Source organism: Lissotriton vulgaris, chromosome 4_1 (genome assembly GCF_964263255.1).
Source record: "Lissotriton vulgaris chromosome 4_1, aLisVul1.2, whole genome shotgun sequence".
Lineage (NCBI taxonomy): Eukaryota > Metazoa > Chordata > Amphibia > Caudata > Salamandridae > Lissotriton > Lissotriton vulgaris.
Window position 1 is genome coordinate 1,324,383,863 of NC_141691.1, and position 72,089 is coordinate 1,324,455,951.

Below are 72,089 nucleotides of genomic sequence, written 5' to 3' on the forward strand. Positions count from 1 at the left end.
GCTTAACGGGTTAATTTGGGTAGAAAACAATTCTTATTATTAAAGATAAATCCTAACAATGATGTTATGTTTTAAATTCTGAATTTTTGCTTTTCCAGAATAAGGACTCTTAAACTTCATTGCCATATATGTCACTCCTACACCTTGTAGTCCTGTCTGATGTAACAGTTCCTATACACTGATTTGCACACTTATGATTGTCTCTGTGAAATGTGTATATGATGTAAAGTGCTCCGACACCTTACATTGATATGAGCGGTGCTATAAAACTAAATGAATCTTAGAGACAGTAGTCATGTAGAGTTGAGGTCCCCTTTTAAAGGATACTAGCAAGGGAATGTGTGGCAGAGGTGGTCATTGGGGTGCATCAACAAGCATTGTCGCACAGGGCGCCACCTCTGTTAAAGCCGCCCCTGGCTTTAAATGTAAGTTATATTTAAAAAATGCACATAATTAGTTGGCAATATAAAATACCACAAAAGTTAAAATGTGACCCTTATTTATAATGTTTTACATTTAATCTTATAAATACCAAAATCTGTAAAAACTAATAGCTAAATCACTAAACATTAATTTATTATTATCAAAAATTCTACGCACCAAAAACCCCAATAAGCCCCTTAAACTGAAATCCAATTAATGACATAATTTTAATGTATTAAAAAATCGAACAAAGAAATAATCATTAAACACTGCAACAAAAATGACCATTAATTAAAATCTGTTTAAAAATCATTATTACACCAATCACCCAATAAATCCAACAAACCAAAATAAAAATTAGGAACAGAAATAAATAACGTATAAAAAATGTAAGAAGCAATAATTAATATGTAAATTTAAAAATCACTTCCCATCCATTCCCACCTTCAAAAATCAAATTGCAGTAATACTTTTTAAAATATTAACAATAGCGCCTTGCTGCATGGCCTCCCATGATTAGAGAGCTGGGGAGAAATAGGAATTATTATAACTGTTGGATGCGTAATGATGATGATTGCCTAGAATAAAAGCGAAAATCATGCTCAATATGGAGGAGCCCTTAAAAAACTAAGGGCTAGAAGGTGGTAATCCAAAAATACTGATTCTAAAATACCAAATTTTACCGATTCAGTATTTTAGAATCGGTATTTGGGATGTAGGTAAAAATCCGGTAATTTTTACCGATTCAGTAAAAATTGGTATCTGTCATGCGGAATTTACGGAATCGGTATTTACCGATTCGGTATTTACCGATTCCGTATTTCCCATTCCTTCCTATAGGCATTTTTGCCCATAGGAATGAATAGGAAATACCGAATCGGTAAATACCGATTTGGTAAATACCGAATCGGAAAGGGAAGAAAGTGAAACCTAGGAGTCAGCCAATCAGGTGCTACCACCCACCCCCTGCCAACCAGGAAGTGGCTAAATCCAAGCAGCTGGATGTAATTAGAAGCTTCTGGAGAGGGACAGCAAGCAGAGCTGAGTCACTGAGCATCAGAAACACTTTTTTGTGCTTTTAAAGTTTGAAAATGGCAAGCAGCATTGAAAAGGAACATCCAGAGAGGAAGAGATAAATTAAATTTGACACCATGGAGCGGCAGGTCCTTGTGGAGGAGGTGGTGAAAGAACACCAGAAATTGTTTGGAAAGCAGTCCCTGACTGTGGCTGAATCTGCAAGAAGAAAGATTTGGCTGGAAATACAGACAAAGATGAATGCTGTAGGAGTGACTGCAAGGGACATAGATGACCTGAAAAAGAGGTGGTAGGACCTCAGGAGCATAACCAAGAAGAAAATAGCAGAGCTCCTCAAAGAGGCAAACAAAACTGGAGGAGGGAAGAATCCTGCACCTCCGCTGACTGAGCTGGAGGAGTTGGTGGGGTCCACCATTGAACCAGAGAGCATCTGTGGACTGGGAGATGCAGACAGCTCAGCCAGAGCTGCCACCAGAAAAGGTAAGACGCATGCACAGCAATCATCCCCACCCATCACCTTCCCTTTTCCCTATGTGGCAACTTTTACCCCTCTGCAGTAGAGGTAGTATTAGACAGGAGCAATGCATCATGGGACATGTAGTATTTGAAAGACCTACCATGTCATACAGCACAGCAATGAAGAAGTTAGGCTAAACATATCAGTCATAATGAGGCTGAGGCAATATGTACAGTGTTTGAGTCAAAAAAATTAAATGTAGAAGCAGTGAGACAGGAGCACAGAGATAATGTACGCTTTTATGTCTGCAGGCGAGACATCTCGCAGGCTTACCAGGGAGAAGGAAGGCACAGCACCACAGAGGGAAGACAGCCAGGAGGCAGGCACAAGTGCAGAGAATGTCACAGAGGACACTGGTGCACAAACACCACTGCCACAATCCCAAGACCTTGAAATGTCTCCACATCTGCAGGTGTCCCCAGAACGTTCAGGATCACCTCTGCTACTGTCCTCACCTGAATTGCCTGTGTCACTGCAGCAAACAACACCTGCACCTCAAAGGAGCAAGAGGCATGCAGTTGCTCCACTGGTAGAAATAGAGACTTCAGCAGGTGAAATGGAGGGTGTAGACACTCAACCCTTGGCTGGGGAAAGAAGCACTGTCACACAGCAGTGCAGTGCAGAGGTTGGTCGTATAGGCATCCGACGCCGCAGGGCCAGAGATAGAAGTGCTGCACAACATGTGGAGGGTCCCAGTGTCTTCCGTGAGCTGGAGGGTAGCATTGTTAAGATCCAAAGAATGCAGGGGAAGGCCATCCAGTCTGTGCAATGCCAGGTGAGGACCCTGAATACACATATGGAAAACATAGGGAAGGGCATCAGTCCACTGGTAGATGAGAATAAAGACATTGCATCAAGTATGAGGGAGATGGCTGCAGGGATGCAGGAGATGGCCACAGGTGTGCGGACATGACACAATCAGTGCAGCTCCTGTGCAGTAAACTGGACCAGGACAGGTTAGCAAGGCGCAAGGACAGACAACATGCGCAGCAACAAACTAAGGCTATCAACGGCCTGGCCACAGCCACTTCCCTTCAATGCACACGATGCATCAACATACAAGAGAAACTAACATACAGAAGCAATTAGGTGTCTAGGGGCCTTGCAAGGGTGATCAATGCTGTACAGGTGCTGCTTAATGCACAGACAGCACAAACTGCTGCTCTGGATGTAGCGAAAAGTGAGGAAAGCACCAGTAGGAGCAGCATGACAAGCCCCCCTGTAGTTGAGACACGGAGGAGCAGCAGGCGCCATGGTCAGCCAACACCCCAAACACCCAGTGAGGACAGCCAGCCACTTTCATCTGGCACTGGTAGGCGTGCCCAGAATTAACTCATACAGCCCACTTTCCATGAACTTAAATGGGGAAGTGAGACAGGACTACCATTATTGAATGAATGACATTTGTGTTGCACATTTGTGCTTTTGAGTACCTGTGCAGTGCCAAATATTAAACTACGTTGGGTGCATACTCCACCCGTCTGTGTGTATTTACTTACTCCAAAAAAGTTCTGTGTGATCTCTGCCTGTGTCTGTCTGCCATCGGTTGGTGGCGCAACTTCTGCTGCGTTTGGGTCAGGCAGTGCTTGTTCATCATCGCGGTCCTCAATTCGCTCAAATCCACCTCTGTGGCCCTCTTTGTAGCAAGGTTGTGTAACATTGCACAAGTTGCAATCAACTTACAGCAGATTATTGGTGATTACTGCCGTGTCCCTCCACTTTTGTGGAGGCAGCAGAACCTGCTTTTTAACAGGCCAAAGGTGCGCTCCACAACATTCCTGGTGGATTTGTGTGTCCCGTTGTATCGTCTCTGGCTGCAGATTGGAGGGTTGAGGTAGGGTGTCAGGATGAATGAGCGGACAGCATATGCACTGTCCCCTATATGTAAATAAGAAAACCATTACTCACATGCACACATACACATACATCGGCTATATCTATCAGGGTGTGTTACAGTGTTTTACCTAGCAGGTATCCTTCGCCAAATGCCCCTGCTGTCAGGCGTGTGTAGATCCCACTGTTCTGAAAGATGTAGGAGTTGTGGGTACTTCCTGGAAACTTCGCCACAATGTCTGTGATTATGTTGTTGGCATCACAGATTACTTGTACATCGATGGAGTGGGTTGACTTCCTGTTTCTGTATATGTACTCTGTGGCAGCAGGTGGGCATATAGCGATGTGGGTGCCATCAATACAGCCGATGATGTGTGGGAAATGTGCAATTTGATGAAAATCAGTCTTGGTCTTCAGCAGTTCCTCATGTGCGTCAGGGAAGCAGATGTAATGATGCATCCTCTGCATCATGGCCTCTAGGAACTTCCTGAAGAAACGGGACAGGCAGCCCTGAGACACCCCACCTGCCACTGCAAGACCACCTGGTAACTCCCAGATGCAAGCAGGTGTAGGCTACAGAGCACCTACACATGGGGTGGGATGGCATGCGCCTTTGGGGTTGGGTGCTCCAATAGTGGGTGCAGGTCCCTGATCAAGTCCAGGATAGTTTGGGGGTGTGATCTATACCTTTGTAATATCTCTTCCTCAGTTAGTTGGAACAGCGTAATCCTCTGCCTGTAGACTTGCTTCTCCCTCATCCAGACCCTCTCTCCTGCTGCCTGTAGACTTAGCCACCTTGCTATCACATAGAATGCGGCCATTCTGGTCACAATGTTGCATTTTGGGTCCTTTTTTATAGCCTGCACCTGGTTACGACCTGCTTTCAATCCATGGTAAATACCGACTCTAAAATACCGAATTTCATAAAATTCCGTATTTTAGAAGTTTGCTACAACTCAAAACTATTTTTTTTTCATTTCTTATTTACCGATTCGGTAAATAAGAATTCAGTAATTTCCGATTCGGTATATACCGAATCGGTAAATACCGATTCGGAATATTCCGATCCAGTAAATTTCGATACAGTAAATTCCGATTCGGTAAATTACCGACTCGTATTTACCAAATCGGTCTTTTTTGGGCCCCTACATCTCAATATCCAAATACCGGTCGGTAACGGCCGTAATTCGGTATTTTCGGCCGTTACCGACCGGTATTTGGCTACCTACATCTGGCCCTAGGGTCATATTATCAAGGACGGTGTTAAAAATTATTACCGGTTTAACGACAGAAAACTGCTGCTAAAGCGGCGATAATGGGCTTGATAATATGCCCTTGAGAAGTCCAATAGAAGTCCATGTTCTGGTGTGAACCTGGGCTTCTATTGGATTTCTCCAGGGAATATTTTCAAGCCCATTATCGCGCTTCAGCGCAGTTTTCTGCTGCTAAAGCGGCGATAGTTTTAACACCGTCCTTGAAAATATGCCCCTAAACATCTTTCTAAATGAAACCTTGATTGATTTTTGTAGACACGCCTCCATTTTTTCAAGCATTCGAAATAAAGCGTGGCATGACAGAATCTGTGTAACACAGCAAATAATTTGCTAAGCTTTCATGATGGTATTTGCTAATCTTTGGAAGAATGTCTGAAAACAGTAACATCTTAAGAATTACACTGAAGCTGTAGCAATGTGTTTTTCATCCGCCTCTAATTTTTTATTTGTTTTGTGATGTTGTGAAAAAACGAACTAGGGTTCATTTAAAACAAGATATTTGAGGAAAGTGCGTTCAATCAATTCAACTCTGAAAAAGTAGCTGAGTGATTTTTGGCTGGCGGTTTCATATTTCCAGTTTTCTTTTCACAAATTATTACAAGTGAATACTTCCTAACTACCATTCCACACTATCAATAAAAAAATGATGTATTTCAAAGATTTGCATTTGAGAAAAAAGCTTATACCTCCATTGAAATGTAAAAAAATCTAGTTAATTGTTACATTTAAATTCTGAACATTAACTGGCAGATGCATCAACGTAGCCTTTTGCTATTCCAAAAAAAGCGATTTTTAAGGAATCTCTATTTAGGAATAGCAAAAGCCTATGCATGTAGGAATCGCTATTAAAATAGCGATTCCTGAACATTCCTTAATTGCTACTCGCAAATTGCTAGTCGCAATTAAGGAATGCTGTCCCATTCATTCTTATGAATTGGAGATTGCATGAGCAATTTGCGAGTACCAGTAGGTACTCGAAAATTGCTCATGCAATTTCAAGGGTGCAAGGGTGTCAAAATGATACCCTGTTGCACCCCTGAAATTGATCTCTGCACATATGTTGCACACACACATGCCTTTAGCGCAACATGAAAGTTTGAAAAATGTACAAAGTTTTAGCAAATTACCATGAAGTTCAACTTCATGGTAATTTGCTACTCCTATTAGCGAATTCACTATTTCTTTGACATTCATGCATTGCATTTAAGAATCTCAATTTGGGATTCCTTAAATGCAATCCCAATTTAAGGAATCGCAATGTAGAGATTCCTTAAATTGCGATTTTTGCATTTGGAATGATGCATCCCAAATGCAAAAATACCGGGAGCAAAGGGGCAGATTCTGAGAATCTGCCCCTTTGCTCCCGGTATTTACTTTGATGCATATGCCTGCAAATTTGAAGCACTAGCGACCTTTCAGCGCAAAGTTCAACACTTATTTATTTAATTTTTTGTTTGTCACAATCTCCTGCACCTGCACTTCATCATAATCTTTTTAGTGCAACGGATCCATTTGTTGACTTGGCTTTGAATGACAACAATACAGCAGTTTCTCTCAGCTGTATTGTTAAACATGACATTCTTATTGGCAGAATAACCCCGGTGGAGCACTGCTTATTTGCACTGCAAATGCTGATTAATTTTCATATTTAATTTGTCAACTAACCTTTAATTTCCTCATTAGTAATGTGTTTTTCCTGGTATCACTGACATGGTTTGTGCTTTTTTCAACCCTTCAGTTTCACAGAAAGCAAACCTGAGATTGTGCTTTCTAAATCAATGAAGAGAATTTTAGAATTCTAGTCAATATCTATTTGCACGCTAGGTTCAACTCTAAAACTTTTTTGTGTTTGTTGAAGGAATTTGGATGCTCAAACAATTAACTGTGTAAATGTAAATTCCACACTCTGGCTAACGGAATCAGAACAAATTAGAATTTTATGGCATAAAGTACATTTACAAATGCTGACAGGGCGGCACAATTACCCCTTTACATGCTTAGATTTAGTAGATGTCTTGTGGATGTTTGCGATTTGGCCACCCTATAAAACAGAAGCAAGTGAACAGCAACAAACTCAAGTTTATGGGATTTCACATATGTCTTGCAGGCAATTCACACCAAAGGAGCATACATATTTTTCCTCAGTTGGAAGTCAGGAGTAATTGCGGTTCCAGGGTGACAAAGGAGAGTAATCGACCCCATAATTCATGGCAAAGTGGCGGCAACTTTCTTGTCTCTGGTATAAAATATTCTTCAGAGAGACGAACTGCACGTTTAAGCGCACACTTTTTTATTATGTTAGAAGGCAGGATCTTGTAGAATGTCTATTCCTGTAAAAATTCGAGCGTTGGAGGGTCACACGAAATTTAAGACTGTCAAAGATTTCTTAAAGAGTTTCTGGGAAATCGTAGAAAACATGAGACCTTCTCCAAAAGTATTAATCTATCCTATTCTGATGTGTAAAAAAGGGAATTTCAGTCTATCGCCACTAGTAAAACGTTAATAAGGAGATAAGACAATAGTTCTAGAGATAGGTTCACATATGTTTTATGTTGCAACCCCAGAAAGACCTCAAATAGTGCTTTGCTTAATACCTTTGATTATATTGCATTTTAATCGAAAAATCACTTGTGAGAAGCCAGCCATCGCGAAAAATGGCAACAATTCTAAAATTCAATTCCTGTAATTTTTTTTCCTTAAGCATATCAAACATTGGGCCATTAATATCCTTTACAATTTTGTAGTGGTGTAATTCTGAATGATTTCTTGTATGACTTAACAATAAAAGTATGTGCCAATCCTTTAAACATCAGCATGATTATCATTTCGAGTGACGGATTAAGGAATATAGGGCCAGATGTAGGTGGCCCATTACCGGTCGGTAATGGCTGAAATTAAAGAATTTCGGCCGTTACCGACCGGTAATAGGCTTTTCTTATATAGGGGGCCAAAATTAAGGATTCTGTAATTTACCGAATCGGTAAATTACCGATTTCTTAAATACCGACTCAGTAAATTACCAAATTCCTAATGTAGGGAGCGCTTAAATGAGTGCTTATCCCATGTTAGGATTCGTTATTACCCACCAACTACAAGTTGGTGGTAAATAACGAAAAAAAGAAAAAGCAATTTAATGCAAATTGCTTTAGTGCCATGTTGCAGACATACATGCCCTTAGGGCATGTATGTCTGCAACATGTGCACCCAGAAACAATTGAGGGGTGCAACAGGGTGTCAAAGTACACCCTGCCACCCTTCAATGTTTTCCCCCTTTTACCGAATCGGTATTTACCGATTCGGTAATTGACATTCAATCCTTTGGGCCTCCAAATTATTAGCTGCATAGCATTTACCGATTCGTAAATACTGAATCGGTAAAATTCGGTATTTACGAATCGGTAAATAATATTTACCTACATCTAGCCCATGAATATTTACCTGGATGATAACTTAATAAAACTTCCCTGTCATTTAAAGTAGTGCTGACCTTTGAAACTCGTATTCACAGAATTCATCTTTAAATGTTCATGAAAATTATTCTCACTTCAGAAATTCTGAAATCTGTCTTCTGGTTGTGTGTTCTTTTCATTCTGACTACACTGTGCTAATTAGCTAAGGCTCAGTGAAAAAGTAATCTATGGGCCCAATTCACAGAATGAACTTAAGACTCAATCCTAAACTTACTACTGTTTTGGTATTCACAGATTGCACTTACTACTTTTGGTATTCACAGAATGAACTTACTACTTTTGGCATTCACAGAATGCACTTACTACTTTTGGTAATCACAGAATGAACTTACTCATTTCGGTGTTCACAGAAGTTAGGACTCCTAACTTTAGGACTCCTAAATGCCTTCTGTGAATACCGAAAGTCTTAAAATTACAATTTTTCTCAATTTAGTAGTAGTAAAGTTAGGACTTCTAACTTTAGGACTCCTAAATGCCTTCTGTGAATACCGAAAGTCCTAAAATTACGATTTTTCTCAATTTAGTAGTAGTAAAGTTAGGACTACTAACTTTAGGACGCCTAAATGCCTTCTGTGAATACCAAAAGTCTTAAAATTAGGATTTTTCTCAATTTAGCCAAGCTCAGAGTAAGGGAGGCCACGCTCTCTCCGTCGTTGCCCCGAACTATGTCTGAGGTTGGGGGAGGTGAGGTGAGGTATATTCCCCTGTCAAGAAGGGTGATTGATACACCAGCTGACATGGAGGAATAGGAATATATATCCTTTAAGATGTCACTGTATTTGATTTCGTTATTATTTTGAGTGTGTGTTGCACTAGCAGTAGCAAAAGTTTTTTTAAGAACAGAGGCCCTGAGGAAAGCCAAGGGAGTAATTCCCCTATTTGGCAGAAACATGTCGGCCCCTAAGCAGTCATTTGTTTATACTGCGTTTTTGCGCTGTTCTGGTTTTTAAACAGAAAGAGGCTTACAGCCATTAAAGTTACCTTACTGTGAGTTCTCTATTCCATTTTAACTTCACTTTCCCTACACTTTCACTCTTTGCACTGCACTTGGTCCCATTTAGTGATCCAAAGCATGGTCAGCAAGTGATTGTGGGTTTGACCCCAGTCCTGCCAGGCGGATCTGGAAGAAGTCTCAATGATATAGAGACACCCCAGTCCTGCCCTGTGGATGACCAGATGAGAAAATAAGATCACTAACAAGATTTTGATGGTAATCCATCTCTGGATCTTGGGTCTCACCTACCTTTGCTGGTGGTCATATGCGTTGGATTATTAAACTCTATAAAAAGACCATTTAGTTACTCCAATTGGTACTTTGATGACTTCATAATCTGTATAGTCTTTTGAGTACACTTGTCTCTTTTGCTATTTCAGACCCCCAAGGTTCTTTGTATTTGTATTATGTGTATCAGGGGATGACAACCTGGGCAGGTCTCTAATTTCCCTTAGACCCTCCAACCCCCGTTCGTGTTTTCTTAGCACTTTTATATTGCAAGGGTTTTTAATTTGCCAACAATAAAGTTCTTAATATTAAAAAAAGTGGGATCTGTTGATGGTGGAAATTAACACACAAATCAAGTGATCACACAACCTGGAGGAAGCGGGATATGGGTTTTGGTATGGGATTGGTAGGGGTAATTAGAAAAAGGTAAGAGATAGACAGGCACACCATTCATACAGACAATGCACCCATCACATCTGTTATGGAAGAAAGATGACAGTTCAGTTATTAAACCGAAGAGCCCTTCAGCCCCCAGACTTCCAAGTTGTCTAATTGGTCTGTTACCTCTGTCTTGAAAAGTGAAAAGTAGGAAGGAATCACACAGTTGAAAAAATATTTATAATTATAGAAAATTATTACTGTATACAAATGGATGGTGCATTCTTCTGGAATTGTCTGTCACAGGTGCAAGACTGATCTGCCATGCTGGAATGCTATCGCATATTCTACTTAGAGAAATGATGGCCTCTGGAGTGCAACAATAAAAAGCTAATATTGGAGACTCAAGGTAAGCAGGATGGTGCATGAAGAACAAGTGGGTATCGTCTGGTGCAGTGGTGTGCCATTAACTAAGAAGTGAGAAGATCCACGAATCACAAACAAGTAGTTTTATGTACTCTGCTGAACACTTCAATAATAACAATACTTTGCTGTGTCCAGTAAAGCAGACTAAGAGCCAATTACTTAATTAAAGTTAGACATTTGAGCCACTACTTTGCATTCTTCCTAATCAACAAACCTTTCAAGTCCACAAGGATGGGCCCATTTGATTTCCCTTGTTTCCCATTGAAGCAGGTATTCGACAATATTCAGTCTTCTGGTCATTGTCTACTGTACTTTAAGATTTATTATTTGAGCTGAAAGTGATAGACCTGCAATTGGGAGCAGAACGGCTCGAGAGAGTTGCCACCTTTGAAGCAATTGGGAGCAGAACGGCTCGAGAGAGTTGCCACCTTTGAATACCTTGGTGTGACTCTTAACGAAACCATGTCTTGGGGATCCCACCAGAGTAGGGCGAACCTCAAACTTACACAAATCACTAGGGGCATCGCGCGGATGATGACCGGTTCCTCATACCGCCCCTTGGGGGCCCTCATCCAGATATACAAGGCCCAGGCTAGAGGAGCGACCATGTACGGGGCGGAATTGTGGGGACACATACCCTGCCGGAGCCTGTCACTAACGGAAAACAAGTTCATAAGACAGATAGCCGCTCTTCCGCCCAGCACCCCGCTCCTTCCCTTGAGGCTTGATCTGGGTCTACGACCAATAGCGGATGAAATAAGTTTGAGACCTATAGCTTTCTGGCGTAGGCTGTGGAGCAGTAATGATCTGGCAGCATATAGGGCGGAACTGGTGGAACTACTGAACCACCCAAAAGCGCTCCGTATCCCCTGGGTTAAAAACATCCAATCCACTTGTATGGAAATAGGGCTCCCGGACCTATGGACTGACCCTGTCAACGCCGCTCTAAACATCTCCAAAAGGTCCCTGGCTAATGTATATCATGACCAAAAATTAGCTAGGGCCCTAGATGCCCAGGCAGAAGGGTCTTTATCCTCTGTGTTTTTGCAAAGTAAGGATCTTTTAAGGTTTGAGAGGGTTTTGGATCCTATTTCCCCTGTGCTTGCCAGAAAGCTGTTTCTCCAATGGAGATACAGCACATTGCCCTTTCGGTCCTTTACTAGCACCTGGTCATCGCCTCTCACCACAAAGCAGTGTCCGGCCTGTGATGCCATGGAGGAAACCGACTTACACATGGCTTTCTTCTGCCCAGCCTACATGGTAGCGAGAAAATATTGGCTCCTCCCCTTGATCAGAAACATGGGCTGTAGGGAATGTGCCCCAATGTACAGGATTTTAAAATCTGATCTCTCAGGCCCAACTGTCTTTGCATTGTCAAAATTTTTTATTAATGTATGGCACACTCGTAACCGCATTTTAAAGGTGTTGGGTCCTTCCTAAATTTTAGATGTATGGTCTTTACAGTATTTTTAGCATATGCATGTCTAATGTTTTACATCTTTTAATGCATTGATCTGTTGTGATGTATATGTGTATTATTTATCTTTTATGGCCAATGGCCGAAATAAAGATTGGAAAATGAAATGATAGACCTGTAGTGCTGACAAGAAACTGAAAAGAATTTGGGGATTTGTCATTTTAGTTTAGTCTTGATAAATAAACTTACTTGAATCAGAATATGCAACCAAGGGAGCTAAATAAAATAAAGAGATGATGGGTTTAAGTTAATGATAGGAACATTACATTGCATATCCCATCATTAGAAAGAGAAGCATTGATGCAGAATGATCCACAAAAATGTCATGTCGCTTAAACTTTCATACACCATGGCAAGTTGAATATTTTAATTGGTAATATTCATTTGGATAAGTAAGGTACCTGTTACAAGTGTGTGGTGCCCCTATGTTGATTCCTTCTCCATGGAAGCGATACACAATATAGGGCAACTTCAGTCTCTAAATCTTCACTGGCTGCCCAGCAAGGGAATCAAAGAAAGGATAGTTATGTGAGGTATCTTGCTCTGTAACTTCTTCTTTCAGGAAGCTGAGGTGTTCTATTTCAGCAGACTGTTACTATTTTGTTAATTTGAAAATCAGTTTCTGAACCAAAGGTTGAATGACTGTTTCTATGCTGTCACTGCTCATCCAGCCTGGGATAAATAAATTACAACTGCTGTGTGCTTTTTGATTGCCTATCTGTGCCAGTCACATTAAACCACTCTATTTCAGTTTATGATTTACAATATGCATTGTGATTAAGCTGTACACCAGATATACATTAAATATTTTTTAATGGAGTTCTACTCCATGTAACTTCTGTTGTAATAGGCTGGAAAGGGGAGTTTGTCCTCAAACTCAGTGGGTCATTGGGAGGATAATCACAGACCAAACTTGAGATTTCAGACCAATTCCCCTTGTCATCCTTGATTGTTTCAGGACTACTATAAATCAAATTAAATGTTTGTTAATTTTATCACCAAAAGTCTCTCCACATTTTAAGGCGAGAGACTAGTCCTTTTGACTATAATAACTGCACCATCTGCACTGAAAACATGCTCAGGAGAAACATTCGCTATCAGACATGCAAGATACTTTAGTGCAAACCTGCTGGGCTCTGGCCACTGTATTCAGTTGCCACACCCATAGATCAATGGTTCTTGATCAAGGTATACCTCTATCGGATCATCCAAATAGTTATTTCCTCTTTTCAATTGTCATTTGTTTTACCACTTCTGGTGCCTGTCCTATGCATTTGACCTAAGTCCTTCAGAGCCAACCGATTACAAAGGTTGGCTGTGAACTTGAAGTAGTCTTTGTAAGACACAATCTCTTTTTTGCAACCTTTGATTAGTGTTCAAGAGAAGCATTAAGCTATATATCAAGGAAGCTGCTTCTTCATTGACTCTAGGAAATGTGTGTTCCACCTTAATCAAATTATCCTATAGGAGATGCCAAAATGGGATTACTTAACTCTCATGATTAGATTGATGCAATGAGCTAAAAACTCTGAAGTATACGTTGTCAGCCATGACTTTCATTATATTTCCGCCATCTCCGTGGAAACAATCCCAATTGCTAGACCTTTGGGTTTTAGTCATTTGTAGGCCTTGGCATTGAAACCTTCCAAGATGTAGGTATTTATATGAGATTTCTCCATGGTGAAAATTGCCACTGATGCATACTGCTGAGTGCTCCGAAAGGCATAATTTGCAATGAGACCAATAGCAACCCTTTACGTGCTTCCTGGGAAGAGAACCAGTGTTCAGTGCTTCACATGTAATCTGTGACAACTGGTTCACATGTTTGTCATGAGGTGGATGGATGTAGCAGTGCACTACTTCATAGTGTTGCCAAGCAAATGCAGGACTTTACAATGCAGTGCTGGCAAGCCACTATGGAATAATAGTTGTAGCCGGAAACATTGCATGTTGCGTAGATAGCCTCCACAATTTCCCGATTTTCTTCCACAAAAGAAAAACAGAGGAGATCAAGCATTAACATTATAGTCAGTTCTTTTTGTAGAAACAGGCTTTTTGTGATTCCAGTGGTACAGCGACTCCTTGCTAAACATAGCCTTAATAGTAGGGTGTTTCCCTTGTGGTAGTACTGCCACAAGTGTCCTAAGGGTCCAGAAGCAGGTAGGCTACCTAAGTACTTTTGGGTGGGAGCTTATGTATCCTGCTGTGCTTTGTGTAATGCAGTGGTTGCGCTGGGTGACAACGATATACGATAGGGGAGGTTTACAAGGCGTGTTTGCCTGATGTTGCTGCTGGCATCCTCTTCTTCATCCTTCTGGTCACCTTCTTCTATCACTTCAGCTGCTGTGTCTTGCTTACCACCACTAGCTATGCTTTTAAGTGTATATTATTTGGATTTTTAAATGGAACAGATGGCCTCTAGGAACATAAGGGTTGATAAGGACCCTATTCTATCCTAAATGGAACCGCCCAACAGGATGTCAGAGGTCGCTAATGAGGCATTACAATACAACCAACACAACGGTGGTCACTATGCCTATATTTTGCATTCCAGTGGGTGCTTCTGGCTGTAGCACATGTAGCAATGCAAGAATGAGATACATTACATATCCCTGCACTACGTGGCAGGCACCATGAGACCCTGTCACATGGTGCAGGAATAATTAGGGGGGCACCATAAGTGCCCCCCACAACCCACAGCTTGGGGCAATGGAGAAAGGGGGCCCACTATGGGCCCCCATAGTCCCTTTCCTCCTGCCTTTTCATGACGGGTTACCCACCATGAAAGTTGGGTGGAAAGGGACATTGCAATCTTTACGGCAGTGCCAGGCAGGCCCCGCCACCATTGCAGGGAATACAACTCCCTCTGATGAACCAATGGGCTCAAGCAGCCTGTCAGCTACATATTGGTTGGACTTTCCAACTGCCAAGAAAACCACCTGCCATTGTAATTTGGCGGGCGGTAAAGTTGCTTACAATGGCGGTGAGGCCTCCACTGACGGGATGTCGGTGACAGTCTCACCACCGTTGTAATCGTCCCCATAGTGCCCACCAGGCTTACCACAAAGATTTTACAAACTTTATTTTGGCAAACAGATCATATTGCAAAGTTAGCATCATGTGGGCTAAACGTAAAGAAGTCCAAAACAGGGGACAAGGGTTTTATTTTTGTGCAAAAGACTGAAGAACTGAAGGTAAAGTTAGATGGTTGTGTTGTAGTTTATCTTTCTGTAGGGCATATTGTGACTATGGCAGGGGTGGTGGTGTTATGGACGCTAAAGGTTCCTGGGTTCTTGGATATATGGGCACCAACAGTGTTACTGGAGGTACATGCCTCTGAGCAGATTGAACAGAATTAACCTGTACCTCTTCTCTGCTACTCTCCACATTGATGATCGCTGGCTTGTCAACAGCATCACCAACTTTCTTACTTTCTAAACTTTCAGGAATCTTTCTTTTCGCTTGACTCTAGGACTCAGACCAGGGTCTAATACATACCTAGATCAACAGTGGGGGAGGGGGTAGAGAAGTTGGGGGAGTACTTTTCTTTTCCTAGCTGGAGATTGTGAAGCTGTTAGAGTAAGAACAGTCTTCTTAACAGAATCTTGCTAAGTAAGAACCTCAACCTCCTGTTCTGTACCTACGCCCCAAAGAATAGTTTCAGACAGCTGCTCCTGTAGTCCACTTTCCTACAACAATTTGTTTTGTGGCTGGGACAATCTTTTTTCAGATTCACTACTCTGCATGGCTTCAGCAGTGCTGAAAGACATTAATGTAGATGTTAGTGGAGTAGGTGGTGCCGTTGATGCAGGTGTCTCAGCATCTTTCTGCCCAGAGGAGGTTAAAGCAGGTAGATCATGGTTCCTGAAAAAGGATAAGAGTTTGATGCCAGGGATGGCAATCTGCTTTTTCTCCTCCCCACTGGACACTGTGCTTGCAGAAACCTTCTTATTTGGGGCATACTTCCTAGCACTAGCAGTTAGCACTAAAAACAGAAGCACTTAGCGGTGGAGGACTCAGATTTCATTGTGAGCTGATTCCTTTGAGGTCCCTTCTCGATATCAGTGCCATGTGTGAAGTCTTCTGCAGCACCGGCAAGCAAAGCCACAAAAACATGGAAACATGGGCATTTATAAGACTCCAAACAATGTCACACAAGAGAAGTCATCATCCTCATCAACCCAAATGCTTAACAATAGTATACCCAAAAACATGCCTAAATTATTTTTTTACATGCAACATTTCACGCAAAAGTTTAGTTAGTTAGAGCCATGGTAAGCCCATATGTGAGACAGAAAGTTCAGGAAAAAAATGTAATACATATAGTAAATAATTGCTGGTGCAATTCCTGGGCCTGTATGAACTCTATGGGAGGCAGAAAAAACCCACCAAATAATTTCCAGTGGCCACCACTGCCCATAAGGACTCTACAGAAGGCGAGGAGAGGCAGGCAAAAATATATTTAAAAAATAAATAAGAACAATAACGTCAACCACAAGCACAAATATATGAGGACAGAAATAAATTAATAAAAATGCCATATGCTTCTTCTATCAAGGTTTCTAGGAAATAGTTTTGTAAATTAGATTAACAGGAGGAAGCATACACTGGCTGCACAAAATGGTGGACGCTAGCATATTCACAATGTGGCAGGTAAAGAAAAAGGCATGGAAGACAAAGGCAAAATAGCCACACACATGCACGGGCACACAAACACACACACACACACACATTTGCAAAGAAGAAGCAGCCACCTCTGGGTAGTTCTCAAGTATAGGTAGAGAGCAGCTCATGTAGGGAGCTCCCTACAACACCAATGACATTCTGAATCGGCTCACCTCAAATGCCTGTTTTTCCAGTGATGTTTTTAAACATAGGATTAGCACAGTATCATTCATGCTGAGTTAGAAAGTGACACATCCTTTTGCCATTTTTTCAGCAAAGTCTTTAAACAAACATTAGCAAAGTGCCATCCGGTCCACATACAAACTGGCACATGCATCAACAATGCCATTTGCGATTCCTTATTAGCAAAAAATAAGGATTCGCTAATAAGGAATAGCAAAAGGCTAAGCATTTAGAAATCGCTTAAAAAATAGTGATTTCCAAAACATTCCTTAATTGCGAGTCGCAATTAAGGACTACCTCCCCATTCATTCCTATGGGCCTAGAGGACCTTAGGATTGAATGGGAAGACATTCTCAATTTGCGATTCTCAATTAGAGAATCGCAAATTAAGAATGCAATTTCAAGGGTGCCAGGGTGTTTAAAGGACACCCTGATGCACCCTTGAAATCTGCATATGACTACATCTTGCACACACACGCCCCAAAGGCATGTGTGTGTGTAAAATGGAACTTTGAAAAAGTGACTTAAGTGCATTTTTCAAAGTTTTTGCAAATTACCATGAAGTTCAACTAGCTCAATTAGAGAAATTGCTATTTTTTTACTTTAATGCATTGCATTTCAGGAATCTCAATTTGCAATTCCTTAATCGCAATTTAGAGATTACTTAAATTGCGAGTTTTGCATTTGGGATGATGCATCCTAAATGCAAAAATACCGGTTGCAAAGGGGCAGATTCTGAGAATCTGCCCTTTTGCGACCGGTTTTTGCTTTGATGGATTTGGGCCAAAGTCTTTAAACACAGAATAGCAAAGTGCCATGCACTCCACATAAACACATATTTTATATTAAATATACTGTTTAATAATACAATTTCGATATACGTAACTATTTTATAACATTATTTGAGTGTTTTATATTTTTTGTAGTCATTATTTTGCCATTTATGTACACAATATAAGGCAATATTTTTTCTTTAAAATTTTGGGTGATATTTTTGTATTTCCATGTTTTTGTTTGAGAAAGTTGATCATGCATCTAATGATCATTTGTAAAGCTAAATCAGGAGTCAGTAACATTTACTGACTCCTAAAACGATTTTAGTGCATAAGAAGTACCTATTTTGCAGATCAGAGGGTTTACAACTCCAAATTAGGGGGCCGATTATGAAGGCGGACGGACCTGAGTCCATCGGCCACCATAGAGTAGGAGGGACGGTCCGCAGGGGCTGCAGAGGTCCCTCCATGCAGATTAGGATGTGACCGCCAGGGTGGCGGTCACATCCTCAATCTTTAACATTGCTTCAAGCTGCACCTGCCGCAATGTTAAAAGCATGCACGGCATTTGCGTGCACAAAGCAGCAGGCACAGCTTTGTCCACGCAAATTCAGGCGGGTACTATAGGTACCCCCCATGTGCACCCCCCACCCTCGTCACCAAGGGGGCCCGCAACGGGCCCCCAAAGGCAATCTCCGTATGCTTTTCAACGGTGGAAAAGCCGCCGTGGAAAAGCATATGTTTTCCGCCATCCTAATATGGGTGGTGGTGTCTGACAGACACCACCAGCCATGTTAGAGCAGCGGACGGATTTTGAGACCCACCGCCATCCTAATTTGGTGGTGGGTCTTCTGTGCCATCGCAGCGGTTTCCCGCATCCTCTGGGCCGGCGGTGGCTTCCGCCGGCCCGGATGATGCAGGAAAACTGCGATCCTAAGCAGGCCCTAGGTTTGGACATCTGACAGAAAATAAGCTATCATAAAGAACTACAAGTAAAAAAATCAGGATACATGTTAGCCCAGCAATGTAATATATATTAACTTTGTATCACAGTTGGAGGCACAGGAGTATTGGTCTTGAGTGACTGACGCTGTAACCTTACAAGGTAGCTTGTTTTCCTAAAGCCTAAGTACCAGAGGCAACAAATTATCAAATATGGAAAATAAAAAGCATACTGTAATTCAGCCATACATCATCTCATGAGTCTCATAGAAAGTAGTTGCATTAAAAAAACATTACAGCATGAAAACGGTAAGGCTTTTTCAAGGTATTTGATATTATTGCAACTAACAAATCAGCACAAAAGAAAAATGTATTTCCCCGCATATCGATCTTGGGTGATCCCAGTTATTGGACTCCATTGGAAGGGCAGACTTTTGGATGGCTTAGTGGCTGGTATTGCAGCAAAATGGAACATTAACAGTAACAAAATCTAACTTTAGAATACATAGAAATTTGGGAAATGGGCAAACTATGTTTACCTTGATGAGAACCACAGTGACAACAGTTCTTTTTAATGTACAAAAAGACTGTCTGGCCTTGTCATCATCTCTAAATAGTCCAGATTTCTTACTATGAGAGTGGCAAATGTTAAGCCTCCGCAACTCTGACAGATGTTACTCCACCATCTCGGGTCTAAATCTAAGTATGTTGTCAGATAAGTTACTCTCAATAAAACCAAAGGAAGAAGGGAAGGGACAATTCTAAATTATAATTGTTCAACTAAATGTAATACTAGTTTGTAGTAATTGTAACAGGTCCTTGGCTAAGAGAGACATAGTACATAAATACATAACTGACAAGAAATCAATCCAATAACACTATAGAGAGTCACCTACCCAAAAAGGCAGAAGATACCTCTATTGAACTATGTATATCCTTATCAGCACATGCATCAAAATCAGAGCATACAATGAATACAGCACAATCGCATTGCCTGTTCCATATTCTAAAACTAATAAAAAACATTAAAGTGAATTTGAAAGATGCCAAATTTTGTGTGCAAATATGGCCTCAGGAAATGTAGGACAAACAACACTATACATATGAAATAAAATGATATACAAATATACCTAATATCCATTGCTTAAAATGAGGCATCCATCTTTTTCTGACTTTATCCCTCAGACCAGTGCTAAAGTGAATGTGCTCGCTCCCTAGCACATGGTAACATTGTCTTATTCCCAATTAGCATATTTAATTTGCTTTTACCTCCCTAGTAATGTGCACTACATGTGACCAGGGCCTGTAAACAAAATGCAACTAGTGGGCCTGCATCACTCATTGTGGCACCCAATTAACTAGCCCTCTAATCATGGCTCAGGCCTGCCATTGCAGAACATCTATGTGCAGTTAACGCTGCCATTTCGACTTGGCTAGATAAACCTATTGCCATGCCTAAATCTTCCCTTTTTAAATCATGTAAGTCACCCCAAGGTTGGTCCTGAGTAACCCACAGGGCAGGGTGTAATGTGTTTAAAAGGCAGGACATGTTCTTTTACATTTTACATGCCAGGTAGTGAAAAACTCCCACATTCCTTTTTCACTACTGTAAGGCCTATCTCTTCCATAGGATAACATTAGGATTACCTAATCACATCTTAAGAGTAATTATCAATTGTGAAGAGATTGACTTTTCAAGTTTGGTGTTACTGGACTCATAGTTTAAAGTCATAATTTATGGTGAAGTTGGTTTTTAAATCACAGTTTAGCATATGACACTTTTAGAAAGTTGACATTTACCTACTTTAGCCATTTGGTGCCTGCTGTCTCCGTTCAGTCTGGGCTGGGTGACAGCTGAGCGTTGTGTATGCCCTCTAGACAGTCACACACAAAGGGAGTTCAGGTGTGTCTTATCTTATCTTATCTTATTCAGAATTTGTACAGCGCACGTACACCCGAGGGTTTTATGGCGCTAACCAACAATGCTAGAAACTAAACCCAGGGAGGAAAAAGGGGAGTTACGCCAGTGTCTGCACAAAGAGCCACGTTTTGAGTTGCTGCCTAAACTGGAGAAGAGGGGTAGAGGAACGAATCTCCAGGGTGAGGGTGTTCCATAGCTTGGCGGCAAGCGTGGCAAACCTACGTCCTCCCTTACGTTGGAATTTGAAGCGGGGAACGATCAAGAGGGTTTGAGAGGCAGACCGAAGATTGCGTAAAGGAATGTATTTAGGCAAAAGATCCTGAATAAACTTGGGGCTACGAACATTAAGGGCTTTGAACGTCATGCAAGCAGCTTTGAAGAGAGGGCGTTGTAGAACAGGAAGCCAATGGAGTTGCTTAAGCAGCGGTCTAGCGGATTGCCAATGAGGGAGACGATAGATAAGTCTGGCGGCTTGGTTCTGAGCCAGCTGCAGACGCTTGCTAAGGGTGACCGGGAGGCCGAGGTAAATGGCGTTGGAATAATCTAAGTGCGACAGCACCAGGGCCATTACAACCTGGATTGGGTGAACAATCGGCTGATCTTCTTTATTTTCCGAAGCTGGAAAAAGCACGATGGCACTACAGCATTAACTTGAGGTCTCAATGAGAGCTCATCATCAATCAGTACCCCCAAGCTTTTCACAGATTTGGATGGATTAGGAGGGGGGCCAAGTTTGGAAGGCCAATAATGTGGTCCCTAAAAAAGCTTACTTTTGCCAAAAAGAACCAGTTCTGTCTTTCCGGGGTTCAGCTTGAGATGGTTACTATCCATCCATTGACCTATAAAAAGCAAGGTGGATTGAAATTGAAGGGCAGATTCAGGGGTGTCGTCGATGGTAAAGGTGAGTTGCAGATCGTCTGCATAGTTGAAGGTGGTTACTTTAAAGGATTTTAATAAATTCAACAGAGGGAACATGTAAATGTTAAACAAGATCGTTGATAAAGAAGAGCCCTGCGGAACTCCGCAGGTAGTGCGCAATTTAGACGAGGAAAAGGGAGGAAGACCTACTGATTGGGAGCGGAAACTAAGGAAAGACCTAACCCAGTCGTGGGCGAGGCCACGTATGCCGGCTAGTTTGACACGGTCAAGAAGGATGTCATGGTCGACCGTGTCAAACGCGGCCGACAAATCAGGCAGAACCAGGGCCTGGGGAATGCCTAGGTCTGCATTGTGGCGTAGAGAATCCAGGACTGCTGTAATAATCGCTTCGGTGGAGTGGGCTGGACGAAATCCCGCTTGAGCAGGGTCCAGAAAATCCGACTGCTCGATGAAGTTAGAAAGATGAGTGGTGACGTGAGCTTCCAAGACTTTCGCCAAATAAGGTAACAAAGAGATAGGCCTATAGTTTGATAGTATGGCAGGATCCCAGCCTGGCTTCTTTTGTAGTGGTACTACTACAGCCTCTTCAAAGGAGATAGGCACCACGCCCGATACTAGAGAGCTGTTAAGAAGACTCAATATGGGCAGGAAAAGGGCAGTGATCACCTTTTTTAGGATCTGAGGTGGACAACAGTCATGAGGGGAGCCTGACTTGACCCTAGCTATCAGGGCAAGCAAGGACAGGACATCCAGCAGAGGGAAGGAATCAAGGGAGGTAGTATTGGAAATCAGGGTGGCATCATGGGGAGTGGGAAGGGTAGCTGGGATACTGGACTTGATAAGCCTAATTTTATCTTGAAAATATTTATTGAGGGTATTACAACATTCTTGTGTGGCTTTAGGTTTGGGCTGGGTTCTTGCCGGATTGGTGAGCTTATCAACAATGGAGAAAATGTCCTTCGACCTATTGAGAGAGTTTTCAATAATGTTGGAAAAAAATTCTGCTTTAGCTAAGAGAATGGCCTTCATATAATTAGAGCGAGCAGCCAAGTATTGGATTTTCACAGAAGGATCATAATTCCTTCTCCACTCGCATTCCTTCTGACGGATAATAAGTTTCTTAGCCCTGAGATCTGGGGAAAACCATTTATGAGCGTCAGAATGACGCAAAGTTTTTGACATTTTTGGGGGGCGTGTATGTTGCTGGCTTTAACAAGCCATTCAGAAATGTCAGCTGCAGATTGATCGAGATCGTCATTGTTGACAGGGACTGAATTCTGCAGACTGTCAAGAAAGGCAGAAATGTCCAAAGAGCCCCACTTCCTAATCATGCCTTTTTTAATTTCAGTATTAGTGGGAGGTTTAGGGATGGAGATATAGAATTGGATCAAAAAGTTATCAGACCATATATACGGCGAGATCGTAGGCAGTGAAATGCTGAGATTGGACCTCCAAATCTGATCCAGCGTGTGCCCTTCAATATGCATGGCAACATCAATATGGTGGCTAAAATTAAGTCCAGTAAGGAGATCCCCAAATTCACTTGCTGCCGAGTCTCCAGACCCATTATCCAACCAATAATTGAAGTCACCGACCATCAAAATCTTAGTGTAATCAGTGACCAACATAGCCAACTGATCGCACAAAGAGAGTGGGAAAGAGGGCATACTTTGGGGGGGTCTGTACATTAGTATACATAAAAAGGTTCCTGTCCCAGAGTAAAACCTGATCACCAAATTGTCCACTGCTGGGAGGTCGCATGACATCAATTTGGTAAATGCTAAATGTTTATTTATGATGGCAGCAACACCACCACCCATTTTACCTGGGGCTCGATCTACCTGTAAAATATAATAATTCTCAGGAAGTGCTGCTAAAATGTCAGGTGAGGAGTCCGCGTTAAGCCACGTCTCTGAGAGAAGGAGAATGTCAGGTTTTTGATTGGCTAGGAAGAGAAAAATATCCAATTGATGTTTTACTAACGATCTCGTGTTGAGATAGCAGATGTATAATTGTTGTTGAATGTCAGCTTTAATTTGTCTAGGTGGAGAAGGCCTATAGGGCATAGGAGGAGGGGATTGGTAAATACTTAATTGAGTAAGATGTCTGACCATGGAGGGGCTAAGAAGTCTAGCAGTGCTACGAAAATCTAGCAAGTCTTTCGAGGGGTAGATCAGGGAGGAAGTTTGGGGGGTGGCCCCTGGTCCCGGCCTGTCGCGGACGGGGGCAAACGGGCTTGCCTTTGGCATGCCTTCGGCGCTCCATCGGCTGGCCTGCTGCGCGTGTCCGCTACGCGGCTGGGAGGGGATGCACATTTATGATGTGCTCAGGGTCGGTCGTGAGGAAGCTGCAATGCCAACCCTGGGCTATCCCCAAGATGGCGGACCCCCTGCCAGTCCCGAAGACAGCACTGAAGGCTGTTCAGGATAAGCAGACAAAGACAGTGCGGCCGAAAGGTAGGAGCCAAAGTGCAAAATACAGTCTTTAAAAACAGTAGCAAATAAAAGAAAAAAGATAGCAATATTTTAAAATGACAAGCGTTGCTCCCGGCTTTCCGCCTAAGGAGTTAGATAGCAAGCTGTTAGTAGTGCGCGCGAGGGGCAAGGCACAACTTATGAACTGTGCTGAAGATGAAATCAGCTGTGCTCAGGGTCGGTCGTGAGGTAGCTGCAACGCCAACACTGGGCTATCCCCAAGATGGCGGACCCCCTGTCAGTCCCGAATATTTAATAAAAAAAAATATTAACAAATCATATATAATATATACTTACTTAACAATAATTACTATTCCCACTCCAGACAGTCTTTAAAAACAGTAGCAAATAAAAGAAAAAAAGATAGCAATATTTTAAAATGACAAGCGTTGCTCCCGGCTTTCCGCCTCAGGATTTAGATAGCAAGCTGTTAGTTGTGCGCGCGAGGCGCGACTTATGAACTGTGCTGAAAACGGAATCAGCTGTGCTCAGGGTCGGTCGTGAGGAAGCTGCAACGCCAACCCTGGGCTATACCCAAGATGGCGGAACCCCTGTCAGTCCCGAAGACAGCACCTAATTGGCTGTTCAGGATAAGCAGACAAAGACAGTGCGGCCAAAAGGTAGGAGCCAAAGTGCAAAATACAGTCTTTAAAAACAGTAGCAAATAAAAGAAAAAAAGATAGGCTTGATGGGCCTTTCTGGGAAATGGGAGGTAGGAGCTGGCCACAGACCCACACTTACACTTAAATAGTCTGTGTTCTGTTCACACAAAGGGCTGCTTACCCCCCTGTAGTGAGTCTGGAGCCAGTTCAGGAAGGGTAGACCTCTGTGAACTGCTGTGGTGAAAGGACGGCCACTCTGCTGGACTGCTGCTTCTCCAATCTCTTGCCGTGCTGTGGATATCAAAGACTTCAACTACCTGCATCTGGACTCTACAAGCTGTGAGTCTGTCCTGATACGTGGTGCCACCCCAACCTTGAACCCTTTGAAGTGAGGCCTAAATCACTTCTACAACTAGAACACACGCAATCTCATCTTTAACCAGCACATCTTCGCCTTTGAATGGGTCGGAACTGGCACATCTTTGCCTTCGCTTGAATCAGAACAGGCACATCCTTGAAGAATGGGATGGAGCTGGCGCATTGCACTCGGAACCAGCGCATCACCTTCTGAATCGACGCATCGCCTGCTGTGTGAGCAGTAGCCAGAAATCATCTTTTAAACTGGTGCCTCAAATGCAGAGCTAACGCACCACTGCATGATGGAGCTCAACTCATCTCACCCACTGGGTGGCTCAACATCGGTGCCTTACTTTGGATGCATCTTCTATGACAGGGAACCAATTCCTCATCAAGTTGCTTTGGTGCAGCAGGCTAAAGTGGCTCCCAGTTTCCAGCCCACATTCTATTGCGATAGACCTGAACTTTAACATTTTTATTTTTATGTTCTGGCCCCTTTACTAAGCCAGTAAGTCTGCCTATTTAAGATAACACCCATTATATAGTAATATCATATAGTCAGCCTGTAGGGGTTAGGCTCAAGACTTGGCCACAGGACAAGCCTGTGCCTAACTTCACGTCGCACATGGCCTACAGCCCAATCACTGCTGAAGGTTGGGTGCCGCAAGGTGTTGGGTGCAGGACCTGTCTGCAGACATGGCCCTGCGCCTAAACTCATGCAGTGCAATAGCCAAAGTCTTTGCACAGCAGGGAGTTGGTCGACAGCAAACGGTTCTGCACAAGGCCCGGCCGCGCATGTCAATCAACATCTTAGTTTACGTTAAAAAAATAGAAGTTCACAGAAACAACAAAGTTATAGTGAGGTTATGTTTAGGTGAAAATGACAGATAAAACATACCATTTTAAACTAACAAGAACACTGATATTCATCAGCTATATGCTTTAGTTATCTCATGTAACTAAAACTAGTGCTCTAACGTAACTTGCAACTTCATTATGCACTGCTAATTACCTTCCAAATGACATCACTCATGACATGTTCTCGGGCATCACTGATAACAACACTGCAACATCTGAAATTACATCATTAATGACACTGTGCATGGTGGGGGCTTGAGTTATAGCTACTTTAGAGCACGAGTTATAGTTATTTAAAATAACTATAACTGTTGAATGTCAGTGTTTTTTTAATTTAAAATTGTATGTTTTAACTGACACTTTCACTCAACTATAACACCCTATTATTCTTTGCTTTTTCAGTGAATTTCTAAGGTTTTTGTAAATGAAAAGAACCATAATATTATTATTCTGAACTATACCATCAATTTAACCTCTGTTTTTTTCAGTGAATATTGTTTTACTTGACTAGTTAATACCCAGGTTTATTCAGTCTTTTTCAAATTCATTATAAATTCTATAAAATCATTTTTAATGGTTTTTCTTTTGAGATTTGAATAGAACACATTTGACTCGAAAGGCATTGGAGCGCTTTACACATTCATATTTTTGTGGGAGGATTTTCAGCACAGCAAAATTAAGTCATTTAAGATTCGAAGGATGTTGAGCAGACACCAAGATCTGAACCTTGTTCCCCATTTCTAGACGTAGCACCTCTGGCCATTACGGCATTTCCTCTACCGATGATGCGTTCAGTATGCTTGTTCGTTCTTTTGGTAAATAGTTCTGTGTAATTTATTAATGAATTGAGTATTCGGAAATCAGCTTTATTCCTTCTCTAATAAATGATACTTGTATTTGGACAAACCCTGAAGGAACCAATGTGTTCTCTTGCATAGACACAGCAAGACTGCGTTAAGCATGGCTGGGGCCGCATGGTATGGAATTGAGCTGGAGAGCTGGAGAGAGACAAAAATTTGGAAAAATATACCAAATGAGAATGCTTTTCATTCAAGAAATATAAACATGCAAAAGAAGAAATAGTTTCTTGACATCAGCAGTATAGTGGCAGAACTCAACCAATCATAATACTGAGATTTGAAAAAACGTCCTACGAGAAAAAAAACTGCATGGTTAATAGACCTGGAGTCAGTAGTCACCTGTTTCTTATACTTCTTAAAATAGAAGAGTGATGGCTCTATCAATGGTAAAATCTCTTACAGATAAACTGCAATCCAATCAATACTATAACCAAAAAAATTAGTATTTTGACTAACGATGCTGTTCTTAATGGTGACATTAATGATAAAGAGCATGAGTTCCTCAATACAAATAAATTTAAGACTGCGTGTATTTATGGTCTCCCGAAAATACACAAAGATTCGGAGAACCCTCCGTATAGACCGATAGTATCAACGATTGGTACCCCGACAGAACCACTTTCTAAATTTGTCGATCATTTTTTGAGACCCCATATCCCTAGGATTAAATCTTACGTCAAAGACACCTGTCACATGATTAATACTGTAGAGAATTTAAACATCATAACAGGGAGAGATATACTTGTAACGATGGACATTGAATCTCTCTACAGTAACATACCAATAGATGAAGCAATTAGAGCAACGGACTGGTTCATAGATACACATAACATCAATTGCCCCAAGAAGTTTCTCATAGACTGTTTATTTATAGTTCTCACAGAGAATGTCTTCGAATTTGGAGACAATATCTATCGCCAGCTAAGAGGTGTAAGCATGGGAGCCTCAGTTGCTCCTTCAATAGCTAACATATACATGTCTTACTTTGAAGAATGTTTCATATATAATGAAATAGCCCCCTTTTTTGAGTCAATTTCCCATTGGTCCAGATATATTGATGACATCTTTTTATCTGGACCAATGGGAAAGAAACTCTCCTTGAGTTCTTGGAGTGGATCAATCTGACTAATGTGAATTTGAAATTCACTGCACACTACGATGAACACCAAGTGGAATTTCTAGACCTCCTTATCAGAGTTAGAGGAAATAAATTAGAAGTTGATTTATTTGTGAAGGAAACTGCTCGGAACACCCTCCTGCATTTCAGCAGTTTCCACCCCAAATGTCAACGAGAAAGTATTCCTTTCTCACAATTTCTCAGGGTCCGCAGGAACTGTTCAAATCTGTCAGATTACGACAAGCAAGCAGCAATTATGCGAAAGAAATTTCTTGACCGTGGATACCCCCACAGATTAATAAGAGACTCTTATAAACGTGCTCGATTTTTTGATCGCGACGCGTTGCTAGCTCCTAAAGAGAAACAAACTAATGATCGTATTGTCTGTGTTACTACCCATTCTACTATGAATGAGCGTATAAGACAAATTGTCAATGCCAATTGGCATATTTTGAACTGTAACCCGTCCTTCACATCTGTCTTACCTAAACCTTTATTCGCCCATAGGAGAAATCGTAACCTGAAGGACAAAATAGTTCACTCAAAGTTCAACTCCAAGCTGTCCAATGGCCCACATACCCAGAGAGCACTATTGACGAATCTACCTGTACGAGGTACGGTCCCTTGCTCTTCTTGCAAATCGTGTAAAACCATCATTTCAGGAGAGACTTTTAAACACAATGGCTCTACTTTCAAAGCGACTGATCTATGGAACTGTAAAACCACGAATGTGGTTTACTTCATCAGCTGCCCATGTGGATTGGGTTATGTTGGCGAAACAGGTAGATCTATCCAAACACGTTTGACAGAGCATAGATCTGCCATTAAAACTCAGAAATTAAATGCGCCGTTAGTAAAACACTTCCTAGAGTTTCAACACAAACCGGATGAAATCCATTGGCGTGTCCTAGAAAAAATCAAAACTGCTGACAATAAAGGTGGATGTGCAATTCGAAAAAAACGCGAAGTTTTTTGGATTTTTGTCCTGGACACGCACAAAAAAGGACTAAACAAAGAAATTCCGTGGGAGAATGCCATTTGCCCTGATTAATATGAATTTCACATCTGTTGGCCCCCTATTATATGGGTAAAAAACATGTTTTTTACCCACACAATTATTCTATTCATTATAGTTTGCAATAGATCCAAAACTCATCTTGACACGGCTTTCGCCCGGCGGGGGGAAAACCCCCAACCCCCTCCCCCCCCCCCCCCACCCCTGCCCCCTTGCCGCTGTCCCCCCTTGCCAAAACTTCTCCCATACTTGTGCCCCCATCCACATAATCATAATAAGGAGTTGGCTCCTTTTAATCTGACTATCTTTTAGGATATGGGTAGACTCCACATTGGACGGAATCAAGGATAGATAGAAGAAATTGCCATGATAACGGATTCCAAATTAAGCGCTTACAATTTATCCATTCCTTTCCACCTGTTTATATCAATCATAGTTCCGTCATAAGTATTCCGGTTGGTATTTTAGCTACATCCATATCAGATTTCTATATTGAATTTAAGGATTGTTCCAATCTGTTTACAGAGACTGGTGCAGATAACATCATTAGCTGAGTCAGATTCGAAACTCAAGTAGCGGCACAATTAAGGGACAGTGCCTTGATACGTCATCCTGTCCCGTTATTAGTCAGTTCCCCTTTAAGAAACGGGGTTGAGACCTTTCAATCTTCGTTACTTAAGGTGTGTCAGCCCGTCCAGCTGGTCAATCACCATTTCCAACGGCTGCGGGACGCCGAATGAAACACAGAACGCGGCGCCCGCAGGTTGATGATACAGCCCTGGTTGCACCTTTCCCGGTAAGCAAACGGCTTCGACGCATGCCGCTGCGGTGCTCTGTTTGCATTTTTCAAGCGCATTTGCCTTTCGGAGCCTTGACAAGCGCTTCCTTTTCTCATACTTTTCTCCAGCATTGAATAAGCGTTTACCAACGGCTGCGAGAAGCCAGTTAAAGTCATTGACTGTGACTCTCGTCGGATTGAAGCTACGGCTCACCTTAATTTTCACTTCGGTAAGCCAGTTACTCGACTCCGTTGGAATTGTTCATTAAAAATATCTCCGTGGAAATATTAAACCACACTTAGCGACAGAGAGTGTGTTTTTTCATCTTTAGAACAGGTTTAACCCTACCGTGACTTTAAGTGCACTTCTAGATATTTTACCTTGCATGCTAAGAATATGGCATACTTTAGAATAGTAACGGGAAGCGTGATATTTTGTTTCTGTTTCTGATACATTGTAGGAATATGGCGTTAGCCTTATATGAGGCATCAATATAACTCCAGTGTTGAATAAAATCGACAGCTGTTCTATGTCGTGGTAGGGCATATAAATAATCAACTGCATTTTTTCACATTTCCTCTTTCAGTTTTTTGGTGAATATCATGTATTGCCAGCATACATTTTAATTGCGGCGCCATTCAAATTGAATTAGGCATTACCTGAACTTGCTATTGGTAAGTTAGTAGGAAGCTATAATTCAGATCTTAGATCTGCACAAACTTCGTGATCTTCCATACATCATTCTCATTTTGCCTTGCAGCCCCATTTTTAACATAGGCTGTCTTTCAACGTGTCTTGACACATCAGTTGTTTGCTTAACATTATCGGGTAAGATTCTGTTACATATATAATAAAATAATATAACAATTATACAGTATCCAGTAGTATCGAATAAACATGGATAGGAGATCACCCAGATGTTTGTAAGTCCATAAACTAAATTACGAATGCTTTCATTTGAATAATAAATATAAAATGCGATATATTCATAAAAACCAAATGTCCTACAACAATGAGAATAGACATCCTCAGCAATTTGCTCTGAGATACAGGACTATATATAGGAATGTTCTTAATAAAAACAACTATTGAGAATTGTAATACGCATAGATCACATCTTTGCGCAAAATAGGTTCTTGTGCCCGTTAGATCAACTGGGTGGCACATATGTCTAATGATTATATATTTTTTTCAGACAAACATTTATAGTCAGGTGAGAAATTTCCCTGCCCAGACAATAGATGTCGGAATAAAACGAGAATAAATAGAGAACACCCATCCTGTGTTCTTTAGGTAAGACTCTATGCAAATATTATGTTCATGCAGTTTCCCTTTGGTATTGAAAGGTCACCATAGGATATAGGTCTAAATGTACGCATTCGAATGGTGTTAAATGCTAATGACCGCTGCCCCTAAGATAAGATGAAAGCTTTTCTGCCCCAACGCCCATCTTGGCATTTTCCCAGTTCTATACACAACTACTGCTCAAATATAAATAGATTAGTCTGTATCTGTTGTGGCTATATTGTTTAGCTGCAGCCTATAGGGATTTTTCTGATATGTAAGCACAACAATATGTATATGCACTGTTGATATTAAGATGGGAGTTACCTATAACCCCTACATGTTTCTAATTTATTTTATATGTTTTGCAGATTGATTGTGGCTCCTGATGAAGGCGTTTTGTTAACGCCGAAACGCGCGTCGATGTTTTAGATTGTTCGCCACCTCTTTTTCTATATATGCTTTTTTCATATATACTTTCTTGTATAAATGTGTTATAAATATATTTTTTATATATGAATGATTGTTGTTTCTTTTTATGAATATTGAGTTCACATGATTTTGCATTAACTGTTTTTTAATATCACGATGTATATTTATGAATAAATCCAACTTGTGTTTTTTAATTGGTTGTGCTTCTCATATTGTTCAGTTTCCCTGGCTATATTATCAATTGTCTTTTCTACACAATGTTTATTTCCCTGTATTACAAATCCAGTACTTAAACAGGGGGTCCTTGTTGTTTGCATTAATTTTTCCCACAGCTTGTCTGTGCAGGGCCTGTTCCTTCCCAATTTGTGGTTGCCATTGATTGTACTATATTTGAGCAGTAAGTTATAATCTCCCCTTCTCCCCCTTTTTTCCACCCTAACTCCTTTCACCCTGTTGTCCCTCATCCATCTCTAGTAGTGATGGCCAACATGAAAACTTTCGGATTTACGGATGAGGAATTCGAAACGTTAGTTGGTACATCGATTCCCACCAACAACACTAACTCATCGACTAGAGGACAGGACGAAGGTAAGAAATTACTAGACCTCAAGAAAAAACTAATTTGCATGGAAGCCCATGGGGAATTCATGATAGCTTATTTAAAATCAGGAGTCATTCCCAACGGACTGAGGGTACGGAATATACCAGGCCTTTTCGTACACCATAGACCGTTTTTAGAAAAATGGAGTTTCATAGCGAACCGCTGTTCTCGTGATCTTATGATACTGATAGTGGCAACATCAAAAGAACTAGCCTTAGAGATAAAAAAAGAGATAGATGAATTAGAAGAAAAATTGAAACAACTTACTGGAGTTGAGGATGCCATCAAAAAGATAGAGGAATACAATAAAGACCTAGAATCATTCAGCAATTATCTGAATAAACGTAAAACAGATAAATTAAACAAAGATAAAAGATTTTATTCAGAAGAAGCTGCTTACCCCTATCTTCATAAAGACTTTTATCAACAGAACCATTACACTAATGAGTCTGGTAATGCTCAACAAAGAATCAATAATTTTACTGATTCTTCCGACTCGGAAGGTGAAGGTTCTAGTAATACATACTACGAGTCAGACGGTGGGTTTTCATACCCCAACTCCAGACCTCAACGACGCCCTTTTTTATCGAACAGAGGGCCTCGGCGCGGTCGCCCCAGGGTGAGATTCCAAAATCAGGGACAATCGAGGGGGAATTTTCAGACGAATCAACATACACATCAAGTACAACATCAACAACACCAACAACATCAACAACATCAGCAACACCCACAACATCAACAGCAAGAACCCCAGTTTATCAGAGAAACTCGCAACAGACAATATTGGGGTCAGGGGATATAATTCCCATTTTCAATTTGTCTTCTACAAGATTAAATGACTCCAGTGAAGCTCTACTATCAAAGGGCCTTTCCTTCGTACCCCACTCCTTTGTGAATATTTTTGAACTTTACAGGGACATTATAGCATTTTTTAGGAAAATTAGATTAAGAAAATTCTTTCAAAATAAAGAAAATAATATAGATGATTCCACAGACCAAAGGAACAATGATATCTCTCCTCCCTCCTCTTTCATCCCCGGCTTAGAACAGTTAGGGCCTGAAGTAGCGGCCTTTGAGCTGGTGGTTATAAAGAAATTAGAAAAGACTTTAGAATTTATACCTAAACCCAAGTACAATTTGACCATGCAACAATCACTGGCCCTGAAGGATTTGATGGTCAATAAAGAACTCACGATTAAAGGAGCAGATAAGGGAGGGGGCATCGTTGTCCTTAACTCTAGTGACTATGAACTGAACATGAGAAGAATGCTGAGTGATAGTTCCACCTATTTACAGATAAACTGCAATCCAATCAATACTATAACCAAAAAAATTAGTATTTTGACTAACGATGCTGTTCTTAATGGTGACATTAATGATAAAGAGCATGAGTTCCTCAATACAAATAAATTTAAGACTGCGTGTATTTATGGTCTCCCGAAAATACACAAAGATTCGGAGAACCCTCCGTATAGACCGATAGTATCAACGATTGGTACCCCGACAGAACCACTTTCTAAATTTGTCGATCATTTTTTGAGACCCCATATCCCTAGGATTAAATCTTACGTCAAAGACACCTGTCACATGATTAATACTGTAGAGAATTTAAACATCATAACAGGGAGAGATATACTTGTAACGATGGACATTGAATCTCTCTACAGTAACATACCAATAGATGAAGCAATTAGAGCAACGGACTGGTTCATAGATACACATAACATCAATTGCCCCAAGAAGTTTCTCATAGACTGTTTATTTATAGTTCTCACAGAGAATGTCTTCGAATTTGGAGACAATATCTATCGCCAGCTAAGAGGTGTAAGCATGGGAGCCTCAGTTGCTCCTTCAATAGCTAACATATACATGTCTTACTTTGAAGAATGTTTCATATATAATGAAATAGCCCCCTTTTTTGAGTCAATTTCCCATTGGTCCAGATATATTGATGACATCTTTTTATCTGGACCAATGGGAAAGAAACTCTCCTTGAGTTCTTGGAGTGGATCAATCTGACTAATGTGAATTTGAAATTCACTGCACACTACGATGAACACCAAGTGGAATTTCTAGACCTCCTTATCAGAGTTAGAGGAAATAAATTAGAAGTTGATTTATTTGTGAAGGAAACTGCTCGGAACACCCTCCTGCATTTCAGCAGTTTCCACCCCAAATGTCAACGAGAAAGTATTCCTTTCTCACAATTTCTCAGGGTCCGCAGGAACTGTTCAAATCTGTCAGATTACGACAAGCAAGCAGCAATTATGCGAAAGAAATTTCTTGACCGTGGATACCCCCACAGATTAATAAGAGACTCTTATAAACGTGCTCGATTTTTTGATCGCGACGCGTTGCTAGCTCCTAAAGAGAAACAAACTAATGATCGTATTGTCTGTGTTACTACCCATTCTACTATGAATGAGCGTATAAGACAAATTGTCAATGCCAATTGGCATATTTTGAACTGTAACCCGTCCTTCACATCTGTCTTACCTAAACCTTTATTCGCCCATAGGAGAAATCGTAACCTGAAGGACAAAATAGTTCACTCAAAGTTCAACTCCAAGCTGTCCAATGGCCCACATACCCAGAGAGCACTATTGACGAATCTACCTGTACGAGGTACGGTCCCTTGCTCTTCTTGCAAATCGTGTAAAACCATCATTTCAGGAGAGACTTTTAAACACAATGGCTCTACTTTCAAAGCGACTGATCTATGGAACTGTAAAACCACGAATGTGGTTTACTTCATCAGCTGCCCATGTGGATTGGGTTATGTTGGCGAAACAGGTAGATCTATCCAAACACGTTTGACAGAGCATAGATCTGCCATTAAAACTCAGAAATTAAATGCGCCGTTAGTAAAACACTTCCTAGAGTTTCAACACAAACCGGATGAAATCCATTGGCGTGTCCTAGAAAAAATCAAAACTGCTGACAATAAAGGTGGATGTGCAATTCGAAAAAAACGCGAAGTTTTTTGGATTTTTGTCCTGGACACGCACAAAAAAGGACTAAACAAAGAAATTCCGTGGGAGAATGCCATTTGCCCTGATTAATATGAATTTCACATCTGTTGGCCCCCTATTATATGGGTAAAAAACATGTTTTTTACCCACACAATTATTCTATTCATTATAGTTTGCAATAGATCCAAAACTCATCTTGACACGGCTTTCGCCCGGCGGGGGGAAAACCCCCAACCCCCTCCCCCCCCCCCCCACCCCTGCCCCCTTGCCGCTGTCCCCCCTTGCCAAAACTTCTCCCATACTTGTGCCCCCATCCACATAATCATAATAAGGAGTTGGCTCCTTTTAATCTGACTATCTTTTAGGATATGGGTAGACTCCACATTGGACGGAATCAAGGATAGATAGAAGAAATTGCCATGATAACGGATTCCAAATTAAGCGCTTACAATTTATCCATTCCTTTCCACCTGTTTATATCAATCATAGTTCCGTCATAAGTATTCCGGTTGGTATTTTAGCTACATCCATATCAGATTTCTATATTGAATTTAAGGATTGTTCCAATCTGTTTACAGAGACTGGTGCAGATAACATCATTAGCTGAGTCAGATTCGAAACTCAAGTAGCGGCACAATTAAGGGACAGTGCCTTGATACGTCATCCTGTCCCGTTATTAGTCAGTTCCCCTTTAAGAAACGGGGTTGAGACCTTTCAATCTTCGTTACTTAAGGTGTGTCAGCCCGTCCAGCTGGTCAATCACCATTTCCAACGGCTGCGGGACGCCGAATGAAACACAGAACGCGGCGCCCGCAGGTTGATGATACAGCCCTGGTTGCACCTTTCCCGGTAAGCAAACGGCTTCGACGCATGCCGCTGCGGTGCTCTGTTTGCATTTTTCAAGCGCATTTGCCTTTCGGAGCCTTGACAAGCGCTTCCTTTTCTCATACTTTTCTCCAGCATTGAATAAGCGTTTACCAACGGCTGCGAGAAGCCAGTTAAAGTCATTGACTGTGACTCTCGTCGGATTGAAGCTACGGCTCACCTTAATTTTCACTTCGGTAAGCCAGTTACTCGACTCCGTTGGAATTGTTCATTAAAAATATCTCCGTGGAAATATTAAACCACACTTAGCGACAGAGAGTGTGTTTTTTCATCTTTAGAACAGGTTTAACCCTACCGTGACTTTAAGTGCACTTCTAGATATTTTACCTTGCATGCTAAGAATATGGCATACTTTAGAATAGTAACGGGAAGCGTGATATTTTGTTTCTGTTTCTGATACATTGTAGGAATATGGCGTTAGCCTTATATGAGGCATCAATATAACTCCAGTGTTGAATAAAATCGACAGCTGTTCTATGTCGTGGTAGGGCATATAAATAATCAACTGCATTTTTTCACATTTCCTCTTTCAGTTTTTTGGTGAATATCATGTATTGCCAGCATACATTTTAATTGCGGCGCCATTCAAATTGAATTAGGCATTACCTGAACTTGCTATTGGTAAGTTAGTAGGAAGCTATAATTCAGATCTTAGATCTGCACAAACTTCGTGATCTTCCATACATCATTCTCATTTTGCCTTGCAGCCCCATTTTTAACATAGGCTGTCTTTCAACGTGTCTTGACACATCAGTTGTTTGCTTAACATTATCGGGTAAGATTCTGTTACATATATAATAAAATAATATAACAATTATACAGTATCCAGTAGTATCGAATAAACATGGATAGGAGATCACCCAGATGTTTGTAAGTCCATAAACTAAATTACGAATGCTTTCATTTGAATAATAAATATAAAATGCGATATATTCATAAAAACCAAATGTCCTACAACAATGAGAATAGACATCCTCAGCAATTTGCTCTGAGATACAGGACTATATATAGGAATGTTCTTAATAAAAACAACTATTGAGAATTGTAATACGCATAGATCACATCTTTGCGCAAAATAGGTTCTTGTGCCCGTTAGATCAACTGGGTGGCACATATGTCTAATGATTATATATTTTTTTCAGACAAACATTTATAGTCAGGTGAGAAATTTCCCTGCCCAGACAATAGATGTCGGAATAAAACGAGAATAAATAGAGAACACCCATCCTGTGTTCTTTAGGTAAGACTCTATGCAAATATTATGTTCATGCAGTTTCCCTTTGGTATTGAAAGGTCACCATAGGATATAGGTCTAAATGTACGCATTCGAATGGTGTTAAATGCTAATGACCGCTGCCCCTAAGATAAGATGAAAGCTTTTCTGCCCCAACGCCCATCTTGGCATTTTCCCAGTTCTATACACAACTACTGCTCAAATATAAATAGATTAGTCTGTATCTGTTGTGGCTATATTGTTTAGCTGCAGCCTATAGGGATTTTTCTGATATGTAAGCACAACAATATGTATATGCACTGTTGATATTAAGATGGGAGTTACCTATAACCCCTACATGTTTCTAATTTATTTTATATGTTTTGCAGATTGATTGTGGCTCCTGATGAAGGCGTTTTGTTAACGCCGAAACGCGCGTCGATGTTTTAGATTGTTCGCCACCTCTTTTTCTATATATGCTTTTTTCATATATACTTTCTTGTATAAATGTGTTATAAATATATTTTTTATATATGAATGATTGTTGTTTCTTTTTATGAATATTGAGTTCACATGATTTTGCATTAACTGTTTTTTAATATCACGATGTATATTTATGAATAAATCCAACTTGTGTTTTTTAATTGGTTGTGCTTCTCATATTGTTCAGTTTCCCTGGCTATATTATCAATTGTCTTTTCTACACAATGTTTATTTCCCTGTATTACAAATCCAGTACTTAAACAGGGGGTCCTTGTTGTTTGCATTAATTTTTCCCACAGCTTGTCTGTGCAGGGCCTGTTCCTTCCCAATTTGTGGTTGCCATTGATTGTACTATATTTGAGCAGTAAGTTATAATCTCCCCTTCTCCCCCTTTTTTCCACCCTAACTCCTTTCACCCTGTTGTCCCTCATCCATCTCTAGTAGTGATGGCCAACATGAAAACTTTCGGATTTACGGATGAGGAATTCGAAACGTTAGTTGGTACATCGATTCCCACCAACAACACTAACTCATCGACTAGAGGACAGGACGAAGGTAAGAAATTACTAGACCTCAAGAAAAAACTAATTTGCATGGAAGCCCATGGGGAATTCATGATAGCTTATTTAAAATCAGGAGTCATTCCCAACGGACTGAGGGTACGGAATATACCAGGCCTTTTCGTACACCATAGACCGTTTTTAGAAAAATGGAGTTTCATAGCGAACCGCTGTTCTCGTGATCTTATGATACTGATAGTGGCAACATCAAAAGAACTAGCCTTAGAGATAAAAAAAGAGATAGATGAATTAGAAGAAAAATTGAAACAACTTACTGGAGTTGAGGATGCCATCAAAAAGATAGAGGAATACAATAAAGACCTAGAATCATTCAGCAATTATCTGAATAAACGTAAAACAGATAAATTAAACAAAGATAAAAGATTTTATTCAGAAGAAGCTGCTTACCCCTATCTTCATAAAGACTTTTATCAACAGAACCATTACACTAATGAGTCTGGTAATGCTCAACAAAGAATCAATAATTTTACTGATTCTTCCGACTCGGAAGGTGAAGGTTCTAGTAATACATACTACGAGTCAGACGGTGGGTTTTCATACCCCAACTCCAGACCTCAACGACGCCCTTTTTTATCGAACAGAGGGCCTCGGCGCGGTCGCCCCAGGGTGAGATTCCAAAATCAGGGACAATCGAGGGGGAATTTTCAGACGAATCAACATACACATCAAGTACAACATCAACAACACCAACAACATCAACAACATCAGCAACACCCACAACATCAACAGCAAGAACCCCAGTTTATCAGAGAAACTCGCAACAGACAATATTGGGGTCAGGGGATATAATTCCCATTTTCAATTTGTCTTCTACAAGATTAAATGACTCCAGTGAAGCTCTACTATCAAAGGGCCTTTCCTTCGTACCCCACTCCTTTGTGAATATTTTTGAACTTTACAGGGACATTATAGCATTTTTTAGGAAAATTAGATTAAGAAAATTCTTTCAAAATAAAGAAAATAATATAGATGATTCCACAGACCAAAGGAACAATGATATCTCTCCTCCCTCCTCTTTCACCCCCGGCTTAGAACAGTTAGGGCCTGAAGTAGCGGCCTTTGAGCTGGTGGTTATAAAGAAATTAGAAAAGACTTTAGAATTTATACCTAAACCCAAGTACAATTTGACCATGCAACAATCACTGGCCCTGAAGGATTTGATGGTCAATAAAGAACTCACGATTAAAGGAGCAGATAAGGGAGGGGGCATCGTTGTCCTTAACTCTAGTGACTATGAACTGAACATGAGAAGAATGCTGAGTGATAGTTCCACCTATTTACAGATAAACTGCAATCCAATCAATACTATAACCAAAAAAATTAGTATTTTGACTAACGATGCTGTTCTTAATGGTGACATTAATGATAAAGAGCATGAGTTCCTCAATACAAATAAATTTAAGACTGCGTGTATTTATGGTCTCCCGAAAATACACAAAGATTCGGAGAACCCTCCGTATAGACCGATAGTATCAACGATTGGTACCCCGACAGAACCACTTTCTAAATTTGTCGATCATTTTTTGAGACCCCATATCCCTAGGATTAAATCTTACGTCAAAGACACCTGTCACATGATTAATACTGTAGAGAATTTAAACATCATAACAGGGAGAGATATACTTGTAACGATGGACATTGAATCTCTCTACAGTAACATACCAATAGATGAAGCAATTAGAGCAACGGACTGGTTCATAGATACACATAACATCAATTGCCCCAAGAAGTTTCTCATAGACTGTTTATTTATAGTTCTCACAGAGAATGTCTTCGAATTTGGAGACAATATCTATCGCCAGCTAAGAGGTGTAAGCATGGGAGCCTCAGTTGCTCCTTCAATAGCTAACATATACATGTCTTACTTTGAAGAATGTTTCATATATAATGAAATAGCCCCCTTTTTTGAGTCAATTTCCCATTGGTCCAGATATATTGATGACATCTTTTTATCTGGACCAATGGGAAAGAAACTCTCCTTGAGTTCTTGGAGTGGATCAATCTGACTAATGTGAATTTGAAATTCACTGCACACTACGATGAACACCAAGTGGAATTTCTAGACCTCCTTATCAGAGTTAGAGGAAATAAATTAGAAGTTGATTTATTTGTGAAGGAAACTGCTCGGAACACCCTCCTGCATTTCAGCAGTTTCCACCCCAAATGTCAACGAGAAAGTATTCCTTTCTCACAATTTCTCAGGGTCCGCAGGAACTGTTCAAATCTGTCAGATTACGACAAGCAAGCAGCAATTATGCGAAAGAAATTTCTTGACCGTGGATACCCCCACAGATTAATAAGAGACTCTTATAAACGTGCTCGATTTTTTGATCGCGACGCGTTGCTAGCTCCTAAAGAGAAACAAACTAATGATCGTATTGTCTGTGTTACTACCCATTCTACTATGAATGAGCGTATAAGACAAATTGTCAATGCCAATTGGCATATTTTGAACTGTAACCCGTCCTTCACATCTGTCTTACCTAAACCTTTATTCGCCCATAGGAGAAATCGTAACCTGAAGGACAAAATAGTTCACTCAAAGTTCAACTCCAAGCTGTCCAATGGCCCACATACCCAGAGAGCACTATTGACGAATCTACCTGTACGAGGTACGGTCCCTTGCTCTTCTTGCAAATCGTGTAAAACCATCATTTCAGGAGAGACTTTTAAACACAATGGCTCTACTTTCAAAGCGACTGATCTATGGAACTGTAAAACCACGAATGTGGTTTACTTCATCAGCTGCCCATGTGGATTGGGTTATGTTGGCGAAACAGGTAGATCTATCCAAACACGTTTGACAGAGCATAGATCTGCCATTAAAACTCAGAAATTAAATGCGCCGTTAGTAAAACACTTCCTAGAGTTTCAACACAAACCGGATGAAATCCATTGGCGTGTCCTAGAAAAAATCAAAACTGCTGACAATAAAGGTGGATGTGCAATTCGAAAAAAACGCGAAGTTTTTTGGATTTTTGTCCTGGACACGCACAAAAAAGGACTAAACAAAGAAATTCCGTGGGAGAATGCCATTTGCCCTGATTAATATGAATTTCACATCTGTTGGCCCCCTATTATATGGGTAAAAAACATGTTTTTTACCCACACAATTATTCTATTCATTATAGTTTGCAATAGATCCAAAACTCATCTTGACACGGCTTTCGCCCGGCGGGGGGAAAACCCCCAACCCCCTCCCCCCCCCCCCCACCCCTGCCCCCTTGCCGCTGTCCCCCCTTGCCAAAACTTCTCCCATACTTGTGCCCCCATCCACATAATCATAATAAGGAGTTGGCTCCTTTTAATCTGACTATCTTTTAGGATATGGGTAGACTCCACATTGGACGGAATCAAGGATAGATAGAAGAAATTGCCATGATAACGGATTCCAAATTAAGCGCTTACAATTTATCCATTCCTTTCCACCTGTTTATATCAATCATAGTTCCGTCATAAGTATTCCGGTTGGTATTTTAGCTACATCCATATCAGATTTCTATATTGAATTTAAGGATTGTTCCAATCTGTTTACAGAGACTGGTGCAGATAACATCATTAGCTGAGTCAGATTCGAAACTCAAGTAGCGGCACAATTAAGGGACAGTGCCTTGATACGTCATCCTGTCCCGTTATTAGTCAGTTCCCCTTTAAGAAACGGGGTTGAGACCTTTCAATCTTCGTTACTTAAGGTGTGTCAGCCCGTCCAGCTGGTCAATCACCATTTCCAACGGCTGCGGGACGCCGAATGAAACACAGAACGCGGCGCCCGCAGGTTGATGATACAGCCCTGGTTGCACCTTTCCCGGTAAGCAAACGGCTTCGACGCATGCCGCTGCGGTGCTCTGTTTGCATTTTTCAAGCGCATTTGCCTTTCGGAGCCTTGACAAGCGCTTCCTTTTCTCATACTTTTCTCCAGCATTGAATAAGCGTTTACCAACGGCTGCGAGAAGCCAGTTAAAATCATTGACTGTGACTCTCGTCGGATTGAAGCTACGGCTCACCTTAATTTTCACTTCGGTAAGCCAGTTACTCGACTCCGTTGGAATTGTTCATTAAAAATATCTCCGTGGAAATATTAAACCACACTTAGCGACAGAGAGTGTGTTTTTTCATCTTTAGAACAGGTTTAACCCTACCGTGACTTTAAGTGCACTTCTAGATATTTTACCTTGCATGCTAAGAATATGGCATACTTTAGAATAGTAACGGGAAGCGTGATATTTTGTTTCTGTTTCTGATACATTGTAGGAATATGGCGTTAGCCTTATATGAGGCATCAATATAACTCCAGTGTTGAATAAAATCGACAGCTGTTCTATGTCGTGGTAGGGCATATAAATAATCAACTGCATTTTTTCACATTTCCTCTTTCAGTTTTTTGGTGAATATCATGTATTGCCAGCATACATTTTAATTGCGGCGCCATTCAAATTGAATTAGGCATTACCTGAACTTGCTATTGGTAAGTTAGTAGGAAGCTATAATTCAGATCTTAGATCTGCACAAACTTCGTGATCTTCCATACATCATTCTCATTTTGCCTTGCAGCCCCATTTTTAACATAGGCTGTCTTTCAACGTGTCTTGACACATCAGTTGTTTGCTTAACCTTATCGGGTAAGATTCTGTTACATATATAATAAAATAATATAACAATTATACAGTATCCAGTAGTATCGAATAAACATGGATAGGAGATCACCCAGATGTTTGTAAGTCCATAAACTAAATTACGAATGCTTTCATTTGAATAATAAATATAAAATGCGATATATTCATAAAAACCAAATGTCCTACAACAATGAGAATAGACATCCTCAGCAATTTGCTCTGAGATACAGGACTATATATAGGAATGTTCTTAATAAAAACAACTATTGAGAATTGTAATACGCATAGATCACATCTTTGCGCAAAATAGGTTCTTGTGCCCGTTAGATCAACTGGGTGGCACATATGTCTAATGATTATATATTTTTTTCAGACAAACATTTATAGTCAGGTGAGAAATTTCCCTGCCCAGACAATAGATGTCGGAATAAAACGAGAATAAATAGAGAACACCCATCCTGTGTTCTTTAGGTAAGACTCTATGCAAATATTATGTTCATGCAGTTTCCCTTTGGTATTGAAAGGTCACCATAGGATATAGGTCTAAATGTACGCATTCGAATGGTGTTAAATGCTAATGACCGCTGCCCCTAAGATAAGATGAAAGCTTTTCTGCCCCAACGCCCATCTTGGCATTTTCCCAGTTCTATACACAACTACTGCTCAAATATAAATAGATTAGTCTGTATCTGTTGTGGCTATATTGTTTAGCTGCAGCCTATAGGGATTTTTCTGATATGTAAGCACAACAATATGTATATGCACTGTTGATATTAAGATGGGAGTTACCTATAACCCCTACATGTTTCTAATTTATTTTATATGTTTTGCAGATTGATTGTGGCTCCTGATGAAGGCGTTTTGTTAACGCCGAAACGCGCGTCGATGTTTTAGATTGTTCGCCACCTCTTTTTCTATATATGCTTTTTTCATATATACTTTCTTGTATAAATGTGTTGTAAATATATTTTTTATATATGAATGATTGTTGTTTCTTTTTATGAATATTGAGTTCACATGATTTTGCATTAACTGTTTTTTAATATCACGATGTATATTTATGAATAAATCCAACTTGTGTTTTTTAATTGGTTGTGCTTCTCATATTGTTCAGTTTCCCTGGCTATATTATCAATTGTCTTTTCTACACAATGTTTATTTCCCTGTATTACAAATCCAGTACTTAAACAGGGGGTCCTTGTTGTTTGCATTTATTTTTCCCACAGCTTGTCTGTGCAGGGCCTGTTCCTTCCCAATTTGTGGTTGCCATTGATTGTACTATATTTGAGCAGTAAGTTATAATCTCCCCTTCTCCCCCTTTTTTCCACCCTAACTCCTTTCACCCTGTTGTCCCTCATCCATCTCTAGTAGTGATGGCCAACATGAAAACTTTCGGATTTACGGATGAGGAATTCGAAACGTTAGTTGGTACATCGATTCCCACCAACAACACTAACTCATCGACTAGAGGACAGGACGAAGGTAAGAAATTACTAGACCTCAAGAAAAAACTAATTTGCATGGAAGCCCATGGGGAATTCATGATAGCTTATTTAAAATCAGGAGTCATTCCCAACGGACTGAGGGTACGGAATATACCAGGCCTTTTCGTACACCATAGACCGTTTTTAGAAAAATGGAGTTTCATAGCGAACCGCTGTTCTCGTGATCTTATGATACTGATAGTGGCAACATCAAAAGAACTAGCCTTAGAGATAAAAAAAGAGATAGATGAATTAGAAGAAAAATTGAAACAACTTACTGGAGTTGAGGATGCCATCAAAAAGATAGAGGAATACAATAAAGACCTAGAATCATTCAGCAATTATCTGAATAAACGTAAAACAGATAAATTAAACAAAGATAAAAGATTTTATTCAGAAGAAGCTGCTTACCCCTATCTTCATAAAGACTTTTATCAACAGAACCATTACACTAATGAGTCTGGTAATGCTCAACAAAGAATCAATAATTTTACTGATTCTTCCGACTCGGAAGGTGAAGGTTCTAGTAATACATACTACGAGTCAGACGGTGGGTTTTCATACCCCAACTCCAGACCTCAACGACGCCCTTTTTTATCGAACAGAGGGCCTCGGCGCGGTCGCCCCAGGGTGAGATTCCAAAATCAGGGACAATCGAGGGGGAATTTTCAGACGAATCAACATACACATCAAGTACAACATCAACAACACCAACAACATCAACAACATCAGCAACACCCACAACATCAACAGCAAGAACCCCAGTTTATCAGAGAAACTCGCAACAGACAATATTGGGGTCAGGGGATATAATTCCCATTTTCAATTTGTCTTCTACAAGATTAAATGACTCCAGTGAAGCTCTACTATCAAAGGGCCTTTCCTTCGTACCCCACTCCTTTGTGAATATTTTTGAACTTTACAGGGACATTATAGCATTTTTTAGGAAAATTAGATTAAGAAAATTCTTTCAAAATAAAGAAAATAATATAGATGATTCCACAGACCAAAGGAACAATGATATCTCTCCTCCCTCCTCTTTCACCCCCGGCTTAGAACAGTTAGGGCCTGAAGTAGCGGCCTTTGAGCTGGTGGTTATAAAGAAATTAGAAAAGACTTTAGAATTTATACCTAAACCCAAGTACAATTTGACCATGCAACAATCACTGGCCCTGAAGGATTTGATGGTCAATAAAGAACTCACGATTAAAGGAGCAGATAAGGGAGGGGGCATCGTTGTCCTTAACTCTAGTGACTATGAACTGAACATGAGAAGAATGCTGAGTGATAGTTCCACCTATTTACAGATAAACTGCAATCCAATCAATACTATAACCAAAAAAATTAGTATTTTGACTAACGATGCTCTTCTTAATGGTGACATTAATGATAAAGAGCATGAGTTCCTCAATACAAATAAATTTAAGACTGCGTGTATTTACGGTCTCCCGAAAATACACAAAGATTCAGAGAACCCTCCGTATAGACCGATAGTATCAACGATTGGTACCCCGACAGAACCACTTTCTAAATTTGTCGATCATTTTTTGAGACCCCATATCCCTAGGATTAAATCTTACGTCAAAGACACCTGTCACATGATTAATACTGTAGAGAATTTAAACATCATAACAGGGAGAGATATACTTGTAACGATGGACATTGAATCTCTCTACAGTAACATACCAATAGATGAAGCAATTAGAGCAACGGACTGGTTCATAGATACACATAACATCAATTGCCCCAAGAAGTTTCTCATAGACTGTTTATTTATAGTTCTCACAGAGAAAGTCTTCGAATTTGGAGACAATATCTATCGCCAGCTAAGAGATGTAAGCATGGGAGCCTCAGTTGCTCCTTCAATAGCTAACATATACATGTCTTACTTTGAAGAATGTTTCATATATAATGAAATAGCCCCCTTTTTTGAGTCAATTTCCCATTGGTCCAGATATATTGATGACATCTTTTTTATCTGGACCAATGGGAAAGAAACTCTCCTTGAGTTCTTGGAGTGGATCAATCTGACTAATGTGAATTTGAAATTCACTGCACACTACGATGAACACCAAGTGGAATTTCTAGACCTCCTTATCAGAGTTAGAGGAAATAAATTAGAAGTTGATTTATTTGTGAAGGAAACTGCTCGGAACACCCTCCTGCATTTCAGCAGTTTCCACCCCAAATGTCAACGAGAAAGTATTCCTTTCTCACAATTTCTCAGGGTCCGCAGGAACTGTTCAAATCTGTCAGATTACGACAAGCAAGCAGCAATTATGCGAAAGAAATTTCTTCACCGTGGATACCCCCACAGATTAATAAGAGACTCTTATAAACGTGCTCGATTTTTTGATCGCGACGCGTTGCTAGCTCCTAAAGAGAAACAAACTAATGATCGTATTGTCTGTGTTACTACCCATTCTACTATGAATGAGCGTATAAGACAAATTGTCAATGCCAATTGGCATATTTTGAACTGTAACCCGTCCTCCACATCTGTCTTACCTAAACCTTTATTCGCCCATAGGAGAAATCGTAACCTGAAGGACAAAATAGTTCACTCAAAGTTCAACTCCAAGCTGTCCAATGGCCCACATACCCAGAGAGCACTATTGACGAATCTACCTGTACGAGGTACGGTCCCTTGCTCTTCTTGCAAATCGTGTAAAACCATCATTTCAGGAGAGACTTTTAAACACAATGGCTCTACTTTCAAAGCGACTGATCTATGGAACTGTAAAACCACGAATGTGGTTTACTTCATCAGCTGCCCATGTGGATTGGGTTATGTTGGCGAAACAGGTAGATCTATCCAAACATGTTTGACAGAGCATAGATCTGCCATTAAAACTCAGAAATTAAATGCGCCGTTAGTAAAACACTTCCTAGAGTTTCAACACAAACCGGATGAAATCCATTGGCGTGTCCTAGAAAAAATCAAAACTGCTGACAATAAAGGTGGATGTGCAATTCGAAAAAAACGCGAAGTTTTTTGGATTTTTGTCCTGGACACGCACAAAAAAGGACTAAACAACGAAATTCCGTGGGAGAATGCCATTTGCCCTGATTAATATGAATTTCACATCTGTTGGCCCCCTATTATATGGGTAAAAAACATGTGTTTTACCCACACAATTATTCTATTCATTATAGTTTGCAATAGATCCAAAACTCATCTTGACACGGCTTTCGCCCGGCGGGGGGAAAACCCCCAACCCCCTTTCCCCCCCACCCCTGCCCCCTTGCCGCTGTCCCCCCTTGCCAAAACTTCTCCCATACTTGTGCCCCCATCCACATAATCATAATAAGGAGTTGGCTCCTTTTAATCTGACTATCTTGTAGGATATGGGTAGACTCCACATTGGACGGAATCAAAGATAGATAGAAGAAATTGCCATGATAACGGATTCCAAATTAAGCGCTTACAATTTATCCATTCCTTTCCACCTGTTTATATCAATCATAGTTCCGTCATAAGTATTCCGGTTGGTATTTTAGCTACATCCATATCAGATTTCTATATTGAATTTAAGGATTGTTCCAATCTGTTTACAGAGACTGGTGCAGATAACATCATTAGCTGAGTCAGATTCGAAACTCAAGTAGCGGCACAATTAAGGGACAGTGCCTTGATACGTCATCCTGTCCCGTTATTAGTCAGTTCCCCTTTAAGAAACGGGGTTGAGACCTTTCAATCTTCGTTACTTAAGGTGTGTCAGCCCGTCCAGCTGGTCAATCACCATTTCCAACGGCTGCGGGACGCCGAATGAAACACAGAACGCGGCGCCCGCAGGTTGATGATACAGCCCTGGTTGCACCTTTCCCGGTAAGCAAACGGCTTCGACGCATGCCGCTGCGGTGCTCTGTTTGCATTTTTCAAGCGCATTTGCCTTTCGGAGCCTTGACAAGCGCTTCCTTTTCTCATACTTTTCTCCAGCATTGAATAAGCGTTTACCAACGGCTGCGAGAAGCCAGTTAAAATCATTGACTGTGACTCTCGTCGGATTGAAGCTACGGCTCACCTTAATTTTCACTTCGGTAAGCCAGTTACTCGACTCCGTTGGAATTGTTCATTAAAAATATCTCCGTGGAAATATTAAACCACACTTAGCGACAGAGAGTGTGTTTTTTCATCTTTAGAACAGGTTTAACCCTACCGTGACTTTAAGTGCACTTCTAGATATTTTACCTTGCATGCTAAGAATATGGCATACTTTAGAATAGTAACGGGAAGCGTGATATTTTGTTTCTGTTTCTGATACATTGTAGGAATATGGCGTTAGCCTTATATGAGGCATCAATATAACTCCAGTGTTGAATAAAATCGACAGCTGTTCTATGTCGTGGTAGGGCATATAAATAATCAACTGCATTTTTTCACATTTCCTCTTTCAGTTTTTTGGTGAATATCATGTATTGCCAGCATACATTTTAATTGCGGCGCCATTCAAATTGAATTAGGCATTACCTGAACTTGCTATTGGTAAGTTAGTAGGAAGCTATAATTCAGATCTTAGATCTGCACAAACTTCGTGATCTTCCATACATCATTCTCATTTTGCCTTGCAGCCCCATTTTTAACATAGGCTGTCTTTCAACGTGTCTTGACACATCAGTTGTTTGCTTAACCTTATCGGGTAAGATTCTGTTACATATATAATAAAATAATATAACAATTATACAGTATCCAGTAGTATCGAATAAACATGGATAGGAGATCACCCAGATGTTTGTAAGTCCATAAACTAAATTACGAATGCTTTCATTTGAATAATAAATATAAAATGCGATATATTCATAAAAACCAAATGTCCTACAACAATGAGAATAGACATCCTCAGCAATTTGCTCTGAGATACAGGACTATATATAGGAATGTTCTTAATAAAAACAACTATTGAGAATTGTAATACGCATAGATCACATCTTTGCGCAAAATAGGTTCTTGTGCCCGTTAGATCAACTGGGTGGCACATATGTCTAATGATTATATATTTTTTTCAGACAAACATTTATAGTCAGGTGAGAAATTTCCCTGCCCAGACAATAGATGTCGGAATAAAACGAGAATAAATAGAGAACACCCATCCTGTGTTCTTTAGGTAAGACTCTATGCAAATATTATGTTCATGCAGTTTCCCTTTGGTATTGAAAGGTCACCATAGGATATAGGTCTAAATGTACGCATTCGAATGGTGTTAAATGCTAATGACCGCTGCCCCTAAGATAAGATGAAAGCTTTTCTGCCCCAACGCCCATCTTGGCATTTTCCCAGTTCTATACACAACTACTGCTCAAATATAAATAGATTAGTCTGTATCTGTTGTGGCTATATTGTTTAGCTGCAGCCTATAGGGATTTTTCTGATATGTAAGCACAACAATATGTATATGCACTGTTGATATTAAGATGGGAGTTACCTATAACCCCTACATGTTTCTAATTTATTTTATATGTTTTGCAGATTGATTGTGGCTCCTGATGAAGGCGTTTTGTTAACGCCGAAACGCGCGTCGATGTTTTAGATTGTTCGCCACCTCTTTTTCTATATATGCTTTTTTCATATATACTTTCTTGTATAAATGTGTTGTAAATATATTTTTTATATATGAATGATTGTTGTTTCTTTTTATGAATATTGAGTTCACATGATTTTGCATTAACTGTTTTTTAATATCACGATGTATATTTATGAATAAATCCAACTTGTGTTTTTTAATTGGTTGTGCTTCTCATATTGTTCAGTTTCCCTGGCTATATTATCAATTGTCTTTTCTACACAATGTTTATTTCCCTGTATTACAAATCCAGTACTTAAACAGGGGGTCCTTGTTGTTTGCATTTATTTTTCCCACAGCTTGTCTGTGCAGGGCCTGTTCCTTCCCAATTTGTGGTTGCCATTGATTGTACTATATTTGAGCAGTAAGTTATAATCTCCCCTTCTCCCCCTTTTTTCCACCCTAACTCCTTTCACCCTGTTGTCCCTCATCCATCTCTAGTAGTGATGGCCAACATGAAAACTTTCGGATTTACGGATGAGGAATTCGAAACGTTAGTTGGTACATCGATTCCCACCAACAACACTAACTCATCGACTAGAGGACAGGACGAAGGTAAGAAATTACTAGACCTCAAGAAAAAACTAATTTGCATGGAAGCCCATGGGGAATTCATGATAGCTTATTTAAAATCAGGAGTCATTCCCAACGGACTGAGGGTACGGAATATACCAGGCCTTTTCGTACACCATAGACCGTTTTTAGAAAAATGGAGTTTCATAGCGAACCGCTGTTCTCGTGATCTTATGATACTGATAGTGGCAACATCAAAAGAACTAGCCTTAGAGATAAAAAAAGAGATAGATGAATTAGAAGAAAAATTGAAACAACTTACTGGAGTTGAGGATGCCATCAAAAAGATAGAGGAATACAATAAAGACCTAGAATCATTCAGCAATTATCTGAATAAACGTAAAACAGATAAATTAAACAAAGATAAAAGATTTTATTCAGAAGAAGCTGCTTACCCCTATCTTCATAAAGACTTTTATCAACAGAACCATTACACTAATGAGTCTGGTAATGCTCAACAAAGAATCAATAATTTTACTGATTCTTCCGACTCGGAAGGTGAAGGTTCTAGTAATACATACTACGAGTCAGACGGTGGGTTTTCATACCCCAACTCCAGACCTCAACGACGCCCTTTTTTATCGAACAGAGGGCCTCGGCGCGGTCGCCCCAGGGTGAGATTCCAAAATCAGGGACAATCGAGGGGGAATTTTCAGACGAATCAACATACACATCAAGTACAACATCAACAACACCAACAACATCAACAACATCAGCAACACCCACAACATCAACAGCAAGAACCCCAGTTTATCAGAGAAACTCGCAACAGACAATATTGGGGTCAGGGGATATAATTCCCATTTTCAATTTGTCTTCTACAAGATTAAATGACTCCAGTGAAGCTCTACTATCAAAGGGCCTTTCCTTCGTACCCCACTCCTTTGTGAATATTTTTGAACTTTACAGGGACATTATAGCATTTTTTAGGAAAATTAGATTAAGAAAATTCTTTCAAAATAAAGAAAATAATATAGATGATTCCACAGACCAAAGGAACAATGATATCTCTCCTCCCTCCTCTTTCATCCCCGGCTTAGAACAGTTAGGGCCTGAAGTAGCGGCCTTTGAGCTGGTGGTTATAAAGAAATTAGAAAAGACTTTAGAATTTATACCTAAACCCAAGTACAATTTGACCATGCAACAATCACTGGCCCTGAAGGATTTGATGGTCAATAAAGAACTCACGATTAAAGGAGCAGATAAGGGAGGGGGCATCGTTGTCCTTAACTCTAGTGACTATGAACTGAACATGAGAAGAATGCTGAGTGATAGTTCCACCTATTTACAGATAAACTGCAATCCAATCAATACTATAACCAAAAAAATTAGTATTTTGACTAACGATGCTGTTCTTAATGGTGACATTAATGATAAAGAGCATGAGTTCCTCAATACAAATAAATTTAAGACTGCGTGTATTTATGGTCTCCCGAAAATACACAAAGATTCGGAGAACCCTCCGTATAGACCGATAGTATCAACGATTGGTACCCCGACAGAACCACTTTCTAAATTTGTCGATCATTTTTTGAGACCCCATATCCCTAGGATTAAATCTTACGTCAAAGACACCTGTCACATGATTAATACTGTAGAGAATTTAAACATCATAACAGGGAGAGATATACTTGTAACGATGGACATTGAATCTCTCTACAGTAACATACCAATAGATGAAGCAATTAGAGCAACGGACTGGTTCATAGATACACATAACATCAATTGCCCCAAGAAGTTTCTCATAGACTGTTTATTTATAGTTCTCACAGAGAATGTCTTCGAATTTGGAGACAATATCTATCGCCAGCTAAGAGGTGTAAGCATGGGAGCCTCAGTTGCTCCTTCAATAGCTAACATATACATGTCTTACTTTGAAGAATGTTTCATATATAATGAAATAGCCCCCTTTTTTGAGTCAATTTCCCATTGGTCCAGATATATTGATGACATCTTTTTATCTGGACCAATGGGAAAGAAACTCTCCTTGAGTTCTTGGAGTGGATCAATCTGACTAATGTGAATTTGAAATTCACTGCACACTACGATGAACACCAAGTGGAATTTCTAGACCTCCTTATCAGAGTTAGAGGAAATAAATTAGAAGTTGATTTATTTGTGAAGGAAACTGCTCGGAACACCCTCCTGCATTTCAGCAGTTTCCACCCCAAATGTCAACGAGAAAGTATTCCTTTCTCACAATTTCTCAGGGTCCGCAGGAACTGTTCAAATCTGTCAGATTACGACAAGCAAGCAGCAATTATGCGAAAGAAATTTCTTGACCGTGGATACCCCCACAGATTAATAAGAGACTCTTATAAACGTGCTCGATTTTTTGATCGCGACGCGTTGCTAGCTCCTAAAGAGAAACAAACTAATGATCGTATTGTCTGTGTTACTACCCATTCTACTATGAATGAGCGTATAAGACAAATTGTCAATGCCAATTGGCATATTTTGAACTGTAACCCGTCCTTCACATCTGTCTTACCTAAACCTTTATTCGCCCATAGGAGAAATCGTAACCTGAAGGACAAAATAGTTCACTCAAAGTTCAACTCCAAGCTGTCCAATGGCCCACATACCCAGAGAGCACTATTGACGAATCTACCTGTACGAGGTACGGTCCCTTGCTCTTCTTGCAAATCGTGTAAAACCATCATTTCAGGAGAGACTTTTAAACACAATGGCTCTACTTTCAAAGCGACTGATCTATGGAACTGTAAAACCACGAATGTGGTTTACTTCATCAGCTGCCCATGTGGATTGGGTTATGTTGGCGAAACAGGTAGATCTATCCAAACACGTTTGACAGAGCATAGATCTGCCATTAAAACTCAGAAATTAAATGCGCCGTTAGTAAAACACTTCCTAGAGTTTCAACACAAACCGGATGAAATCCATTGGCGTGTCCTAGAAAAAATCAAAACTGCTGACAATAAAGGTGGATGTGCAATTCGAAAAAAACGCGAAGTTTTTTGGATTTTTGTCCTGGACACGCACAAAAAAGGACTAAACAAAGAAATTCCGTGGGAGAATGCCATTTGCCCTGATTAATATGAATTTCACATCTGTTGGCCCCCTATTATATGGGTAAAAAACATGTTTTTTACCCACACAATTATTCTATTCATTATAGTTTGCAATAGATCCAAAACTCATCTTGACACGGCTTTCGCCCGGCGGGGGGAAAACCCCCAACCCCCTCCCCCCCCCCCCACCCCTGCCCCCTTGCCGCTGTCCCCCCTTGCCAAAACTTCTCCCATACTTGTGCCCCCATCCACATAATCATAATAAGGAGTTGGCTCCTTTTAATCTGACTATCTTTTAGGATATGGGTAGACTCCACATTGGACGGAATCAAGGATAGATAGAAGAAATTGCCATGATAACGGATTCCAAATTAAGCGCTTACAATTTATCCATTCCTTTCCACCTGTTTATATCAATCATAGTTCCGTCATAAGTATTCCGGTTGGTATTTTAGCTACATCCATATCAGATTTCTATATTGAATTTAAGGATTGTTCCAATCTGTTTACAGAGACTGGTGCAGATAACATCATTAGCTGAGTCAGATTCGAAACTCAAGTAGCGGCACAATTAAGGGACAGTGCCTTGATACGTCATCCTGTCCCGTTATTAGTCAGTTCCCCTTTAAGAAACGGGGTTGAGACCTTTCAATCTTCGTTACTTAAGGTGTGTCAGCCCGTCCAGCTGGTCAATCACCATTTCCAACGGCTGCGGGACGCCGAATGAAACACAGAACGCGGCGCCCGCAGGTTGATGATACAGCCCTGGTTGCACCTTTCCCGGTAAGCAAACGGCTTCGACGCATGCCGCTGCGGTGCTCTGTTTGCATTTTTCAAGCGCATTTGCCTTTCGGAGCCTTGACAAGCGCTTCCTTTTCTCATACTTTTCTCCAGCATTGAATAAGCGTTTACCAACGGCTGCAAGAAGCCAGTTAAAATCATTGAGTGTGACTCTCGTCGGATTGCAGCTACGGCTCACCTTAATTTTCACTTCGGTAAGCCAGTTTCTCGACTCCGTTGGAATTGTTTATTAAAAATATCTCCGTGGAAATATTAAACCACACTTAGCGACAGAGAGTGTGTTTTTTCATCTTTAGAACAGGTTTAACCCTACCGTGACTTTAAGTGCACTTCTAGATATTTTACCTTGCATGCTAAGAATATGGCATACTTTAGAATAGTAACGGGAAGCGTGATATTTTGTTTCTGTTTCTGATACATTGTAGGAATATGGCGTTAGCCTTATATGAGGCATCAATATAACTCCAGTGTTGAATAAAATCGACAGCTGTTCTATGTCGTGGTAGGGCATATAAATAATCAACTGCATTTTTTCACATTTCCTCTTTCAGTTTTTTGGTGAATATCATGGATTGCCAGCATACATTTTAATTGCGGCGCCGTTCGAATTGAATTAGGCATTACCTGAACTTGCTATTGGTAAGTTAGTAGGAAGCTATAATTCAGATCTTAGATCTGCACAAACTTCGTGATCTTCCATACATCATTCTCATTTTGCCTTGCAGCCCCATTTTTAACATAGGCTGTCTTTCAACGTGTCTTGACGCATCAGTTGTTTGCTTAACCTTATCGGGTAAGATTCTGTTACATATATAATAAAATAATATAACAATTATACAGTATCCAGTAGTATCGAATAAACATGGATAGGAGATCACCCAGATGTTTGTAAGTCCATAAACTAAATTACGAATGCTTTAATTTGAATAATATATATAAAATGCGATATATTCATAAAAACCAAATGTCCTACAACAATGAGAATAGACATCCTCAGCAATTTGCTCTGAGATACAGGACTATATATAGGAATGTTCTTAATAAAAACAACTATTGAGAATTGTAATACGCATAGATCACATCTTTGCGCAAAATAGGTTCTTGTGCCCGTTAGATCAACTGGGTGGCACATATGTCTAATGATTATATATTTTTTTCAGACAAACATTTATAGTCAGGTGAGAAATTTCCCTGCCCAGACAATAGATGTCGGAATAAAACGAGAATAAATAGAGAACACCCATCCTGTGTTCTTTAGGTAAGACTCTATGCAAATATTATGTTCATGCAGTTTCCCTTTGGTATTGAAAGGTCACCATAGGATATAGGTCTAAATGTACGCATTTGAATGGTGTTAAATGCTAATGACCGCTGCCCCTAAGATAAGATGAAAGCTTTTCTGCCCCAACGCCCATCTTGGCATTTTCCCAGTTCTATACACAACTACTGCTCAAATATAAATAGATTAGTCTGTATCTGTTGTGGCTATATTGTTTAGCTGCAGCCTATAGGGATTTTTCTGATAAGTAAGCACAACAATATGTATATGCACTGTTGATATTAAGATGGGAGTTACCTATAACCCCTACATGTTTCTAATTTATTTTATATGTTTTGCAGATTGATTGTGGCTCCTGATGAAGGCGTTTTGTTAACGCCGAAACGCGCGTCGATGTTTTAGATTGTTCGCCACCTCTTTTTCTATATATGCTTTTTTCATATATACTTTCTTGTATAAATGTGTTATAAATATATTTTTTATATATGAATGATTGTTGTTTCTTTTTATGAATATTGAGTTCACATGATTTTGCATTAACTGTTTTTTAATATGACGATGTATATTTATGAATAAATCCAACTTGTGTTTTTTAATTGGTTGTGCTTCTCATATTGTTCAGTTTCCCTGGCTATATTATCAATTGTCTTTTCTACACAATGTTTATTTCCCTGTATTACAAATCCAGTACTTAAACAGGGGGTCCTTGTTGTTTGCATTAATAAAATCTCTTACAATGTTATCCTGAAATGTTAATGGTCTTAGAGTCCTTACCAGACAAAGGAAAATCATGGAATACTGGAGATTAGTAAACAGCAAAATAATAGTAATACAGGAGTCCCACCTACTGAAGGAAGAGTGGGCAGGCAAGAATGTCCTATAAAAGGAGCAGCTATCCTATTTAAAAGATCCAGAAGAGTTGGAGAGTGCACTGTAGACAGAAGGTGCAGATGAAGTGTAGTCAAGGTTAAAATATTTGGTAACTGGTTAGCTGTTGCAGTATATTGCGGTCCAAACATAGACAACTCTACTTCTCTTCCAGAGTTATATAATTTACTCCTAGACATAAATATACCTGTTATATTAGGGGGAGATTTTAATGCTTTATTAGATCCAGTGCAAGATAAATCCTCATCCAGAGAAACCGTCAATACCGCCAAGACGAGAGCATTCATTAAACAGATGATGAAAGACCTAGGTTTGCGGGCATCTGGAGGGAGAAAGCCAAAATGGGTATTAAATTCACTTTTAAAAAACAAAAAATATAGAAATCCCTCAAGAATAGATTTATTTCTAATATCTAGAAGGTTTAGACGTAACATGGCATATGTGGATCATGTAACAGAACATTTATCATATCACTCAGCTGTCAGTCTGTCAGTATGGAATTAAGGCTGAGTATATCTCCAACAAAGAAAAGATGGACTCTTAATTGAGTCCTGCTACTTGAATCAGTACTAGTGGGAATTTTATAGAAAGACACTAATTAACTTTTTCAGATTAACTGGACTTCAACTCCGCCACACATAGCCTCAGACACCTATAAAGCATTTATAAGGAGGAGATTAACCAATATCTCCATTGTCTGGAATAGGGAGCATAGATCCACATTAGAAAACCTCACATTTAATATAGCTAGACTGGTAAGGGAATCAAAGAGCCCCCTAAATAGCCAAGATCTGAATCATAGATTAGCTAATGTACAGAAAGCAAAAAATAGCCTATCTTGTTTCATAGAGGAGGGAATTCAGGAGACAATGGGGGGCCAATAAAATATCCCACTACGTATAGGAGGAAAGGTTATGGCAAACTGCTGGCTTGGAAAATGAAAACAGTCTCCCCCAGATACTTCATCTCAGAAATGTTAGATCCTGAGATAGATAAAATCTGTGAAGATGATAATGAAATAATAAAAGCCTTCAAAGGTTTCTTCAAGAATTTGTATAGGGGAGACGCTCTAGCAAACAGGGAACAATTGGAAAAATACTTTGAGGGTTTAAATATGGTTAGACTGATCCCAGTGGGGAAGGAACTTCTCTGCTAAGAAACAAGCCTAGAGGAAGTTAGATTGGGAATGGATAAATTGAAAAAAGGCAAGGCAGTTGGCCCAGACAGCTTGCCAAATGAAGTACATAAGGTTTTAAATGAAGAACTGGCTCTGTGGTACAGGGAAATGATAAATCTGGCCTTTGTTGAAGGAAAAGAACTCCCACACTCCTGGGAGGAAACTACTGTCAGCATTGTTTTAAAACCCAAAGGAATGCACGTCATACAGACTGATATCCTTTTTAAACTGTGACTACAAGATTCACAGTCAAATCTTGGCTAAACGACTGGAGAAATATGTAGGGAATGTAATACACTCTGATCAAAAGGGTTTCATTAGAGGGAGATAATTACATGATTTGACACACGGGTTGATTTGAGATATAGATCTAGTAATAGGAGAAATAATTCCCCTAACGGTACTTAGTTTGGATGCTGCCAAAGCTTTTGACAGGGTTAGTTGGCCTCTTTTACGTTTAGGAATTAGACAAAACAACATGAGGGAAAACTTCTCAATGGCTATATCAGCCATTTATAAAACCCTGACTACGAGAATTCTGGTGAGTGGAAATGTAACGGAGACGATATCAATAGAAAGAGGGTCTCGCAAGGGTTGCCCCTGATGCATCTACTTTTTAATCTGGATATCAAAACTTTGGCAAAAAAATAAGATCACAGATAAATATATCTCCATTTAAATGTAGATACTGGGGAAAAAAAGTGGGCCTCTATGCAGACGACTTGAGGATATATACCTCCGATGTAGAGAGCTCTCTCCCGGGGGTTAAGTAAAATGATAAAGGAATTTGGTAAAGTGTCAGGCTATTATGTAAATGGAAAACACAAAAAAGAGCAGATCAGGTCAAGAACTGATGTGTAACTACACAGCTACTGTGAGACAAGGTAGGTGGATGCGTGTAACAAGTTGTTGAAAACAGTAACTGTGAATGACAGAAGACTAAGACAATTTCCATCAGACTCCCGTCACGGGGGAGTATTTCATCATGTGGAAATTGTTGGTCATACCATACCGAATCCGGACAAAAAGTGCCGGTTCGGGGAAGATGTCAAAAGTATGCTGATCATGTACATCTAATAGTGGTATGAATTCAAAAGGTGCAGTGCTTGAATGGTGATGGTGAATTAAAAAATGGCTACTCAGAATCCAAAAAGCATTTGGACAGGAGTCTGAGTGTCAAGGATTAAAAACACGCCAAGCAATAGAGTTGTTCTATGGCACTTCCGCTCGTTTTCGGATTTCGGGCACCAACGGACAGAGCGGGGCCTCATTCTCCCGAGCGGTCGCCGGGTGAGGTGAGGTCATCACCCACACAAAGCTGGGAAGAAGACGCATATCTTCCCTCTCAGTGGACACTTAAGTATCAAAGTTTATGATATCAATGTATCTCTCTAGCAGCACACTTCTGTTATTCGTTATGCAATATACTACATGGGGTTGCAGTAGCTACTTCAATTTAAAGGTCCTGAAGAAAGCCGGGCTACATGCCCATCAGGCTGAAACATGTCGACCGTACTGCACAGCGCCATAGAACAACTCTATTGCTTGGCGTGTTTTTAATCCTTGACACTCAGACTCCTGTCCAAATGCTTTTTGGATTCTGAGTAGCCATTTTTTAATTCACCATCACCATTCAAGCACTGCACCTTTTGAATTCATACCACTATTAGATGTATATTATCAGCATACTTTTGACATCTTCCCCGAACCGGCACTTTTTGTCCGGATTCGGTATGGTATGACCAACAATTTCCACATGATGAAATACTCCCCCGTGACGGGAGTCTGATGGAAATTGTCTTAGTCTTCTGTCATTCACAGTTACTGTTTTCAACAACTTGTTACACGCATCCACCTACCTTGTCTCTCAGTAGCTGTGTAGTTACACATCAGTTCTTGACCTGATCTGCTCTTTTTTGTGTTTTGCATAGTATACAGGGGAGTGAGCAGACAGGTCGTAAAATATTCCCCCAGACCCTCCACACACCTGTCTTGTTTTTTTATTATGTAAATGGTAAAAAAACAGAAATAATGGAGTGGAATACAACATGCTTCAGCCCCTTAGTAAAACAAGAAATTGGATAGCTAGGGATTTAGGTGGCGCACAATCTCGATAAAATGGCCTTTGATGAATTTTCTCTAATAAAAGAGAGGGACCCCAGCAACCAAAGGGGTAGGGCGCCAATAAAGTTCAACGTCAAAGAAAAATCCCCATTGGGCAATGTTAAACAACAAGCATACCCACATAAGCAATAGTATATTCACTACTGACAAAGTGAACAATGAGAAAATATACAAAAATAAATTCAAAAAAATATATATATCATTTATTCAGACAATCATTAAAGACATAATCTACCCTAGCATCACAATGCTAATGAATAAAAAGATTTCAATACATTGCAATACAATGTTTTGAGGCAAGATGGCATCCACGCTGGACGTGTGAGCAAGCCGCTCCTGCCGGACCTCCCGGGGCAGGAAATTGATGCGGTGAAGATCGGAGCAGCTAGGGCTTAGTGAAATTGCTGACACTGCCTGTATGGTCGGTTGAGCCGGGAGCAACAAGGAGAGAAAAGGGAATACGTGAAAATACCTGGATGCTGGCGTTACGAGAGGCTGCAACGGTTGAAGTCTGGTGTACGCTGAGGGATCGGTGGGCGTTTCTGCTAACTCGACTCACCTGGGATGCTGTTTCCCACGCTGCGCTGAAGCACAGAGGAGTCGGAGACGGAGGCGGAGGCGCTCTACAGCAGCAAGTGTTTACGGGGAGAATGGGACCGAAAGGACAGAGAGATCGTGCACAAGGAGTAGCCGCTGAGATGACGGAAGGAGCAGAGGGCTCGGGCTCAAAGGAAGCGCCTTTAGCAAGTAAGGTGATTGAGACTGGGTCAGGCTCGACCGTAGTGTCTAAGGAGGGAACTACTGCTAGTACAAGGAAAAAAATACCGGAGATATTTTCTGCAATTAAAGCTAAAGAAGCTGGAAAGATACAGCAGAGTAAGCAAACTGAGACTTTAGTAATGGTCTCTGGAGCATTAGGGGTGGTGGCAGAAGGCAGTCAGAGGATTGTTACAGCTCCAGTACCCCCCGCTTCTGAGCTTGACATGAATGGTTCAATCGTAATCCCTGAAGAAAATCAGAGCAATGTGGTTACTGTTTCCTCCCAATCTGATGCAGCTTTAGCGCCTCCAGCCTCTGCGCCTGACATGAACGGCTTAAGCGTTACCCCTGAGGAGACTGAGGGAAATTTGGCTACAGTGATGAATGCGGTGAATAGTGATGGGACAATACTAGCAGCTACTGGCGAAATGGATTCTGCTGACTTCTATTCACTATCTGATCAGCGGTCATCCTCAGAGGATTTAGTGGAGCTGTACGCTACGCGTATGAGTATGGAGGATGGCAGGCTGGATGATGGAAGTGATCACAGTAGTATGGATGCTTTATTGGAGGTAGAAGGTCCAGAGCCCTCCACTGTGCGAAGGCTTCAACTGGGCGTGAAGGATAAAGATAATGGCAGCGTGGGCAATGATGCTCGAGAGGAAAATAGAGGCGCCGACGGTGCAGCAACATCTGATTCTGACTGGGAGGATATATCACTGGGTCTGATTTATCAGACTATGATGCAACACCGAGATGAGACGCGAGAGGATAGCATGAGAGTACAAAATTATTGTAGGAAGCTACATAACTCTGTGAGACGCCTGGTAAAGACACACTCTGAATTTCTGGCCCGGGCGAACGAGGCAGAATCCTGTATCTCGACCCTAGAGGACGAGTTAGCGCAGCAAAAGAAAACAATTGATCTACATATGACCACTAAGGAGGACATTAATTGGAAACTTGTGGATATAGAAAATCGCTCCCGTAAGAATAACTTGAGATTTTTACAGATTCCTGAAGGGAGAGAGGGGGCTGATACTCGAGGGTTTATAGTAGCGCTTTTAAAAAAAGCAATGCCAGATGCTACAAAATGGGACTGGGATCGTGAGGTGGAGCGAGCCCATAGATTTCCATTTAAAGTTAATCCGGGGGATCAAAAGCCAAGAGCTATTTTAGTGGCTTTTAACAGTTTTCAAGCTCGCGAGGAAATATTTTTGAAGGCTCGACCGGACAAAAAATGTAGTGGACTTGATTGTGAATTTTTTGTGAGGCCCGACTTATGCAAACAGTCTGTTGAAATACGATGGCAGTTTTGGCAGTTAATACCTGAGTTTCAAACTAAAGGGGTGCAGGCGTAGTTGATGTTTCCGGCTAAATTAAAAGTTATTCACAGGGAGCACCCCAGATTATTCACGACAGCCAGTGCCGCCAAAGAGTTTTTGGGGTCGCTGTAATTTGTGAAAGATACAGAATTGGTGGTATAGGGATTTACAGCATGTAACCATCGAATAGTCAATAATGTTTAAAAAAAAATTCTCTTGCTTTTCAGATCTCCACCTGAGAAATGGGAATGAGTATGTTGAAGGCCAGATGGGTGATGCCTCGAGGGTAAAGACAGGGGGATGGGGGGTAAGCTCGCATCAAAGGACCATAAGTCCTAAAGCCTCTATAAAGGGAGAAGTGAAGGGTGGGGGAGGGGGGATGGGTCAAGAGGGTGGGTCAGGGGGGGATGGGGGCACTATGGCGTGTTTCTGGGGTGAAAATGTGGGGAAAAATGTGTTCACAGCAATCTACACAGGAAAAATATGACGGAAGTATAAAACAAAAAGAATGTCTTAGTATCCTCTTTATAAGTTTTGAATTTTTTATGTGGTGGGCGGTAGATAGGTGGATGGTAGGGTATGAATTGGCACAATGGCGGATAAAGGCATAAGAATTTGTACTATGAATGTGTCCGGGATGAACAATTTTACAAAAAGACAAAAAGTAGCTACGGAATTGAGATATATACGGCCAGACATACTGTGCATACAAGAAACTCATATTCCCTGGTCAAAAGGGGAATGTTAAAGGAATTAGGGTTTACATTAGTGACTCCGTCTGGTCAGTCTAGTATGATAAGGGGAGTAGCTATTCTTGTTAAACAAAATTATGTAAATATTGGACAGAAAATAGCGGATAAAAACGGACGGTGGGCTATTGTAGAGCTTATGATTGAAGGGAGACAGTTAACATTATGCACGGTTTATGTAGCAAATGTGGATGACCCGGCAGCCCTGAATGAAATAAATTTAGAATTAGCTAGCTTCCCACAACCAGTAGTGGTATGTGGGGATATGAACATAAATTTATTGAACAGTGCTATACAGGATGGCTTTGATAAATATACAGGTCGGAAACCGAGAGTCTATAAAGCGCTTGTCAATTTATTAAAAGATCAGGGGCTAATGGATGTATGGGGGAGGCTTAGGGGTAAGATAGTGGGTTTACGTTTTATTCACATCCGCATAAGATGGTTAGATTAGATTATTTTTTTGCACCGGAGATAATACTGGGCGGGGCTACAATAAAAACTTATCCTAGGACTAGGTCTGACCAGTCTCCTTTAGTGTTGGAATTACAGTGGGGTGTGAATAATACAAAACGCTCTAATTTTACATGTGATCGAAAGCTGGGTTTGAACAAAGAATTTAAAGTGCATATGGATGGCTGGATTCAGTCTTTTTTTAGCTAAAACAAGGGGACGGCCAATGTATGCACAGTATGGGACACATTTAAAGCGGGATTCCGTGGTGAATGTTTGAGTTTTTCTATTTGGCCGCGAAGGACACTTAAAAAAGAGATCACCACGCTATATGATAAGTTAGCAGAGGCAGAGACCTTATTAACGAGGGAAGTAGTCAGTGGCCAGAAAGAACTATGGGAGTTAGAGAATAAAGCGACAAAGGCCAGGGCTAATGTTCTTGGGTTTTGGAATGCTGAGATCGCAAGAACATTTTTAACATCTAAAATGCAAAGTCATGAATTTGGGGAAACAATTGGGAAGAGGCTTGCAGTTAGACTGCGGATGAAGGAGTCAGCTAGGAATATTCAAGCTTTGAAGGATAGCGAGGGGGCATCACATTCGGAGCCGCTACAGATTCTTAATATATTTCAGAAGTTTTATTCTGAATTATACACTCAGGAAGGCGGGAAATGGTACGGGTTCAGATTGCAACGATAGGCTGGAAGTAGGGCTGATGGTTCTGGCGCCTACGCTAGCTGGTCAGATGGACTCTCCTATAAAGATGTCTGAACTAGAAGCTGCCGTTAAAAGTCTGGCAGTTGGCAAAGCGGCAGGCCCTGACAGAATTCCTGGGCAGGTTTATAGACAGTTTTTTAATAATATTAAGGAAGAATTACTGAGTGTAATGCAGATGGCACAGTTGGGAAGCCCTCCTAGAACTTGGTCAGAGGCGAATATTGCAGTGTTCTGCAAGAGAGGTAAAGCCCCGGACTTGGTGGGATCTTATCGGCCTATATCCCTACTAAATGCCGACAATAACTGATATTCAAAGATTTTGGCTAATCGCTTATCTGATGTCATAGTCCCTCTAGTATCTCTGCAACAGCATGGTTTTATACCTAAAAGAGGCACGGTAGATCACATAAATAAAGTCATTACGCTATTTGATATCACTGCTGTGAATAATAAAGAATTTGCGCTTTTTTTACTTGACGCAGAAAAAGCGTTTGACCGGGTGCACTGGGGATATATGTGGAGGCTTATGGACAAAATGGGATTCGGTCAGAAATGTATAACTTCAGTACAATCCCTTTATTCTTTACCAAAGGCTAGGATATCAGCCATGGGATTACTCTCAGATTCTTTGAATATCACTCGAGGGACTCGCCAAGGGTGCCCCTGTTACCCGTTATTATTTGCCCTGTATATTAATCCTTTTATAGAACAATTAAACTGGAACATCCTTATCCCCCCGTATTATGTTTTTGAATATTCCTTTTCTGTATTCGGGTATGCGGATGACATCGCTGTTGTAACAGCTAATCTGGGGACAGCCATTGTAGAGATTGAGAGGCTCTCTAAGGAGTTTGGATACATAACATGGTACAAACTTAATGAATCAAAGACTCAGATTCTGTGCTCTGATGCTTTAACTTGGGAAGATGCAAGGGTGGTTAAAGAAGTCACTTATCTAGGGATACTGATTAAAGCTAATATGACGGAGTTGGCCGAGACTAACTGGAATGAATTGTATGCCAAAATTAAGAAGTCTCTTGATAGGTGGGAACGACTGTATCTTACTATTATTGGACGTATCAACATTATTAAAATGAATGTGCTATCTAAGGTTTTATATCTGTTTAGGTCGATTCCTTTGGAATTCCCCAATCACCGAATACAGGCCCTGCAATCTCTATGTGGTAAATTTATTTGGAGTCCTGGAAAACCAAGGCAGGCAATGAAGTATATGATGCTATCATTAGAGAGGTAGCGGTTCCGGATTTTTTTCTTTATTATGTGATTTGTTTCTTATTGAAAATGAGGATACTGATAACAGGGGAGATAGTTGATCATATGCCTAACTATCTATCTTTGAAATTTTGCTGGGGCCTTGTGCGAAGCAGAGCTTATTTATTGAAATAGAAGGTAGCTATTACAAGCGCACTCGCTTTAAGGTGTTAATGGGTGCATATAAGGTCTGGAGATGGCTAGCTAGAACAATGGATATAGGGAAATTCCCGTACTATACACCTTTTAAAGCATCCAGGATAGTGCCTACGATATTTTCAGATGGAATGTCACAAAATTGGCAGAGAAAAGGGGTGAGGTGGTTGGGGAATATGTGTTTGGAAGATGGTACGTGTAAATCATTTGATGAGTTAAAGGATCAATTTTCTTTTTCTAGAGTTTATATCTTTACATTTTTGCAAATACGGGACTTTTTTGTTTGACAGAAGTTAATTTTGCAAAGCAATCAAGTAATAGAAGGAATTAATAAACAGGTTAGGATAGGGACCCTGTATCAGATACTATTAAAGGAAAAAACAGATGATCTTGAGAAAGTAAGGGCTAAGTGGGCTAATACTCTAGGAGATTCAGAATTAGTGGTGGAATATCATCTTCTGTTGTCTAAAGAGGCATTAATGTCTGCGAATTTAAAAGCCCAATTTTTTAAAACAGTGTTTGATTTATATTACACACCTGAACGCATGGCCAAATGGGGCGAGGGATTTGATGGTAAATGTTTTCGATGTAAAGTGGATCATGCAGACAGTATTCATATTTTTTTCTCCTGCCCAAGGCTATATGGCTTCATAGGAGGAATTGAAAAGTTAATTTCTTTAGTTATTAATATCCCCCTTAAATATTACTCCCCCTATGATGCTCTTGGGGGAAATACCTAAAAGTAGCTATTTGGAGAGCTTATACTCACATCGCCACCTTATTTTCTTTTCTATGACAGTGGCACGATTATGTATAGCTAGCGAGTGGTTACAGGAAAAGCCGCCCGTTTATCAACAGTGGCAAGCAAGAATGTTTGCTTGTATAAATTGGAGTGGGGGCTTTTCTCAGTTAGCGGATCAAGGAGAAAAATGAAAATGGGAATGAAAATTTGGGATCCTTTCTCTGATTATTATAATGATTGAGAATGTATAAAAGTATGAATTATATTTTGTTAATATTGGATTTACTATGACCATTTATTGTTTCTGTCCCATGCATTGAAATGTGATCATATGTCTACCTACCTTAGGATGATTTATTGCTTTATTTATTACTTATACTGCTTATACATTAATTTGGGTCCAACTCTTATGTTGTGTTAATGTGTTGCTGTGAACATACAAAAAATAAAATAAAAAATAAAAATAAAAAAAACAATGCATATATTAAAAACCAAACACAAATGGGAGACAGTATAAGGAAAAATAGTTCCTATTTCAAAGAGTGAAAATACGATGATCAAACTGAAATCAACTCTGATTTATAATTGAATTGTTTCCACAAACTTAACGTATTTTCTTCTCATAAGTGCATCGACGCGTTTTGGTGGGTACGTAAATTAATAACCAACACCTTCTTCAGGAAAGAAAATTTTTGCTCCCAATATAACAACTACGATCTGCAATATAAGAATAATAAAAAAAATGCTTTATTAAATAGCTCCCAATATACAGAACACAATTAATAACATAATTATAACAATCCCCAAACATTTTTTACATAAACTCAATGCCCACTTAGTAAATGTCATGTAGTGAAAGAACATACACACCCCAATCATACTAGCATTTCATAGACGTATTATTTTGTGCGTAATCATACTGCACAATATCACTATAGGGGAAAAACAACCCTCAACTGCTCACATATAGTGCAGCGAATTTATATACTCAAACTGTCAAATAATACCATTATGTGGTCAAAATGACCCTCCTATGCAGCTTTAAAGTATAGAAGAAACCCTTGAATATGGGGCAAGCTGATTACAGTATTGGATCCCAGATTTATTTAAAAAGAGGGGACAATAGACCCATACCATTTCATTGCTCCATGCTAATTCTTACTAGATAGCCTCAAACCCGATTTATTCATGCAAATACCTTATTGGCTAGGGTTTTTCTTCCCCAGACCTCCAGTGATGCCAGCCATATATTGTTCTTGGCTATTATAGAAAATATATAGACAGCTTCTTCTTTAGAAATGAATTTCATCAAGTATCTGCACATGAGGAAAAAGTAGAAAATATTGCTATTCTAACAGAGGCCAGTAATACAGCAAACATTATTATATGGGAATGGCTGTATATATAACACACCTTCGTTCAATTTCCTAATGCCCCAGTCATGTTTTCATCGAGTATCCTTTAAAACAGTTGAGCACGGACAGCTCACTAGCGCTGGCAACAATCTAAAACATAAAGTATTCCATAATGATCAGACTACTCAGCAAATGGTTCCGAAATGCAGTGACAAAATGTATTCTATCTTTCGAGGCCATAATATGGAACCATGGGAGTACTACATCATACTTCGACTTCCAGTATGACAACAAACTATTTCTTATCTTGGAAGCCACACTATAGGACCATATAGTGTGAGTCCTATCGATTAACATTCAATTAAATTAATATTCAGAGGGAAAGAGCCTAAGTCTTAGGTTTATAGAGTCTAACATCACTGGCGGGCATTTCCTACATAATATGATGAATCTTATCAAATTAAAAGATGAGACTAGGAAAGAATAGCTTAAGGGCTATCTCTGTTGTTGCCTACTCTTACCTTGCCGCTGCCGCTGCTTGCCAGACCTGGATAACCGAACGCCGCACAGAGCCGCACAGAGCCACAGAGCTCCGCCGTGTGCACCGACCAGCAAAGGACTGCGGAGCAAAGAAGCCGACCGCAATCGGTTGCAGACCCACCGAGACCCGCTCCACCCCCCCCGGCCACGCGGAAGAGAAGTGTGTGGTGTCGGGCCGGATAGGGCGGTCAGAAGCCGGTAGGGAGGGGGCCGGTAAACAAAGGCCCGCGAAAACCAGAGAAACGCGGTGTGCACATTTGCCGGCTCCGAAGCCATCAGCGACTTGCTAGCAAATCCCTCTAATCCCCCGCCCACGTGGAGGCAAGACAGAGGGGGCTCCTGCACAGCGCTGCCAGTAAGCAGCAACGAACAGTGATTCAGGAGCAGGAGGGGCAGGCTGCATTGGGAAAATACGATTTTGGACTAATGGACTCCAGGATCAGGCAGTAATAGTGACCAAAGGCTCAAATACCTGTGGCACCTGAATAAGCAAGGTGAAAAGATCTGAAAGGTGAGCCTAGAGTCCTGGACGCAGAACCCACATAGCACAAGGAGTGTAAGTATTGGAAAGAGACAGGAGAGTCACCGGAGGTGAAGAAAACAAGCGCGGCAAGGCTGGCAGGCGGTCAAAAGGCACAACAGAGGTAAGTGAAAGGTTTTAAGTATAACAAAGTAATATTAAATATAAAAAGAGAAATTAACAACAGCAGTACTACAATTTAAGTATTTATAGAGATGGCACCGAAAAGAGGGCAAAAATTGCGCTCAGAGGATGGTACAGAGAAGAGTAAACAATTGGAGGGCTCAATATCACTGGAAGAGAGCCAAGAAAGCCAGGCTTCCATTATGGACAATAGTAAGGGGCGGCGCAAGAAAATAAAAGTTAAAAGAGGGACCAAAATTGCCCAACAGGCTAAAATGGGCTGTGCCCCAACAACCTCCAAGCAGAAAGACAACATGTCAGCATCCATATATATAAGGACTTCGTAGGGAAACACTCCAAACCTACGGAATCAGCATTAAACCCCGAGCAAGAGGGAGATATGGAGGTAGATGGCTCGAAGGGCGGAGAAAAGACAGGGGCAGCTGTCACGACCCAGATAAGCAAAGCCATGGAAGAACTCCCTGAAGAAGCATTTCCAAACAGAGAGGAAGGAAGGGATGACCCCATATTGATAAACCTAACGCTCTTGAGTCAAAATCTCCACATATCAGCCCCTCGTCTTTCATCATCCCCAAAAATGTTCTTGCCACAATCATTGGGAAATGAAGAAACAAGGGGGAACGAAAGCCAGAGCCAGAGCTATGTCTGGGGGGGGAGCACCAGACCAACAGCTGCAGCAACAAAAGACCCCTAACCCCCAACCACAGCGAGAAAGCATAAGAACCAGTCGGCATACAAACTCAGAAAGAAGTATTGCACAGGATTTGGACCTTTCTGTAACGCCTACAACATCATTGGTGGAACTAATATTGATGTTACAAAAAATACTACAAGGAATCTTAGAAGTAACACTTTCAAATAACGCAGTGATGAAAGCTCAGAAACTGTACTTAAAAAAGATCGAAGAGGAACTAGCCGAGATAAAAAACCAAATGCCAAATATGATGAGGCCAATAAGTACAACATCTCCCTCTGATGGAAATGCAGGGAATGCACCAGCAGAAGCACTTGTGGTAAACCCGGTAGGGACACCTCACCCCACAGAACAATGTATAACAAATGACTCCGTTGAAGCATTAGATGATGTATATATCTCAAGACATCCAATGCTGATAAAAAGGAGAGGGGTGTATGCAGCGGCTACCATCAGGAATAGGGTTGGTAAGAAGGGTGCAATAAAGTCAAGAGTAAAGAGAAAAGGGAAGATAACAGAAGGGGATGCACAGCCAGCTCTAAACCCCCTAGCCCCGTCATACGTCCCGAATAGACACCTGCAATCGGAGCCTAAAACAACAAAGACCCCGATAGTACCAAGTAAAAATGGGAAAAGCAAGGTGATAAAAGTGAAACCCGTAACATCCAATACTGGGAAGCAGAAATTAAGGATAGCCGCAGAACAATCCAGTAATGGCTGTAGACCTGATAGCCCTCTGAGGCAGGCACCATCCGGCGAGGGAAGCAAAGGAAGGGTGATAGGGAGAACAAAGGCTAGACAGCAAAAATCCGAAAACCCCAAGGAAGTGCAAGTGACAGATAAAAATAAATGGGTATATTTGGATCAGATATGGAAAAAGGGAAAGTCGGGAAAGAAAATGAACCCCCTAAACAGGGCACAGATACTTTCCGCTTTCGCCAAATGCAGTAGCTTGAGTGGGATCAGTACAAATGATCTCCGGCAAATCGGGTTTGTAGAGAACAGAAATGGGAAAGAAAAACCAAAAATGCCACTCCACTCAGACCTGGGAAAAAAGGCAATCTTGAAAGCAACAGGCGAGATAAACCAACAGGGAATAAAGATAATCCCAGAGAGAGAAGTAATGGTACCCATTGATAACACATTCTTAAAATATCATGCAGACCTAGGGAGGAGGCAAGTGAAACTATACAGAGACAACAAAGGAAACCGTAGCTGCCTGAACCTTGTAATAGACAACACAGATAATGAGGCCCCCTGGAATAATTGGTCCCTAGGTAGTAGCCCAGCAGGGGATGATAACGTGAGCGATACGGAGGAAGAAGTAGAAGAGGGTGGCTTAAGCGAGGTAGAATAGGACGGGGGGTGCCGCAAAGTCTAGGTCTCATAACCTGGAATGTGAATGGGCTAGGCAATGATCTAAAGCGAGAACATATAAAGGAAATAATAAATAAGGTGGACATTGCCTGCCTGCAATAGACCTGGACATGCGACGAAACCCCAATCTCTGAGGGATATCTACAGCTGAGTCGTCAGGCCACGAAAAAAAGCTTTGGTCGACCTTCAGGGGGACTGATGATATTGGTTTCAACGAAAGTTCTGAGAGAAGTTACACCGATAAAAACAAAATGTAAATGGGTCCAAGCATGCAAAATAGAACTATTGGTAGTGGAAATGAAGTATAAAATGTTGACTGTGTTAAATGTATACATGCAGTGGGATAATAGAGCAGAGTATGAAAATGAGCTGAGGCTTTTTAAGGATGATGTTGATACCATACTAGAAAATATGCATTGGATATACTGAAAATAATGGGGGATTTTAATCATAAATTAGACCCTAAGAAGGCTGACCTCTGGAAAAGAGAACTGTTAGAGGTGTATGGCATAAATCCTGTTATCTTCCCAGCAGTAGAGATCTCAAAACAGGAAACTGAACTAGTACATGTTCTGGGAGGTAGGGGATTCCAATGTGTGAATGGCAGATTGAAGTCAGATTGCCCAGCAGGGAAGACCTTTAAATTAGGTTCACAGAAATGCCCAATAGACTACATGTTTTTACAAGCCTGGAATTTCCCCCTAGTGCAAGAATTTAGGATAGAACAAAAAGAGGTCAGTGATCACAACCTAATACATCTGACATTATTTGGGGGAAGTAAACCAATTAGAGATAAAGTGATCCACCAGGAGGTTGAGTATCCCAAACGGGTGTCGACACGACTGACGGAGGAATATCAGGAAAAATTAAAGGCCATGCAATTTAAGACTGAGTCTGGAAACTTAGAGAATAAAAACTTGGAATGGTTCATAGAAAAGTTGGAAGAAGTGGTTCAGTGCCTAAGAATAGAATTGAAAAGGAACAAACATGCTAGTGTAAAACTGCCCAGCCGAGTAAAATGGTTCTCCGCTGAGTGCCAATCTAAAAAAAGGGAGATACGGGCAGCACAAAGAAGGCAAAAAAAGAGCTTCACACATGAGAGACAGGCACATATAAACAATTTGAAAAGAGAATTTTAAAAAATGGCCGACACTGCGAAAAAGGATATATAAAGAAAAATGTTGGTTGAACCTGTCAGAAGCAAACGAAGAGAAAAATCTTAGACATTTTTGGAAATTGGTAAAGGCTGCAATTGGCCCGATAGATGGCGAATTAAAATGTGTATTTAGCGAGGTAGCATGGGAGGAGTATATAAGAAAACTGTAATGGCTAAGAGCTCCCAGTGATCTCGAAGATAATGAAAATTGGCAAGAAAATTCAGAAGACCTCAAAGCTAAGTTTAAAGAAAAACAGGTAGAGCTTACAATAAGAGAACTGAAGTTAACCCGTGCGGCAGGACCTGACAACCTCCCTGCAATAATACTAAAATCGGAAGTAAATTGGTGGGCAAGATTTTTTTCACAGATGTTTCACTTAATTCTTACTGAAGGCATAATGCCACCTAACTGGAAGGGGGCAATAATTATGCCAATCCACAAAAAAGGGAAAATGGAGGAACCACAGAATTACCGATTGATCAACCTCCTTGATATAGGAGAGAAAGTTTTCTCAAAAATTGTATTGAACCAACTTAATGCATGGGTAAAGGAGTTCCACATTGTACCCATAGAACAGGGAGGATTCAGAGAAGGGCACTCCACGATTGATCATGGATTTGCACTATGGGCCATGGCGAAGAAGTCGACGGAACAAAACGGCAAGCT